The sequence below is a fragment of the Trichosurus vulpecula genome, chromosome 4, assembly GCF_011100635.1.
Source record: "Trichosurus vulpecula isolate mTriVul1 chromosome 4, mTriVul1.pri, whole genome shotgun sequence".
Taxonomy (NCBI): Eukaryota; Metazoa; Chordata; class Mammalia; order Diprotodontia; family Phalangeridae; genus Trichosurus; species Trichosurus vulpecula.
This window is the reverse complement of record NC_050576.1, coordinates 138,368,105-138,440,193: the sequence shown is the minus strand read 5'-3', so window position 1 is coordinate 138,440,193 and position 72,089 is coordinate 138,368,105. Positions and strand designations below refer to the sequence as shown.

Here is a 72,089-nt window from a genome sequence, read left to right as displayed (position 1 = left end):
AATTTTCTTGGCAAAGATACTGGAGTGGTTTGCCTGTTTCTTCCCCAGCTCATTTTATGGCTGAGGAAACTGAGGTAAACAGGGTTAAGTGATTTGCCTAGGGCCGAAGTACCCAATCTTATTTGGCCTCCCACCCCCTTTAAAAAGAGAATACTTAGCACCCCTCTGGAAATCTTTAATGTTTTTTTATTTGCATAATTTCAAAAAAATAAAATATATTTTTAAAATGATGCATTTAAATTTAATAAGTTATTGTAAATTTGTGGTTTTTTTCTTGCATTGAAATTTTGATGATGCGACAAGTCATTACAGGCACCCATTCCTGTCAATTCACGCTGGATTTCCCAACAATGCACGATGCAGTCACCTGCCAACACCTGCTTGTTAAGACCTATTGGTGGACTTGGCCACTGATTGGATATAACTTGCATTTTGTGTGTTTATTTGGAAAATAACATAATTGCTACACCTTTAACTCTGTTACACAATAGATGAAACAGGTAAGAACAGCTTTTCAAAATTCTCTTCTCTCCTTATGCTTCCTCCACCCCCTTATTTTTAATTCAATCCAACCATCCAACTGTGCCTGAGGCTACTACCCCCCCCTTCATTGTTCCAGCACCCTCCAGGGGGTAGTATTGCCCACTTTAGGAACCTCTGGCTAGGGTCACACAGCTAGTAAGTATCTGAGGCTGCATTTGAGCTCAGGAAGATGAATCTTCCTCACTCCATGCCAGGCATTCTATCCACTTCACCTTCAAGCTGCCCAGCTCAGACCTGAAGTAAATCACCCAATTCCTGTGGACTTCAGACCCCTCATCTTTATAAGCAGGAGATTAGAAAAGTATTTTGCAATTGCTGTTGGATAGCAAATGCCAGTTTAAGAAAATTTTTTTGTCTTTAAAGCTTTTACTACCATATGTTTAATTAAAACCTATATAGTATTTAATGCTTCCCTTCTTCCTTTTTCTTATGTTCTGAACCTCTCTCCAGAATTTTATTTTTTTTTCCATTGTTTCTAATCTCTGCTGTAGAGCAAGGACAGGTTGGAGTAGGCCAAGGCAGAGATTAAGATGGATTTCTAGTATAATATATATTTTAGTTTGAGAGAAAATGACTAAGGGATCTCTGAGGGCCATACAGTTTTGACATCCTATGATTCATTGTTCCTTATTTCCTACAATCTGAATGACCATAAGATATCAGCTAGAAAGGGAGGAAAAGGCTTAAGAGGCCAATTCAGGGTCACAAAAACCCTGGTTAATCCCATCCCTCAGTCAGGGCTAGATGATGACTCTGCTAAAGCAGAGTTTTGGGCTGGTCTTACTGAGAATTTTCCATTTGCAAATCAGTCATTTGGTGGCAGTGAATATCATTTATTATGAAGGCAACCTCTAATTACTCGAAATGCACATTAAACTTTATAGCAAGTATTCATCAAATCAAATAAATTACTCTTTCTTCCTGTTCTGCTCTATTTCTTTAAACATTAGTAAGCAGAGCTCATTAACGTTCCTTGAAGCTGTTTATGCTACCCCTTTATCTTTAGTTTGAAACAAATGTTTAGTTCCTTCAGACTATATATACATATCTCTCACTATCATTACCTAATCTATCTATCCAGGCAGCTAGGTTGCACAGTAGGCAGAGTGCTGGACCTGAAGTCAGGAAGACCTGAGTTCAAATGTGATCTCAGACACCTACTAGCTGCATGACCCTGGGCAAGTCACTTAACCCTGTTTGCCTCAGTTTCCTCATCTGTAAAATGAGCTGGAGAAGCAAATGGCAAACCACTCTAGCAACTTTACCAAGGAAATTCCAAATTAGTTTATGAAGAGTCAGACATCATGGAAACAACTGAACAACATCTATCTATCTATCTATCTATCTATCTATCTGTCTATCTATCTATATATCTCTTATATAATCTGAAGGAACTAAACATTTGTGTGTGTGTGAATGTTTACACACAGATATATGTATATATCAAACATGTGTTTTTTTGTATATACATGTGTCTGTCTGTATACAAGGAACATATATATATATATACACACACATGGGTATATGTGTATGTATAGGTAAACATAGGCAATTTACATAGGTGTACCTATATGCCTATATTTCTGTGCATATATTCACACAGTTTGTATACATATACAGCTATGTATATGAAATGGAGCCCTGGAGTAGTGTCTAAAGATCTATTCTAATAGTTGAAAAGATCTGGGTTCAAGTTCTGTCTTTGATGTATCTGGCACAAGTTACTTACTTGACTTTGCAGGGCCTCCAGGCAGCTGAAAACCTAAGTTGTGACATTTATTGCAACTTGAAGAAACAATGTAGTCCAATGGAAAGAACACTGGCTCTAGAGTCAGGGGATACATGTTCAAATCCTAGCTCTTTCACCACCTGCATGACCTTGAGCCAATAAATTAACCCCTCTGCACCCCATGACCTGGTTTTGACTTTCTGCTGTGTCATCTGCCAGCTCAGTGACTTTGAACACGTCACTTCCTTCCCCTGAGCCTCAGTTGCCTCATCTGTGAAATGAATGTGTTGTTCTAGATTGCCTCTGAGGTACCCAGCTCTAGATCAATGATGTTAGGGCTCTACAATTCTATGAGAAGGTTGTGATCTGCATTGAAAGAGGGGGCATTTTCTCACAGGGAGTTCCCTACGTCAATGAAATCACAGGTCTAGACAAAAAACAAAAACAAAACGCTGCAGGGCAAATCTTACATGTAGGGAAAAGAGTCATTAAAGGGGGAAACTTCTTCTGCCCCTCAAATATTACATCAGAAAAATTCCACTTGATTCATTGGATACAGGGAGGAGAAAGGGGGAGGGAGAGAATAAGCATTAACATAGTGCCTACCATAAACTAGACACCATGCCAAGTACTTTTTTCAAATATTTCATTTTTAACCTCGTAACAACTCTGAGAAGTAGGTGCTATTTACAATTGAGGAAAGTGAGGCAACCAAAAATTAAGTGATTTGCCCAGGGTCACACAGCTATTATGTATCTGAGGCTGGATTTTAATTTAAGTGTTCCTCAATCCAGGCCCAGTGTTCTATTTGCTGTACCACCAATATTACACCTGAAATTCTATTAATTATCTTGGATTGATCTCCTTACAGGCCTTTTTAAATGTAAATACTCCTGAGAATATGGAATAAATTTACCAATGGGTAAATTTACCTATCCTTTTTCCATTAAAGTGGGGTCAAAGATGAGCTAAAACTACTGGGTTCTTGGGAGCTAGGATGAGGAAGGGGAGGTGGAAGGCATTAGGAGTAAGATTCCTGAAAGGAAGAAATTCAGTGTGGAAGATAAACTTTACATTTTCACAATTTTTAGGAACAGCTTAGTCTTATATTCAGCATAAGGAGTTAGTTTTAGAACCATTTAGATATCATGTCACTGAGAGGATCGAGAGAACCTTTTTTTTTGGAGGGGGAAGGCAGGGCAATTGGGGTTAAGTGACTTGCCTACAGTCACACAGCTAGTAAGTGTGTCAAGTGTCTGAGGCCGGATTAGAACTCAGGTCCTCCTGACTCCAGGGCCAGTGCTCTACTCACTGTGCCACCTAGATGCCCCGAGAACGTTCTTATAGTATCAGTTTACCTATAATAAAATCCTGAGGTGTAGACCTTTACAACAATATCACAGTACAATGCTGGCAAATATATATTTTTAAAAGGCTTGTTTATTTTTCTCTGTAAGAAGATGTTATACATGATCACTTTTTGTGTCCTCTGAGAATAACAATGACAAATATTCAAATCATAATTCCAGATACAAATCAAGCAAAGAAAAGCAATATGGTCCATAAGATTGAATGTACTCCACAATTTTGTGCATAGATAACTATATATTACCATGTAGTACTCTCTAATTTTTCTCTTATATGAGGATGTAAGCTTTTAAGGGCAAAGACTGTACTTTACATATACTTCATATCTCCCTCAGTGCTAAGCCAATAGATATTCTTTGACTAAATGACCAAAGGACCACAATATCAGAATCAACGTTGTTGTATTTTACTCTCCTAACTCCAAGACTTGGCAAAAACTCATTCTTATTTTTTGGCTACACCTCTTCCTACACTGACTTAGGAAAATCGAATTGATCCTTTTTCTAAAGACTAACAGATTGAGAAGTGGGTGGGAGGATATATGGAAATGACTATGATTTTGAAACAAAATTTATCAAATAAAGAATAAAAGAATTATCAGTATAGCAGCAATGATGGTAGGACACATGCCCTAGCTCTTTGCTAAAAGACATGGGCAGGAACTAAGCCAAAGTGGTAGAGTAGGAACATAGCTGGGCTTTCTCCAACTACTCCAACAATGATCTGGGAAAACAGAAGACTGAAGAGTGATTGGGAAAACAAAGGAGGAACTATAGTGGGTCATTTTTCCAGGCTAGGATCACAAATTCTAGTTACAGGCAAGTTACACCAAGGTAAAATTGTGAAATATGGTTGGGCTGGAATCATAAATTCAGCACCCAAAACTCTAACCTGGATGAACAGCACAGGGATACCTAGAGCTGATCTTGAACTCAGGCCCAAGCCAGTAGCACAAGGTCTCTCAGAGGGAGTAGGATGGTGAACTAAGCACTAGAGATCCTAGCTAGACCAGCAATGTGGATCTCTGGAAGAATTCATAAACAGAAGAGTAAGAAGTATGATGCCAAGGATGCCTGAGACACAGATCGGAAAGAAGGAAAGAAATGAGTATTTATTAAGTGCCTACTATGTAAAAAGAACTGTCCAGATGGCTTTACAAACATCTCATTTGTTCCTCCAACCCTGGGAGGTATTATTATCTCCATTTTACAACTGAGAAAACTGAGGAAGACCAAAGGCAAGAGAGTTTCCTAGGGTCACCCAGCTGGCAAGTGTCTGAGACCAGATTAAACTCAGGTCATTCTAACTCCAGGCCCAGTGCTCTATCCACTGCAGTACCAAGCTGGAGAATAACTGCAAAACATCTGCAGGCAAATCCTCAAAGAAAAACACAACTTGACCAAAAGATCAACCATAATTCTTAGAAGAAATGATGGGAAGCTTAAAAATGATGCTAGTAGAGGGAAGAATTGCAAAGAAATGAGGACTATGGAGGAGAGACTTAGAGAATTAAGAGCTTGGCACAAGAGGTATTGAGGGAAGTGAAGGCTCTAGAACAACAAGTAATAGTGGGAACTGAGACTCAATTCTGGATCTAGCTTAGTTTCCTTTCTATTCAGTTATACATCTAGTCCAATTTCTGTCTTGTGAGAAAACTTTATTCAAATGTGAGACAATGTAAGAAAATGTTATTGCATTGTTTGAACCTAGCCCTGCATGGCTGGGAAACTAAAATACCTCTACCCCCTGCTTACAGACCTTTAACTAAGGACCTAAGTTATGTTGACCAGAAACCTAGTCAGATACAAAGATTGATGCAAGGAGTTTTCTCACAATTATATCTCACAAGCAACCCATATGTCTCATCTAAAAACTGGCCCCATACTAGTCAATTAGTTATTGTTTCCATGTTCCTTTGATTTAATACAGACACTTGGGGGGAGTGGGACAACTCATTTTCTGATTTCATGGAATTTCACCTGTTTGCTCTCCCCTACCCACCCAACTTGGAAAGTTCCTAATCTTTCTTCCAATTAGAAATCAGATTACCTGATTTTGTATCCTGGTTAATGGTTTTCTTTTAATTAATTGGTCTTATTTGATTAATTGTTCTTAATGCATAAAAATCTGTCTCCCCCTATATTCAGAGTTCAGTGCCGAAACCGAGGGGGCCTGGTCCCAATCTGTTACACAATTGGTGCACTGCTTACTCAATTAATATATTTGGACATTTAAACCTTTGTTTACTCAGTTATTTCATCTTTCACCCACCAAGTACAAAACCTTAATCAAATAATATAATCTATGAAAATCAGAATGGACCAAACAGAAGTTAATGACTCCATGAGACAATAAGAAATATTAAAAACAAAGTCAGAAGATTGAAAAAGCTGGAAAAAATGTTGCAATTTAGTCTCTACCCACCCCAAAACTGTTGAGGTTTCATGATGTGTTGTGGTAGAACCATTTCAAAGAATTCAGAGACAGAACACCTCTAATCCAACTATAGGCATTTATTGAGATTGATGCCTCTCATGAAATGGTCTAAGGTCCAAGAGGAACCAGCAACTTCAGAGAAAGCAAGATGGATTTTAATAGGGTAAAGAAGCTAATTGCACAATAAAAATTTACACAGAATATAGGAATATGATTAATATTAAAAAGGCAGAAAGAGTTTCTTAAGGTATTAGGAGGAGGAGTCCCTTCTATGGTCTGGTGGTCAAGCATTCTGGTTGTGCTGCCCTCTAATTGGCTAGCTATTGTGGTCCTGTCTGGTCAAGACAGATAGTTAGATATTGTGGTCTTGTCTTGAGCTAGATGGATGATGTGATTGTGGTTGAGTACAAGAACACACCTGTTCAAATATGTGGAATGGGTCTGGGGGCAGTAGCTAGCTAGAGGCTGTGGTTGGGATCCCATCACATGGACATGCCTGTTGTTTCTGTGAGAGCTATGAGTTCATGGACACACCTGTTCTAGTGAGCAGCGAGGCATATATGAAGGAGTTAGGATATTGAGTGTGTGAGGCAAGGAGTGGCTAGGTAGGTACAGTGGGCCTGCTGTGCAGTGTGGCCTATAAGGAAGTTCAAATATTGGGGATGGGGGCAGCTTTATTAGGATTCTATCAAAAATATATGGTGTCTCATATCAAAAACAACTGACCTGGAAGATAGATCAAGGAGAGATAATTTAAGAATCACTGTATGACCTGAAAAATGTGACCAAAAATGCTCTGGATATTATTATTTTAAAATCATAAAAGAAAATTCTCCATGTATCTTAGACCTCAGAGGGCAAAGTAAAAACAGAGGTCACCAGTCATCTCCTGAAAGAAATGCCCAAATAAAACCTCTCGGGAACATTATAGTCAAAACCCAGAGCTTTCAGGTCAAAGAAGTAGTACTGCAAACAGTCAGAAAGAAAGAGTTCAAGTACCACGGAACCATATTCAGGATAATCCAGTATCTAGCAGCAAACACTACCAAGAAGCAGAGAGCATAGAATAAATAAAATATTTCAAAAGGCAAGATAACAACCTAATGTTACAACAAAGAGTAATCGACCCAGCAGAGCTGAGTAAAATCCTATTGGGACAGGTGTGGGATGGGGAGGAATGAACCTTTAAGGAAATATAAGACTTCCAAGCATTCCTGATAAAAAGACTGAAGCTGAATAGAAACTTTGAACTACAAGCATGAGTAAAGACAAACAACTATATATATGTATGTGTATATATATGTATGTATACATATATATATATACAATATGATATATATATACACATGTGTGTATAAATAAGTATACAATTGTAATAAATTTATATAAGGATGAAGTTCGTGTATTCTAATGGGGAGAGGAGAGTGATAAAAGCACCTCCTAATAATTATAATGTCACCAGGGGTCATAGAGAGAATCAAATAAGATGGAGGACTAGGAAGTGGTTTTTGTTTTGTTTTGAATGATTTAAAAGCAGTAAGGACTGGGAAAGGGGAAGGACATTCTTGGGTGAAAAAAAGAGTTAAATGGGGGGAAACATCTTACATGTTCATATTTTACAGTGAGAGGAAAAATAAATACTTAATTATTAAAAAATAATTAAAAATAAAGGACATTGGCAAAAATATGTAATTCTTCATGCATCAGACATACGAATAGATTGTTATGTGGATGTAAATAGGCAGGTGCTTACTATTTTCTGGCACTCTGGTAAGTATGGGGAATAAAAATAAAAGCAAAAAATAACAGACCCTTCTCTCAGTATATAAACAGAACATGAGAAGTGTTGGGCTAAGGGCAAAACATCCAGAGAGTCTGGTAAGCTGATAAACTCACTACCTCATGAGACATCTTTACTTTTTGGACAGCAGAAAGTGCTTTTCTTGTAACTTAGTGGAACTAATTCTGCCTTCTAGAACTACAAAGAGTAAGTGCAATCTCTCTTCCTCGTGAAAGATTTTTAAACATTTGAAAACAGTTATTGGATTTTCCATAACAATGTCTCATCTCTATCCAATTGCAGGAGCAAGTTTCTTCTCCAGGAAAAACGTGCTCCCAGATCATTCAACTCCTCCTCTTATGGCATGGTTTCCTTGCTGCTGGATTGGTTACCTTCTTTTGGATATATGCCATCTTTCCAATGACCCTATCATAAAGTGATGCCCAGAATTAGACACATTACTTCAGTTCACTAGTGCAGGGTACCATGGGGTCATTACTTTTCTTGTTGAACATTATATACTATTCCTGTCTGGCACTCTAGACTATAGATAAACTGGCCTCCTCCTTGTTCCCTGTACATAATATTCTGTCTCTTGTTTCTGATTTTTTGTGCAGACTGATGCCCATGCTTGGAGTGGTCTCATTCTTCACCTCCAGCTCCTAGAAACCCTAGATCCCTTTCAAGGCTCAGTGCAAGAGCCACCTCCCACTTAGGACCCTTCCTAAGCTCCCTACTCTTTCCCATCAAATATTATTTGTCCTTATATGTGCTCTACAGCTACATATCTGTGTATATATTTTATCTCTCTAGTAAAAGGCAAACCCTGACAGGCAAGAACTTTTTTTTCTTTTTGTCTTAGTGATTCCGGTGCCTATCACAGTATCTTATATATAGAAGGTGAATAATAAGCTCCTATTCAACTAAACACTATTTCTCAACCCCTTTCCTTTCTTTTTGTTAGGTAATTGGCTACTGTTTGCAAAGGGATTTGTTGGAAGAGATCAATCATTTCTAAACTAAAGCACCTGGGCTGCCTAATACTAGTTAAATAACAACCTCACTGACAGGTCTCCTTGATGCCATTTTATGGTAGAATTTATATTGCTTGGTGAAGATCTGCTTTTTCATCTACAGCTTGTTTCTGTGTTTACACCTGCCATGAAGTTACCCCTGACTGTATTCTTTTGTTAGCTCACAGTACTAAAAATGACTTGACTAGTAAATCAGTGAATGATGCATTGGGTAGGAACATCCTTTGTCATCAAATTATAGGACTTACAATAATCCTTTATAACAGAATAACAAAGCTAGAAGACTTAGAGTTTCCATTGTAAAAACCATTTTTAAGATCAAGTCTAATCTACAAAACAGGGCAGCTAAGTGGTTCAGTGGATAGAGCATTGGGCTTGGACTCAGGAAGACATCTTTGTGAGTTCAAGTCCAGTCTCAGACACTTGCTAGCTGCCTGACCCTGGGGAAAGTCACTTTACTTGCCTTAGTTTCCTCATTTGTAAAATGAGCTGAAGAAGGAAAGGGCAAACCCCTCTAGGATCTTTGCCAAGAAAACCCCAAATGGGGTCACAAAGAACTGTATACAATTGAAAAATGACTCGACAACAACAATAATCTACAAAACCCTCTGAAAGGTTTTCCAGGTGGGACAGAGGGATGGTATAAAGTAACTTTAATGTATTTTATTAGTCAAGAGTGCAAAGGTATAGAAAAACCATGAACTAAATAAGAAATGATTAAGAAAGAAAACATTCTTTTATCACTGCCACTAAAGCAGAATTGGAGTCATCTGATAGCCAAAAGAGAGTGGGAAGGGAAATTGGAGGAAGAGGAAGGAAGGGAGGACTCCAGAAGGTTCTACAGATCAAAGGATGCCAGACATTTACACTGCAGAGCATCTCAGAATGAATCTGACCCTGAGGATAAAAAATCATCATAATGTGCCAGGTAATATCATCATAACAGAGAAAGTTGTATGGGTGACAGATTTCTGGAACACCCCCTCAATTCAGATTCTTAAGGCAGAGATTCTTAAGAGGGAGTTATTTATATGGTAGGTGCTTATACATATTTGTTGAACTGAACTGAATTAAATGGCTTTAAAAATGTAAGCAAATGAATAAGACTTTATTCCCCAAATCCTTTCAACACTAAAACATCCGTCTCAAAATCCTGGCCAAGAAATGTAGGGATTGACAAGCTGTTAAATATGCAAAACATTTTAAACAACTTATTTAATATGAAAAATCTTTTTATTATTTTATTAAGATGGCAATTTTTATATAGGACTTTTGTATTGAAGGACTGTGGTTATTGTTGAGCCTATGGTGACCTTTGTAAAAGGCTTTTTATGGTAGAAGGCTAAAATTTAACAATAAACTAAATTCAACAAGCATTTACAACTACCTACCTTGTTAATCTTCCAAAATATTTTAATGGAAATGTTAAAATAAAAAGCAATACAGCCAACTAAACTGCTTGGAAAATGTTTATAATACTTTATAATTATGATAAAATATCATAACATTTTCCATATTTCCTTCTAAGCCCTCATTAGGATTCTTTGTCCATTTGTTCTCATCTACCACTCACTTTTTCAAGCCCTTGCAATCTGGCTCCTGTCATCACTACTCAACTGAAACTGCTTTTTCCAAGGTCACTAATGATCTATTTATGCCTAATTCTATTGTCCTTTTCTTGGTCTTTATCCTTAACCACTCTGTAGCATTTGAAACTACCAGTCACCACTTCCTTCTGGATACTTATTCCTTTCTGAATTTTTGTGACACTGTTTTACTGTGGTTCTCTTCTCACTTGTCTGAGAGATCCTGCTTAGATTCCTTTGTGCTATCACTGTCCATATCCTCTGTTGGGTAGATGTATCCCAAAACTCTGACCTTCATCCTCAAATCTTCTTGCTCTACAGTATATATCAGGGGTGGAAAACCTGTGGCCTTGTGGCCACATTTCCACGTCCTTAAGTATGGCCATTTGACTGAATCCAAACTTCACAGAACAAATCCCCTTAATAAAAGAATTTGTTCTGTAAAACTTGTACTTACTCAAAAGGCTGCACCCAAGGACCTAGAAGGACATGTGGCCTCAAGACCACAGGTTTTCCACCCCTGGACTCTTTTGGTGAATTCATCAATCCCCATCAGATCAACTGTCATCTCCATAAGGATGACTCCCCAAAGTACATATCCAACCTTCATCTTCTCTTCTGACCTTCAGGCTTGCATCACCAATCACCTGCTAGATATCTCTACCTTCTTTTCCCATAGTCATCTCAAACTTACAATATCCAAAACAGAAATCATTATCATTATCACCAATCACCTGCTAGATATCTCTACCTTCTTTTCCCATAGTCATCTCAAACTTACAATATCCAAAACAGAAACCTATTTCTCCTCCTAACTTCCATATTTTTATTAAGGTCACCATTATTCCTTTCCACACTTTAGGATTAACCCTCAATCTTCTCTTTCTTATTCATCCTCTAACTCCAACTAATTCCTGTCTTGTTGAATCTAATTCCACAACACTTCTCATATACATCCCTTTCTCACAACTCACATCACAATCACCTTAGTTCAGGCCCTCTGACCTGTACTATCATAACATAATTGGTCTCTCTATATCCAACCTATATTCAATAATATCTTTTCAGAAAAAGTTGCCAAACATATTTCTAAAACAGAGGTTTGATCTTGTCATTCCCCTTCTTAGGAAACTTTAGTAGTTTCCTATCCCTTGCCTTTTACGTGTGTGTCCAGAGTGCCAAGCACAGTGGCTGGTATATATTAGGCCCCTAATAAGTTGTGCATTTATTAAGCATTAATAATATGCTGGACTCTGGGAGTCTGAGAGCACAAAAAAAAACCACAACCCCACAAGAATAGTCTTTGTCCTCAAGGAGCTTATAATCTAATGGGGAAAAACATAGACAGATTAAAACTGTAAGATAAATTCAATGTAGATGGAAGGTTACCAGAGGGAATGGCACTAACAGCTTTTGATTGGTTTTCTCCCTATGCTGTTAGAGACAAGAGACAGCATCATTACACAGTGGACAGAGAACTGGCCTCTGAGCTGGGAAGACCTGTGTTCATACCCTAACTTTGAAACTTTCTGACTGCATGACTGTGGTCAAGTCATTTTATCTCTTAGTACCCTGGGAAATTCTTTAAGACTTTTAGTTGCAGAGGAGAGGGACCTCAGATGCAGAACTACATTGCTGGGTGCTCTCTATATCAATGAAATCACAAGACCAATCCTTATGACCCTATGGTCATAGTTATTATGTACTTCATTCTTCTTGTTCTGTTTTTCTCTTGCTTTATTTTGCAAAAGTTCCCCCCCACACACACATTTCTTTGTATTCTTCATACTTGCTCTCAATTTCTTTAGAATATTGTTTACACTGATGTACTACAGTTTCACCATTTACCTATCATATTGGCAACACATCCATACCTTGGGAGCTGCATTTGGTGATTTGTAATGTAAAGAGAAAGAGGTCACATAGAAGATGATGGAAAAAACAGTAGAAAGGAAGAGGGTCTAGTATGGGGGTGGGGAACCTGTGGCCTCAAGGCCCTATGTGACCCTCTAGGTCCTCAAGTGTAGCCCTTTGGCTGAATCCAAACCTTAATAAAAGGATTTGTTTTGTAAAACTTGGACTCAGTCAAAAGGCCTCACCCAAGGACCTAGAAGGCCACACATGGCCTCAAAGCTGCAGGTTCCCTACCTCTGGAGTATTACCAAGTCTTAAGCCATAATTATCAAATCACAAAACAGTAATCACCAAAACTATTTTGTACTAGTGAAAAGATAGAAAAGCTAATTAATGTCAAAGACTAGACAAGTCATATAATTTGTCTGTCTCTCTCTTTCCTCTCAACTTTCAACATACTCCATCACAAAAGCTCTTAGATCCTATTCATTCAGTCAATAAATGATCTATATTCCCACAAATACATTGAGGTATAGAATCTCATCATTCTGCTGAACTGTATCAAATGGGCACCAGCCTTAGAGGAACATACTCATATTCTTTTATGTAAAGTACCATATAAATCGGTGTTGTCATTATAGCAGCTCTGAACACAACTTCCAGTTATGGGTAGCTAAGTACACCTTTCATATTCCACATATGCTTTATAATTTACATATCTACAGAGACTATAAGTAAAATTTGCTACAATAGATATCTAAAGTACGGAGTTCTTCATTCTGGTTCCCTGGGGATACAAATATTAGGGAAAAGCTGAGGGGATAATAGTCAAGATGTCTACCACTACCACAATGACATCACACCCTCTGGATAGAGGCAGATACAAGATTGGCCTCCATGGTACTTTCTAAATTCAAACAAGGCTAAAAGCCTTCTTGCTGTCAATGTAACCCAAGGTTGGGTCTGGGGAGAACTGTCAAGAGAACCAAGTTTGTTGTGGCATTGGTTCATACTAATCATCATTTCCTTTCTTTGTCCTTTTTCTTTTATTTCCCTCCCCAATGGCAGTATCTTCATGTTTGCCTCTGGGCTATTACTACCTAATTCTGTGATGGTTCCTTCATTATACTGCAAGTTTTTGAATCTTCCTTCAAAGAATTATAGGCTCCCTGGGTTGAAAGGAACCTATCCAGTCTATACCTGAACAGGAATACCTGGAGTGAGTTCTCATCTCACTTTCACTTGATGATTTCCAATTAGAGAATACTTCAATGTCATCCTTCATCAAAAGCGCTTTTTTGTATTATGTTCCCTTAGGTTAATGGATTGATTACTTAGGTCATTGTTCTTCCCAGATTTTAATTTTAAGTGGTCATTCAATGCTTCCACATAATGAAGTATTGTAATGGCAAGCAAAGTGGGACTTTTTGCTATTTTTTTCTTTTGGAGTACTTCTCAGCACTAAGGCAATCAAATGCCTTTGATTGTCTTGCCTTTGTTTGAATCAAGAGTCTTTGATGACCTGCTTAAGTTACAAGAAAGCCTAAGTCACCTGAATTTCAGTCACATGGTTGTGATGCCCTCTAACCCCAAAGAAGTGTACATATGCTCTGAGATTAGCATTTTGCTTGGAGGCTCACTCATTGGAAGAGTGTTTGTATGATTTGGCTAGATGAGACTTTGGGTAGCTGTTAAGGAGCCTCCTGGCTTTGAAAACCCAGATGTTGGTGCTTCTCACTCTGGTAACTATGTGTGTATTGCTATGGTCAGACATTTAGAAACCTGTCTGTTGATTTGTGTTATTTTCTCTGCTTGTAATTTCTGTTTGTGTTTCCTCTGAAGTTCAGGGTGCAGACTTTTCCTGCTGAACTAAGTGAATGATATATGTATGTTTAATTTAAGTGAAAGTGTAGTCAAAAGAATGCAAGATGTAGAGACAAAAGAGGTTTGGATTTGAATCTCAGATCCAATATTTGTTGTTTTGTGGATGTGGGCAAATCAATTGGCCTCTCTGAAAAGCTCTTTCCTTATTCATAAAATGGGGCAGTAATGCCTGTAGTTATCTTCCACATAATTTTTAAAAGTACTCAGAAGGTGGTCATGAGGCTCAAATGGAATATCTGTAAAACATTTTCGTGCAACTTAAAATATTCTGTAAAAGTTATAATTATTTAATATTTCATCTATCTCTAATATCCTACTGTTATAGCTCTAATATCCAACTTCACTCAGTTCCATGAAGGTAAGGACAATATCAAAGGTAAACTTGAATCTCCAGGACCTAACGAAGTGTACTGCACACAGTCACTACTTTAATGGAAATGTAACTTAGCCTAAGTGTCTGGAGAGCCAGCCTTGAAGCCAGGATGATCTGGAGGTGTTCAAGTCCCACCTCCAATGAACACTGATTGTGTGATCCTGGGCAAATAACTTAACCTTTTAGGGTCTTAGGCAACTGTAAGACTATACATGCAAAGACGGTGTCAGTTTACATTGGTAGAGTGAGTTTCCTCACCTAGAAGTGGTATAAATGAATCACAGTTCTAGTTCCTATCCCTAGCCTTTGATAAAAGTTAAATTTGACTCTATTATTTAGCAATGAGAGATTCAAAGGAGGAGCATCTATGCAGTCTCTCAAATTAGTCCACAGGGGCAGTTTTCTACACTCTAGATATACATATACATCCCACATAACTTTTGATACAGTGAATAGAATGTAGAGCCCAGTTTGGGCTTTGAAAAGGATAAGGCAGTCTTGAAAAGAATGTTTAAGGGGCAAGAATATCGACTATGCCCTGTGAGAAGACGCTGAAAGAATTTTCTAAGCCTAAGAAACATGTAAAAAAAGATCTCAGATTGAATACCATTTCCTCCCTTCACCCAATTCACTCATCCTCTCTCATTCCCATGACTATTTGCTCTGTAAAACAACCCAACTGTTTATTAGATTAAAATTGAGAACTGATTTCTCATTTCCCTTCTGAGACTGTAGAGCCGTGAAGTATTTTGTTTAAAAGCATATTGGGAGGTATAACAAGAGAAGCCAAAGGAAATTCATCTCTGACATGAGTTTTCTTTTGTTTTAGCTATACTCTCAATGTTATTTTAACATATTTGGATTGTGGATAGTGTAAGTTTGAGTGCCAAGATGAAATTATCCGCAACAGGCAAAAATGAATAACTTTATGCAGCATGAATCATGCAGAGAGCAACTAAATTCTCAACAGGCAAATTGGCAAAGAGAAGATATAGTGTTTTTGCTTGATTAGAAATGAAGCAGCCTATTTAAGGTGACTGATTTTAGGGTATGAGGTGGAGCAAAATCAGGAAGGAAATTTACATGGAAGTTACCAAATGTTAAAAGACAAAAAAAAAAATCTGCATTATGCAGGAACTCCATAGTGGGTTGGAAATCAAGCCTGGTCAGGTTCTCCTTTGAAACCCACCATCTTCCCTTACTACATGTTGGCCAAGATATTTTCATTCTCAGATGCATAGGTGTATCTGCTTGTGACAGTATATTTTCTTATTAATTTGATTGTGACATGGTAGAGTGGATAGGGCACAGGACTTGGAGTCAAGAAGATCCCAGTTTGAATCCTGCTTCAGATATTTATTAGATTTGTAACTCTGGGCAAGTCATTTAGTCTTCCTGAATGACAGGTTCCTCCTCTAGAAAATGAGAGGATTGAGAAAGACAGCCATTGATGTTCCCCCTTCAGCTCTAAATCTATGACCTTATGACTGTATCCAGTGTCATCCTGATCTGAAGTTCTAGATAAATTTCAAATGTGATGGTTCCTCTGTCCAGGTAACTCTCATGCTTGCAATGTGTTCTTGTAGTACAGCCAGACCATTTAGAGTTGTAATGACTTTTTTTGCCCAGAGCAAATAGTATGAAATATGCCAATAAATCAACTTTTTATATTTTTTGTAATTTTAAACTTAAATACAAAATAAGAAAAAACAAATACTAAAACTTAAGTGCAAAATAAGAAAAAAAGCATGTCGTGTGTACAGCAGAACATGAGAGAGGATTCAAAATATAAAGCAATAAATTTCCATTTCAAGAAATCCTATATGAGAAATACTACAGATTGTGTTCAGAGCTTTCCATCTTTTCTTTACTTCCTTATAGGTTTTATTTTGTCCTCTACTGTGCGCTTTATACTTTTTTTTATTTTCCCCCCTTCCCCCACTCCTCCAAGAAGGCTACAATTAAGTCTGCGGGTGGGGAGGAATGAATGGAGAGAGAGCTTTGGCTTCCCAAACTCATTATGGTTCTAAGTCCAGTGACATTTAGCTTGGCATAACCTGGTTCTGGTGTAAAGAGCTATGGCAGGAAATCTAGTACTTACCCTGCTATGGCTGTGTGATCTGAGTCAAGTAACCTCTCAATGCTTCTTTATCTTAAATACTGTGTATAGTGATTAGAGTACTGGGTTTGGAGTTGAATCATGCAGCCCTGGGTTCAAATCCCATAATAAGCATTATTAAGTATGTAATTAATCATTGCCAAGTCATTTAACATTTACATATAGCACCTACATCCAAGTGCTATTGTGAGGACCAAATGAGATAAACTTTATAAAGTAATTAGGACAGGGCTTGGTACATAGTAGGTACTTAATAAGTGCATGTTTCCTTCCTTCCCCTTGGAGCCTCAGTTTTTTAATTTGTATAATGGGCATAGAAATAGTCTACCTACCACATAGGGCTCTTGCAAGAAAATTACTCTGTAAACCTTAAAGCACTATATAAATTCAAGTTCTCTATTAGACAGGGCAGAAGAGCAGTAGAATTAAGTATATATATATATATATATATATATGTATATATATATATACATATATATATATATATATATGTATATATATATATATATATATATATGTCCTGTGAGATGAGCTAATGGTCAGCAGAAGTGGAGAGGATTACTGAGAAGAAACAGCCCTAATGATCTATTGCAAACTATTAATCACTAGAAAAATACTCCTCCCAAATAATGGAATATAAAGCAAACAGAAAATGGTCAATTTGGGGATTCATTCAGTCAGCTCTAAGTTAATAGTGTGTCTTCACCCTACCTTTCCTATTTACCTTTTGTAATAAGTAACTTCCCTGGACATTTAGGCACAGAATTGCAGGGGTAAAATTTTAGAAAGGAATTTCAAAGACTTCTGGTCTTACACCTCATGTACCTGATTGCTCTGAAAGGCAAAAAGTGCTTGTCAAATTAGTGAAATTGATGCTCCAAGTTAGGAATTCCTGATACTTTGGAACTTATGTTTGGTGGGCATTTGTGGCCCTTTCTTCTCTCTTCCTCCCTCAAAATATGCAATATGATAGAGTCCATCAAAAATTAAAGTAAACTTTATTTTGATCTGAAAGTTTAGGTAAACACTATAATATTTGGGGGTACCTTGGTGAGACACAAAAATAGGTATGTAATCACTGAGATAAACCAATCGTTTTAGAAGTTTCTCTAGTCTAATATTTCTTTTTTTTAATTAAGATTTTTTTTTTATTTTTAGTCAACAACACTCAGTTCCATGTGATTTTGACTTCCAGATTTTCTTCCCCTTCCTGCCCTCCTCCCTCCCAAGATGGCATGGAATCTGATATATCTTCTACATATAACTTTGCATTAAACTTATTTACACAATAGTCAAGTTGTAAAGAAGAATTATGACCAATGGAATGAATAATGAGAAAGAAGAAACAAAACCAAATAAAACAAAAACAAAAGAGAAAAAAACAAAAGAAAAAAAGGAGAGCAAATAGTTTGCCTCAATCTGCATTCAGACTTCATAGTTCTTTCTCTGGATGTAGATAGCACTCTCTATCATGAGTCCTTTGAAGTTGTCTTTGAACCTTGTTTTGCTGAGAAGAGCCAAGTCTATGAAGGTTAGTCATCACAGAATCCATATATCTGTGGTTGTGTATAATGTTTTCCTATTTCAGCTCTGCTCACTCAGCATTATATCATACAGGTTTTTCCAGGTTATTATGAAGTCCATATCTTCCCCATTTCTTATATCACAATAATATTCCATTACATTCATATGCCACAACTTGTTCAGCCATTCCCCTATTGAAAGGCATCCCCTTGATTTCCAATTCTTTGCTACTACAAAAAAGAGCCGCTATAAATATTTTTGTACATATGGGTCCTTTTCCCACTTGTGTGATCTCTTTGGGTTACAGCTCTAGAAGTGGTATTGCTGGGTCAAAGGGTATGAACATTTTTATAGCCCTTTGGGCATAGTTCCAAATTGCTCTCCAGAATGACTGGATCAGTTCACAACTCTACCAGCAATGTAACAGTGTTCCAATTTTCCCACATCCTCTCCAGCATTTATCGTTTTCCTGTTTTGTCATTTTAGCCAATCTGGCAGGATAGATGTGGTACCCAAGAATTGTTTTGATTTGAATTTCTTTAATCAGTAGTTATTTAGAACATTTTTTCATATGCCTATAGATATCTTTAATTTCTTCCTCTGAAAACTTTCAGTTCATATCCTTTGACCATTTCTCAACTGGGGAATGACTTGCATTCCTATAAATTTGGCTCAGTTCCCTGTATATTTTAGAGATGAGGCCTTTATCAGAGACACCAGCTGTAAAGATTTTCTCCCAATTTTCTTCTTCCCTCCTAATCTTTGTTGCATTGGCTTTTTTTATACAAAACTTTTCAATTTAACATAATCAAAATCATCCATTTTGCAACATTTTGCAATGCTCTCTATCTCTTGTTGTGTCATGAGTTCTTTGCTTTCCCATAAATCAGATAGGTAAACTATTTCTTACTCTCCTAAATTGCTTATAATACCAGCCTTTATTCCTAAATCAAGAACCCATTTTGACTTTATTTATGGTGTAAGATATTAGTCTATGCCCAGTTTCTGCCCTACCATTTTCCAATTTTCCCAGCAGTTTTTGTGAAATAGTGAATTCTTAGCCCAGAAGCTGGATTCTTTGGGTTTATAAAAGAATAGATTGCTATAGTCATTGACTACTGCATCTTGTGCACCTCTTATTCCACTGATTCACAACTCTGTTTCTTGGCCGTTACCAAGTAGTTTTGATGACTGCTGCTTTATAATACAGTTTAATATCTGCTATGGCTAGGTCACCTTCCCTAGCATTTCTTTTCATTAATTCCCTAGATTTCTAGACCTCTTGTTCTTCCAGATGAATTTTGTTATTACTTTATCCAGCTCTGTAAGATAATTTTTTGGTAGTTCAATTGGTGTGGCACTGAATAAGTAAATTAATTTAGGTAAAATAGTCATTTTTATTATATTAGCTTGGCCTAACCATGAGCAACCGATATTTTTCCATTTATTTAGATCTGACTTCATTTATGTGAAAAGTGTTTCATAATTATGTTCATATAGGCCCTGGGTTTATCTTGGCAGATAGATTCCCAAATATTTTATAGTGTCTACAGTAACTTTGAATGGAATTTCTCTTTGTATCTCTTGCTGCTGTGCTTTGTTAGTAATGTATAGGAATGTTGAGGATTTATGTGGGTTTATTTTATATCCTGCAACTTTGCTAAAGTTGTCTATTATTTCAAGTAATTTTTTACTTGATTCTCTAGGATTCCCTAAGTAAATCATCATATTGTCTGCAAAAAGTGATAATTTAGTTTCTTCTTTACGTATTCTAATTCTTTCAATTTCTTTTTCTTCTCTTATTGCTACAGCTAACATTTCTAGTACCAAATTGAATAGTAGGAGTGATAATGGACATCCTTGTTTCACTCCTGATCTTATTGGGAACGCATTTAGCTTATCCCCATTACAAATAATGCTTGTTGATGGTATTAGGTAGATGCTAGTTATACTTTTAAGGAAGGCTCCGTTTATTCCTATGCTTCCTAATGTTTTTAATGGGAATGGGTGTTGTATTTTGTCAAAGGCTTTCTCTGCATCTATTTAAATGATCATAGGGTTTCTGCTAGTTTTGCTGTTGATATGATCAATTATGCTGATAATTTTCTTAATATTGAACTAGCCTTGCATTCCTGGAATAAATCCTACCTGGTCATAGTGTATTATTCTCCTAATGAGTTGCTGCAATCTTTTTGCTAATATTTTATTTAAAATTTTTGCATTAATATTCATTAGAGAAATTGGTCTATAATTTTCTTTCTCTGTTTTGATTCTTCCTGGTTTGGGTATTAGTACCATATTTATGACATAAAAAGAATTTGGTAGAACTCCTTCACCTATTTTCCCAAATAGTTTATAAAGTATAGGATTAATTGTTCTTTAAATGTTTGATAGAACTCACATGTAAAACTATCTGGCCCTGGAGATTTTTTCCTAGGGAGTTCATGGATGACTTGCTCAATTTCTTTTTCTGAGATGGAATTATTTAGGTAATTTACTTCCTCCTCTGTTAACCAGGGCAGTTTCTATTTTTGTAAATATTCATCCATATCCCTAAGGTTGTCAAATTTATGGGCATACAATTGGGCAAAATAATTCCTAATTATTTTTTTAATTTCTTCTTCATTGGAGGTGAATTCACCCCTTTCATTTCTGATACTGGTAATTTGATTTTCTTCTTTCTTTTTTTAATCAAATTGACCAAAAGTTTGTCAATTTTATTGGTTTTTTTCATAAAACCAGCTCTTGGCTTTATTTATTAATGTAATAGTTTTCTTGATTTCAATTTTATTAATCTCTTCTTTGATTTTCAGTATTTCTAATTTGGTATTTAATTGGGGATTTTCAGTTCATTCTTTTTCTAGCTTTTTCAGTTGCATGCCTAATTCATTGTTCTCCTTTTTCTCTATTTTATTCATGTAAGCATTTAGAGATATAACACTTTCCCTAAGAACTGTTTTTGCTGCATCCCGTAAGTTTTGGTATGTTGTCTCATTATTGTCATTCTCTTGAATGAAGTTATTAATTGTTTCTCTGATTTGTTCTTTGGCCCACTCATTCTTTAGAATTAGGTTATTTAGTTTCCAATTAATTTTAGCTTATTTTTCCATGATTCTTTATTACAAATAATTTTTATTGCATCATGATTTGAAAAGGATGCTTTGACTACTTATGTCTTTCTACACTGGATTGTGAGGTTTTTATGCCCTAATACATAGCCACCTTTTGAGTATGTGCCATGTACTGCTGAGAAAAAAGTATATTCATTTTTATCCCCATTCAGTTTTCTCCAGAGGTCTATCATATCTGCCTTTTCTAAAATTCTATTCACCTCCTTAACTTCTTTCTTGTTTATTTTGAGGTTAGATTTATCAAGTTCAGATAAGGGGAAGTTGAAGTTCCCCCATCATTATAGTTTTGCTGTCTATTTCTTCTGGTAACTCCTTTAATCTTTCCTCTAAGAATTTGTATACTATACCACTTGGTGCATATATGTTAAAAATGATATTGCTTCATTGTTTACGGTGCCTTTTAGCAGGATATAGTGTCCTTCCTTATCTCTTTTAATTAGATCTATCTTTGCTTTTGCTTTGTCTGAGATTAGGATTGCTACCCCCACTTTTTTTTACTTTAGCTGAAGCACAATAAATTCTACTCCAGCCTTTTACCTTTACCCTATGTGTATCCCCCTGTTTCATATGTGTTTCTTGTAAACAGCATACTGTAGGATTATGGTTTTTAATCCATTCTTCTATCCATTTCTGTTTTATGGGAGAGTTCATCCCATTCACATTCACAGTTATAATTACTCTTTGTGTCTTTTTTCCATCCTCTTTCCCCCTGTTTATGCTTTTCTTTCTCCCTTCACCCTTCCATTCCTCAACAGAGTTTTGTTTTTGACTGCCACCTTCCTCAATTTACCCTCCCTCTTCATTCCCCTCCCTTACCTTACCTTTTTCCCCTCACTACTTCTTCCATCCCTTCTGACCAACCCCCTCCATTTTCTTTCCCTTTTACCTACTGCTTGTAGGACAAGTTTGATTTCTATACTTATCAGGGTATGCTATTCCCTTCTTGAACCAAATCCAATGAGAGTAAAGCTCAAATACTGCTCTTCTCCCTCCCTTCTTTCCCCCTACTATAATATGTTTTTGTGTCTCTTCATTTGATGTAATTTACCCTTTTCTACTACTACCTTACCTCTTCTCCCAGGACCATCCCTTTATATCTCTTAATTATATTTTTTATCATTATATCAGTCATTTTATACTGACCTCCACAGTCTATCAATATCCTCTTCAATTGTCATAATAAGTATGCTATTCTCAAGATCAACATTATACATATATATATTATATGTAAAGCATATATAAAACAAAATAATGCTATATACGGATGTAACTAATTAGCCTTATTTCTTAACTAGAGTTTTTTTCCCCCTGTTTACCTTTTTGTGTCTCTATTGAGTTTCGTATTTGGAGATCAAATTTTCCATCGAGCTCTGGCCTTTTCATCAGGAAGGTCTGGAATTCCCTTATTTCGTTGAATGTCCATCTCCTTGCCTGGAAAATTATGCTCAAATTTGCTGTGTAATTGATCCTTGGTTGTAGTCCAAGCTCCTTTGCCTTTTGGAATACCATATTCCAGTTTCTCCTGTCATTTAATGTAGAAGCTGAAAGAACCTATGTGATCCTGACTGTAGTTCCATGATATTTGAATTGTTTCTTTCTAGCTGCTTGCAGTATTTTATCCTGGACCTGGTAGTTCTGGAATTTGGCTGTAATATTTCTTGGAGTTTTCAATTTGGGATCTCTTTCAAGAGGTGATCAGTGGATTCTTTCCATGACAATTTTACCATCTGGTTCTAGGACCTCTGGACAATTTTCCTTAAGGATTTCATGGAAGATAGTGTCCATGCTGTTTTTTTTTTCATCATGGCTTTCGGGTAGACCAATAATTCTTAGATTGTCTCTTCTGGATCTATTTTCCGGGTCAGTTGTTTTTCCAATCAGATATTTCATGTTTTCTTCTATTTTTTCATTCTTTAGATTTTGTTTGACAGATTCTTGATGTCTCATAGAGTCATTAGCTTCTACTTGCCCAATTCTAATTTTGAATGTTTTGTTTACTTCCTTTAGCTTCTCTATCTCCTTTTCCATTTGGTTGATTTTGCTTTTCAATGAGACATTTTCTCCATTTATATTCTGATTCTCCTTAACCTTTTCATCAATTTTACTTTTTGAAGATTTGTTTTCCTCAGTGAATTGTTTTCCATTTTTTCTTTTACCTCTCTAATTTGGTTTTCAAAGTTCTCCTTGAGTTCTTCCAGGAATGCTTTTTGGTCTGGAGACCAGTTTACTTTCCCTTTTGAGGGTTCAGATGTGGTTATTGTGTCCATGCTGTCCTCTTCCAAATTGGTATTTTGATCCTCCCTATCTCCATAATACAAATCAACAGTCTTTGCCTTTTTAGCATGCTTTTTGTGTTATTTTTTCCCTCCTGGCTTCTAAAGTATATCGCTGTTTCTGAGGTTCATGGGGCTCCATCCCAAGTTTCTTGTGTTGGGATCTAGCTTTATGTTCTATGGCCTCTGGTTTCACGAGGTGTGGGGGAGGGGTAGTCTGGCTGCTGGGAGTCTCCTCTTCCCCCAGGACTGCTGTACAGCAGGGGTGGTCTCAGTTGTTGTCTGTGTTCGTGTCTGCCACTTCCCCTGGCTGTTCAAAGCCATGTCTGGGGTCCTGGCAATGATGTTTGTTAGCTCCACCCCCCTGGGGCTCAGTTACTCTTGTTATACTGAGGTGAGGGCTTTTGGGATACCTCTCTTCCTGCACTAGTCTCCTTCTGCCACCACAAGAAGGGCCCTCTCCCCAACTTCTCTCACTACTGAAGCCCCGCTTCCGGCTCCTCTGTTTCTCCTGATGTAGTATTCTCTGGGTTTAATCAAGCGAGGGATGAGAGCCATTTTACCTGGCCATCATGGCTCCAGGAAGTTCAAGAAGGTGAGTTTCAAATCTTTAGATTGTGGGTTGGAGGCCTCTGGGCTAGCTGCTCCTGCCACCACATGCTCTGAACTCCAATAGAGTAGCTGTAGCTGGTACTTCCACCCTGGGCCTGTCCCTGCTCCAGTGTTCCACTTGCCCAGCGCTCTCCCAGATTGGTGCACTGGCTGTATTCCTCTGCTGTTCCTGGTTGGTTTGGTCTGGTGCCCTTGCACATGCCCAGAGCTCCTACCCCTCTCAGTCTACTAGTGGCTTGTAACTCTCTCAAATCTGCTCAGATTTACTTTTTTAGATGTATCTGACAGAATTTGTGAAAGAACTCTGGTAGTTCCTTCCTTTCACAGTGCAATCTTCACTCCATCCCACTATTCTAATATTTCTTAGCATGTGCTAGACCATGATATACCAATGCATAACTAAATCTTAACAAGCATTTATTAAATACCAGCTATGTGCCAGGCATTATGCTAAGTGATGAAGATACAAAAAGATAAAATTTCCTTTTCTCTAAGAATTTGAAATCTAATGGGGGAAACAACATGCAAATGTTTCTGTAAGAACAAGATATGTGTGTATGTGTACAAATATACATATATATGCATGTATTTATGTGTATGTGTACATATATATGAATATGATAAAATAGAGATAATCAACAAAGGGAAAACACTAGCATGAAGCAAGATTGGGAAAGACTTCTTATAGAAGATGAGAATATTTGAGACTTGAAGGGATCCAAAGAAGTTAGGAGGTGGAGATAAGGAATGAGAGAGTTCTAGAAATAAGAAGTTAGAAGGTACAGGTAGGGAAGGAGAGAGTTCTAAACAGGTGAAAATGTCCAGAGCTAAGAGATGAAATATCTAGCTCAAGGAACAGCAAAGAAACCAGTGTTACTGGATCAAAGAGTGCAGTAGATGAAGTATAAGAAATACACCTTGATTATCTAACACCCCATTCTCCTAAATCTTGACTCTGTGTGACCTTAAATAAGTCATTTAACTTCTGAATCTCAATTTCCATATCCATAAAAGGAGAGGATTGGACTAGATGATCTCCAAGGACCCTTTTGGTTTTAAATTCTGTGATTCATTGACTGCTATCATGTTTCACCTCTGAATATTCTTCCTTAGGCTAAATGGATGTGAAGTATTTTCAGTTCCCAGTTCATATTTTTTAGACTTGTTGCTTTGTTTTACATTCTTTTTAAGCATGCATCGTTTACTATCTAGCAAACACCTTGCCATTGATTCTTTACCTGTAAAATGAATAGGACATGATGCTATTACTGAGAACATCTTAATCAAGCTGTGGTGACCCAAGTTGAGTTCAGTGTTTGGTTTGTTGTTGGAGAAATCTCTGGGTAAAGTGTTTCCTCTATGTTATACTTAACACTAATTAGGTATTCTTGAGGCCCAAGCATCACAACTTTTACAATACAATCATAGTGCTGGTTCATAACCAGTGCACGGTCCTAAAATCTAATATAATTTACATTTTCTGCTTGTTTTGGCTAGGGAACAAAATGGATAACATTGATCACCTTCCTTTCAAGTGAAATTATGGCAGGTGGTAAGGCCAAAACAGTTCATTTGGAGGAACAGCATGGAAGCTTGCTACCAATAGAAAATTATATTGATTTGGCTCAGCCCCCTGAAATGGATATTCGGTGAAACTGTTTGGCTCACTATTTTTTAACAAAGTGTCTTTTATTTGTAACATACAAATAAAACCAATGCAAAAGGTTTGCTTTTTTCTCTTTGATTTCAGTGAGAAAAGAATTTACTAAGAAATATATATGTCTCAAGAGTAGGGGTCTAAAAAACAGAAAGGGTTAAAAAGAATCACACTCACCCAGGTATGTGCATACTCCCACTCACACATGTATACAGACACACCAACAGAAGTGACCCAGCATGAATCAAGTGTACAAATATACAGCATGTACATACAAATGTACAACAGGGAAGAAAACAAAAACTTTTCCTTACTCTTTTCTTCCATTAAAAATTCAACAAATTGCTGCATTTAATTCATTCAATTAATCCATTCAACAAGTATTTATTAAGCACTGACTCTTCTTCACCTCAATAAACTATGAATTCTAACCAAATTAGACCACCTATTGCTCCCTAATATTGTCTTATCCTCTCTCACCTCTCTGCATACACAGAAGTCACCATCCCCTGAAATATACACCTCTTCTGCATTTTCATTTAGTGAAATCTTCATTGTCTAATTTAGGTATTACATCTTTCATGAAGTCTTCCTTGATTCCTGCCTCCTCCCCCTGTGCCCAATTGGCCTCTTCCTTCTCAAATTTTTCTATATTTTGTCCTGGTTTCCCTGTTTCCCATATCACCTTCTATGTCTATACCTTCTATATCATTCTCATTTATGTATACATCCATGCCCCAGTAGTATGTAAGTATAGTGACTGCTATACTACTGTAATAGGTTAATAAATACTTGTTGATTGCCTGAGGGAATGACTATGTTAGTTATCATTTTTCTTATCTTTAGTGTCTAGGTGAATATACTGCTCATAGCAAATGCTTAATAAATGTTTGTTGAGTTGAGCCAAATTTCAAGGCACTTTGATAAATTAGCTGAGTGCTGGGCAGACTGAGTCAATGTGGTTCAGCAGAAATAATCTATAAAAAACTTCTACCTCCATTCCCTTCAACTTCCTAAAGATAGCTCTTGCCAATTGAGAAAGGAGACTTATCAGTGTATCAGACTGCACAGTGTCATGCAGACTTGTCAACTGGCTACCAAAATTATACATTTGGAGGAAAGCCCAATTTTGTCTAGGGTCATAAACCCACATATAGAAACTATAAAACAGGGCACAAGACTAATTAACTTTATTTATCTGTTGTTTAATGTGGCCCCTAACAGAGCCAACCCTTTGCCCACGTGGTTGGATTTGAAGGATCTAACATCTGTCCTTGTAGCAATGCTGATTTTCTATGGCTGTACTCATTTGGTTTTTTTTCTCCACTTGGTTTCTATTCTAAGCCAAATGCTAAGACAATGGTGAATTAGGGAAATACATACATATTTCAGTCAAGGAGTTCTGGGGTTGAGTAGGATTGTTGTTGTTCAGTTGTTTCAGTCACATCTGACTCTTCATGACCCTATTTGGGGTTTTCTTGGCAAAGACAGTAGTTTGCTATTTCCCTTTCCAGCTCATTTTACAGATAAGGAACTGAAGTTAAAAAGGGTTAAGTGACTTGCCTAGGATCACACAGTAAGTGTCTGAGGCCAGATTTGAAGTCTTTCTGGACTTCTTTCTGATAACAGGCCTGGCACTCTCTTCACCGTACCACCTAGCTGCTTCTAGTTTTGTCAGTAAGAATCTTGAACCCAAACGCACTGATACTGAAAATCCTTCTCCTGAACTCAAAATAATATTCTATACCATGAAGACTATGCTATCAGATCCAAAAGAGAGCTTTAACTGAAAACAGCTTAATTATTTTTGCATATGAGTATACTACATGATAAGATGAAGACAAATGTGTCGTTGTAGAACTTGGATGATCCACACCTCATTTTTTATTTTCCATTTGAATTATGTAAATTGGCATTTAACAGTATGTTCCATATTCTTGGCAAATAACAAAGAGTATATGCCCCATATATTCTACAAAGGGGCTATTTATCCTGTGACTTCAACCCCTTCAATCATTATTAACAGCATCTTTTACTATCTAGCAAACACCTTGCCATTGATTCTTTACCTGTAAAATGAATAGGACATGATGCTATTACTGAGAACATCTTAATCAAAAAATAATTCTTGTCACAATCTTTATATTATTTTGGTAATTATATAATCATCTACTTTTGGGAAAGAGAGTAAAGGTAACTCAGAAACATCTCTTTTAGGACAATATACTGGAAAGTTTTCATAAGCCAGGGACTTTCCCAAAAGAAAAGAGCTATTAATGAATTATTTTGAGAGGGGGGCTCAGTGTGTGTGTGTGTGTGTGTGTGTGTGTGTGTGTGTGTTATCTGTATACACACCTGTGCATGTTGATAGATATTTGACCTTATTATTTTATGAATTTTCCTTCCTTTTGCTCATGAGGTTGCAACCAACCATTCTAAATTTTCTTATTCTAATTAAGTGTTCACATCTCTCAATAAATCTCCCATGCATCAGAGGATTCTCTTTGGTTCATTTAATATTTCATGGATTCAATTGCAGTACTCAAGGATATGCATCTGTAGTAGAGCCAACATGGTGGAGTAGAGGAAGCACCCAGTTGACCTTTCCCAACATTTCCCTCCAAACAACCTTAAAATAACACCTCAAATCAGTATCTAAAGTGGCAGAGCCAACAAATGGCCAGGGTGAGACATTCTTCCAGTCCAAAACAATTTAGGAGGAGTGTAGGAAACATCTGTGACATGGGGGTAGAGATTGGCTTGGAGATGGACACAACACCAGTAGTGGAACCAGATGATGGCAACAAAAGCAATAGAAACTTTAGGAGCCCTCGAGTCATAGATAGTAAGGGGACAAGTCATCTAGTCAGAAGGAGATTACAGGGGACTCTTATGCTACCACTGGATACAAGACTGGAAGCTGTTCAGCAGCTCCACTACTTTTACTCACTTTTAAGTCACAGTTCAAGGACAGAGGAGGAGCAATTTCAGTCATATGGAATTAGGGACCCTAAGGAGTACTATTGCTTCCAGTCACAAGGGAGAAGAGGACCTGAGGAGCAGTATTGATTGCAATCCAAAGAGATCAGAGGCCTTTCCTGGGTAAGGACCAGAAAATAGACCAGGAGAACAATGATAAGGCCTATAATAATGCAGAACAACACATGTGTGGCCTATGTTGAATTGCTTGCCTTCTCAAGGAGGGTAGGTGGGGAGGGAAGAAGGGAGAGAATTTGGAACTCAAAGTTTTAAAAACAAATGCTCAAAAAAGTTGTTTTTACATGCAACTGGGAAATAAAATACACAGGCAATAGGGCATAGAAATCTATCTTGCCCAACAAGGAAGTAAGGGGAAAGGGGATGGGGGGGGTAACAGAAGGGAGGGCAGACTGGGGAAAGGGGCAATTTAGAATATATGCCATCTTGGAGTGGGGTGAGGGTAGAAATGGGGAGAAAATTTGTAACTCATCTTGTGGAAATCAATGTTGAAAACTAAAACTATTAAATAATAAAATATTATTTTAAAAAAAGTTTGGGACAGCAGCTCTGTCTCTTCCCTTTTCACCCTCTCCTTCAAGCCTGGAACATAGCTCAATGTTAACGTAAATTCAAAGTCAAGAAATAGACTGGAAAAATGAACAGCAGCAACAACCAAAAGAACCTGACCTTAAAAAGCTAATATGGTGACAAGAAAGATCAAGACACAAACTCAGAAAAAAAATGAAGTAAAAACAGCTACAAGCAAAAACTCAAAGACAAAAGTGAATTGGACAAGACAAATGAATTCCTGGAAGAGCTAAAAAATGATTTTCTAAATAAGAGCGGTAAAGAAAAAAATAGGTTAAAAATGATAGCAAAGGATAAAAATTATGAAAAGACAGTTAACATCTTGGTAGAAGAGGCACAAAAATAATAAAGAAAATATTACCTTAAAAAACAATCAGTCAAATGGTAAAAGAGGTACAAAACTCCACTGCTAAAAATATCTCCTTAAAAAGTAGAATTGGCCAAATGGATAAAAAAAGCTCACTGAAGAAAATAATTCCTTAAAAATTAGAATTGTGAAAGTAGAAGCTAATGACTCCATGAGACATCAAGACACAACAAAACAAGGTGAAAATAATGAAAAAATAGAAGAAAGATGAAATATCTCAACACAAAAAACAATTGACCAGAAAAATAGACTGAGGAGAGAGAATTTAAGAATTATCAGACTTCCTGATAGCATGATAAAAATGAGCCTAGAAACAATATTTTAAGAAATTATCAAGGAAGGCTGCCTTGATAACCTAGAACAAGAAGGTAAAATAAAAATGGAAAGAATCCACTGATTACCAACTGAAAGTGATTCCAAAATGAAAACTTCTAGGTATATTATAGCTAAGTTCTAGAGCTCTCATGTGAAAGGGAAAATATTTCAAGCAGTCAGAAAGAAACCATTCAAGTATCATACAGCCACAGCCACACGAGATTTACCACATCAAGGAAGTGAAGGGTTTAGGATATGATATTCTGAAGGGAAAAGAACTAAGATTATAACCAATAATAACACACCCAGCAAACCAGAGTATAATCCTTCAAGGAAAAAAACAGATATTTAATGAAATAGAGCACTTTCAAGTATTCCTGAGGAAAAGACTAGAGCTGAATAGAAAATTTACTTTCAGATACAAGACTCGAGGGAAGCATAAAAAAGTAAACCTAAAGGAGAAATTATAAGGGATTCAATAAGGCTAAATTATTCACATTTCCTATTATGGGAAGATAATACATATAACTTACAAGAAGTTTATCATTATTACAGCAGTTAGAAGGATTCTCCACAGACAGAGGGTGCAAGAATCAGTCAATTATGTTGGGATGATGTAAAAAAAATGGATGGATGGGTGAGAAATAGGGATTCTTTGACAGAAGGAAGGGAAAGGAAGAATGGGGGAAATTATTTCACATAAAAGTGATACAAAAGAGCTTTTACAATGGGGGGGGTAAATGTTGTGTGTGTGGGGGGGTGGTTATAGGCAATGTTCGAACCTCACCCTCATCTAAGCTGGTTCAAAGGGGGGAAAGTATATACACATTCACTTGGTTATAGACATCTATCTTACCTAATATGGAAGTAGGAAGGGAATAGGGTAAGAGAAAGAGGGCTGTGATAAAAGGGAGGACAGATAAAGGAAGTCAGTGATCAGAAGCAAAACAGACTTCAGAGGAAGGAACAAATAAGAAAGAGAGAGGGAAGAAGAAATAGAAGAAAATAGCATACAGGGAAATGCACAGTTAGCAATCATAACTGTCAATGTGAATGAAATTAACTCATCCATAAAACAGAAGCAGAAAGCAGAATGGATTAGAAACTAGAACCCAGCCATATGTTGTTTACAAGAAATGCACTTGAAACAGGAGACACACACAGAGTTAAAATGAAGGGCTGGAGCAGAATCTATTATGCTTCAGGTGAGCTAAAGCAAAAAAGGGGGGGGGGCAGGCATAGCAATCATGATCTCAGACAAAGCAAAAGCAAAAATAGACCTAATTAAAAAAGACAATAAGGAAAACTACATCTTGCTAAAAGGTGCCATAGACAATGAATAGAATACTAAACATATGTGCACCAAATGGCATAGCATCCAAATTCTTAAAGGAAAAATTAAATTAATGACAGGAGGAAATAGCAAAACCATATCACTTATGCCCAAATTAGAGATAGAGATGTAAAATGGATAATATAGATATAGGTTTTGCATGACTACACATGTAAAGTCTATATCAAATTGCTTGCCTCCTCAAGATGGGGAGAAGGGAGGCAGGGTGGGAGAGAATTTGGAACTCAAAATTTTTTAAAAATTTAAAATAGTTTTTATATGTCATCGGAAAAAATAAAATATATTTAAATATATTTTAAAAACTGTACCATTGTGGGATCTCAGCTTTCTCCTCTTAGGTCTAGAAAAACCTAACCATAAAATAAATGACAAAGAAGTTACAGAGATGAATAGAATCTTAGAAAGTCAGACAGGATAGAACTCTTAAGAAAACTGAATGAGAATAGAAAGGAATACACATTTTCTCAGCTCTACATGGCACCTTCATAAAAAATGACCATGTATTAGGGCAGAAAAATCTCACAAATAAAAGCCGAAAAGCAGAAATATTAAATACATCATTTTCAGGCCATATTAAATAAAAATTATATTCAATAAAGGGCCATGGAAACATAGATTAAAAATTAACTGGATAAATAATCTAAACCTAAAGAATGAGCAGATCAAAGAACAAATAATAAAACAATATATAAAACACTCTTTACACATGTAAATAAAGATTTAAACAATTGGAGAAATATTAATTGCTCATAGGAAGACTGAGTAGATACAGTAAAAATGAAAATTCTACCTACATTAGTTTGCTTATTCAGTGTCATATCAATTGAACTACCAAATAATTATTTTATGGAGCTAGAAAAAACAATAACAAAATTCAATTCTTAAAAAAACAAAACCTTTTTCTTTGTGTATGTGTATGTGTGTATGTGTGTGTGTTTTCTTTTACAATGTGACTAATATGGAAACATGTTTTGCATGACCACATATATAATCAATATCACATTGCTTATTTTCTCAAGAGTTGGGGGAGGAGAAGGAGGGAGAGGATTTGGTATTCAACATTTTAAAAAATGAATGTTAAAATTTGTTTACATGTAATTGGGAAATATTTAATGAGATAAATTAATATCTCTATATATATTTTTAAAAAGAAGTGTATCTGTTATTCTTCAAACCTGACACATGACTGACCCACTTCCTTTTCTGGTCATACATGTCCTTAGTGAGGGCTTTTATGCCAGTTCTTGAATGTAAGATATCACTGTTAATATATTCCAGCCTATTTACATTCAACATTCCTGAGTTTATTACCCATCTGTAATTTTCATTCTTCTGTGTCCATCGAGGCCCACAAGTCACAGTTATATAGCATCACAAGGAAAATAGTTCTATTTTTCTATATTTCATTGGCTCTTGGATCTCATTTTATGTATACAATTCTTTCTTTTGCTATAGATCACAAATCACAACTTTTCATCATGTGTGATTCTTATCCATGTTTTCCCATAATTCCTTTGTAGGAGACTGATCCATCATTTCAAACACCTTCCTTTTGTTCTTTTTGCATTTCATGAGTACCAATGCAGTATTCAGAATATCTCTATTATCACTTGCTCACATTATATGATCAACTTATTTATTCAATCACACATTTCCTAGATGATCGCTCCCATGCCACATCCTTCATGGAGGTCCCTATTGGAAATGTGCTGCAGCTTACATATGTCCACCATACATTTCTCTGCTCTTTTATAGGTTGTTTGCAACTTTGATTCTTTGGAAAATGTAGTGTTTTAGACTTTGAAACTATATAGATTCACAAGTAGAAGGTGTGTATGCATGTGTGTGTATGTTTATTTATGTCAGAAAGAAGTCTGGGATCATTAAAAGTACTTAGCAATTTCCTATCTTCTTCCTATTCAGTTCTGAGCCCACCTCATTATCCATTTGTGACATCTGTCCCATGTAGAGAAACTGAAAGATTAATTCAATGAACTGGCCTTCCACACATGTATCATAATTTGGATAATAGACATTTTCTAGCATTTTAACTTTTGCTTTGTTGATTTGTAAGTTACTGTCTTTTGAAGAATCATGGATCTCATTAAGGAGGACTGGTAATGCTGTGGGCTTTGATGTAATCAACATAACACCATCCACACTGAGGATTGTGGATTCGCAGTGTGGAGAAGCTTAATATCCTTATATAGATATTTTCTCTTCCATTTGGATTTGCAGAGAACACACTCCATTGACAGTGGAAAACATTTTTGAAGAGCTTGTCTTCCTATTTTGTGCCTCACTTATTAACAAAGTAGAGTTGAACCAAATTCTATCTGGGTTACATTCATATAGGAATCCTGTATGATCTTAAGATATGCATGAGAGAAGCTTTGTTAAAGGTCATATTTACTGAATGGAGTCAAGTTATTTTTATTTTAGCATACAACAAACAGATCAAGATCTAGTGCTCACTGTAATTTTAGTTAAATATGTTGCTCAAAAGATGTCAAACACTTGCCTGTTTCTCTTTTCATATTATTTTCTCAAGGATATCCTCAATATGTGTATAGATCATTCTAATAAGTTTCAATAAAGATAAGAAAGTGTTCATATGGATTACTGATATGCTCCTAACCACTTTTTGGGGTATTAATTTTATCCATGATTTTAAAATATGTTTGATAACTTTCCCTCCTTCAGAGATCTTGTAAGACGAACCCTTAATGCTTTCAGAATTGTGTTGCCTTCCACATGGATTTCCTCTGTGTGTCTGGTCCAGCTAAACTTCTCAGTTTCATCTGCTTAAATGCCATTTTGCCAACCTCATATAACATATTGGGGGACTGAGGTGTCAATGTCCAAATGTACGGGTTCCATTAGGATTGATGATGCACAGAGATTGTCATAGAGATGATGACAATTTGTTCCATTTTCCCTCTATTTTTCTTCTGCTAGATTCATTCATAGATGCTCTTAGATTAGTTGGTTCTATCACCAAAATGTTTGCAGAATTGTTATTTATTTGCAACTTATGGCACAAGACATTCTAAAGACTAGACTCACAGAAAACAGAAGCATTCCTCAGAGTCTGATTTCAAGAGGATTGGTTTCTCTTTTGAGCTAATTGTTCTTACCCTGGAATTTTACTCTGAGGAAATCATAAAAGCTAAACTTAGGTATGGCTTATGCTGAGGCTTTCTCCAAATGTGGCTAACACCATCCCTCAACTTCCACAATAGTACTCTGGAATTCACCACCATACCTTCCCTGTCCCTTTTTAGTTCCCTGTAATGTGTTGCCTTTCCAATAGAATGTAATCTCCCTGAAGGCAGTGGGCAGAGGCTTTTTTTTCTTTCTTTTTGTATTTGAATATCCAATGCTTTTGCACATAGTACTCACTTAATAAATGTTCATTGACTTGACTCAATACCATTACTTGGCATGATTACACACAAAAAAATGTATTATAAGCAAAGGATTCACAGGAGTCCAGGAGAACCATCCAGAAACATTAAGTACTCAAATATCCTTTCACATCGCCCTGGAAGGGAATTAGATAAACTTAAAGCATTTATCATTCTGGTGAGTCTTTTCTTCTCTTAGAATCCTATGCAATCTCTTCAAGATAAATAGTACCACAAGATGGTTTAGACTCCCCTGAACAATCTGCTTTGTGTTAAGCATATACTATCTGAAGAGCTTATTGGCTTTCCTCCTCGAGTATGGCACTGCAGGAACCATATGAACTATCCTATTATTTCTCCAAAAGAGTTCCTTCCCTGCATCATAAATACTCAGGAGTCTGCAAACCTGTTCACACAGAGGTAGAGATAGTGATAATTGAATTTTGATATAATTAGTTTCCTTGGTAATTTTATTTTATTCATTTAAAAAACATTCTTCTAACAAGGAGTCCATTGGCTTCACCAGATTGTCGAAGGGATCCATAACACAAAAACAACAGTAAGAACCTCTGCAAGTCTAAAAGATTTAGTTCCTGAATTACTGGATAAGGAAATGAATGCACAAAAAAAGCAGTTATAAACATTTATTTTTTTATTTTTATTTTTTTGGGGGGGTAATTTAAATTTAATTACAGAAAAAGATGTCACATGAATTTTTATTGGAAAATATGAAATTAAGAGGTTTATTTTTCTCAAAGTGCCAGGAAAAGAGAGTACTTCCAATATGTTGACTGAGAATCTTCTGAATCCATTCCTGGGCCAGGACAGCTGACTGTCCTCTCCCCACAGAACATCTGCAGCCTCCAGGGAGCCAACTCACCCTCCTTCCTTCTCTCCCTGCCCCCACCCAGATAGGCCGGTTCCCTTTTCTCTCAAAGTGTGGGTGATTTAGGACTCTGGGCCATTTCCAGTGGGCAGCCTTGTCCTTTAAGCCAGCAGCCCACGGCCACCGGCACTCGAAGCCTTTCTCCACAACCCTAAGGCAGAGGCCACAGAGCTGGCATTGTTTTTACTGCCTCAGGATTGGGCAGCCAACAGTTGACCCTTAGCACAAGTCAAAGCCCAATGTGGAAAGAGGCTGAGGAGGCCTGAGGAAAGAAGACAAGCCCACAGCAAGAAAGGTAGTTGGAGGGGGTGGGAGGGCAAGGAGAAGAGAAGAGGAAGAGTTCAGGAGCCTTATCATGAAGCTTTCTCTATGGAGGAGAACACTGGAACTTGTCCCACAGCTCCAATACTCATGACCCAGACTCTAGGAAGTTCTTAAAACACACTGAGATCTAAGCAAACAGAAGAGCTCTGCCCTGGTCTGAGGGAAAGAGTGGCTAAAGGAAAGGGAGAAGGCAAGCTCCATCCTTCATCAGAGGAGATGGAAAATATACTATCACTTCACATGGCTGCTAGTCCCACAGAGGACAGCACAGTGAGAACCAAGACAACTATTCCAGACTGGTAGAGCTGAGGAATCTTCAGGCCCTTCCCTAGGTCCCATATCAAGTGTCGGATTCCATTTCAGGTATGGTACATAAGGGGGAAGACAAGAGCAAACTTGGCCATGTAGATCAGAGTTGGTCCTAGGCCCAGGGACTTAATAAGCTCCAAGTGAGACTCAAAATTCCCAGGGAGCAATAAGCCTGCCAGTCCAAAAAGGGATACTCCTGCACTCATGGCAACACCAGTACCTTGGTGGGTAATGGACATCATCATAGCCAGAGGCCAGCGGTAAATGGTGAGGTGAGGTGACAAAGGATGCTTTGAATTGATGTTCTTGTTCCAGAACTGTTCCATCTCTTCCTTAGCTGTTGTTCCCAGGGGGATAGCATTTCTGACGCAGACTCTGGGGCTCAGGTGGGCATGGAGGCAATGGCAACCAGCATGTCACAACAAGATAACAGCCATCTTGTGGAGCTCAACTGGGATGAAGTCAGTTATTAAACATTTAACTAAATTCCAAGCACTATGCTAACTTTTGGTGACAGAAATATTAAAGCACAAATAGCCCATGCCTTCAAGTAGCTTAGGTGGAGAAGAAGCATAGAAGAGAGTGGTATTAAGGAATGAATTTTTTTGGAGAGTGAGTATATGGGGTAGATTGGCATTTACTTTTCAGCAATATTTACAGAGTTGATTTAATTACAGTCGATTCTCATCATTTGTGGTAGTTATGTTCTATGAAATCACCACAAACACTGAATTAGTGGATACTGGGACATTGCTCCTAGATGAAATACAGGGTTAGGTTACTGTGAACTTCTGGTCACTATATTTTCATCAACGAATCAACACAGAACCTTATATGTGTTTCTGTTGAAAGATATGTGTGTGTGTGTGCATGTGTGTGTGTGTGTGTGTTGGAGTGTGTGTGTGCATGTGTGTGTGTGTGTGTGTTGGAGTGTGTGTGTGCATGTGTGTGTGTGTGTGTTGGAGTCATACAAGAGCCGCCACAGAATCAACACTTTTGATATGTGGTGCTGGAGAAGACTTTTGAGAATCCCTTGGGTAGCAAGGAAGTCAAATCAGTCAATACTTAAAGAAATTAATTCAGGCTATTCACTGGAATATCAAATACTGATGCTGAAATTGAAATACTTTGGCCACATAATGATATGGGACTCATTGAAAAAGACCTTGATGTTGGAAAGACTGCAGGCAAAAGGAAGAGGAGATGGCAGAGGATGAGACAGATAAAGTGTCATGGAAATAATGAATATGAATTTGGACAGAGTTCAAGAGACAGTGGAGGATAGAAGGTCATGACATTCTCTGGTCCATGGGGTCACAAGTGTCAGACATGACTTAATAACTGAACAATAACACAATATTTCTTACAAATAATTAAATGTAGTATTTCTTCATGATAAAACAATATTTCAATTTTGGCATTTTAAGTAGTATACTCTACTGTGATTTTATGACTTTGACTCTTTTACATATTAGTACACATACAAACAGTACATGCAAGCTGTTGTAGAACCAATCCCAGAATATTTTGGACATCATTCATGCTTTTTTGTTCTGCCTTCAATGGATTGGCATAGGGTTCAGGTTTTTTGCTTTGGGGTCTGTATCCCATTATGGGTTTGCACTTAAAATTGCCATTGGCATTGGTACTCAGTAGCAATGTTGTCAGGTTTTTGAACGACTTAAAGCAAAGGTTTTGAAAGCCATTTGCAATTATAGGTTCACATACCAATGTCCTTTAAAATAAGCCAGTCTTGTCATCATTAAAAACCTGCTTTTCCATATAATGCTTTCCCTATATAATACTTAGGTATTTTAAAAATTCTACTGCAGCCTCCTGACCTGCAGAACCTGCCTTGGCTGCAAGTTTAGCATTTTTCATGCTGCATCACCTTTTGAAATGAACAAGCCAGTCAGCACTAACCAAGGGTCATTTTCCTGACCCTAGGCAATGTTACCATAAATATTTTTGGCTTTCAGCCTCACAACAATATAGTCAACTACACTTTATTTTATCAGTCATCATGAATCCACAGATGTAGCCACTTTTCCTTCTTTTAGTAGCTTCATCATACTAGTGATGGGCAGATGAATATCATAGGCAGAGTGCAAGCAATATGGTAAGAAGATGGCAGAGAAATTGTGTATTTACACATTATTTATCATATTTAATTATATTATCTATTATAATATTTAATTATAGAATTAAATTAAATTAAATTATGTTAAAATGGTATCCTTCTCAGATGTGTATAGTTTAGCTGATGGAAAGGGGCAGGAATAGGGAAAATTTGGGGAGAAACACAGATAAAGCCACTCCATTGAGAAAAGGTACCTAGGTTAAAAGAGGGATGAAAAGTCCTGTTTCTCAGCATCTATTTTTTTTAATGTCTGACATGAGGACTTCAAAGATTTCTAGAATTATTTGGTTTCTAGAATGGGACAAATGTATATTGCCTAGTTATCATGAAGATGACAGGAATTTGAACTTTGGTTTATCACATGAGGTAAAGTAGAGCCATTTCACTGAAGAAATATTGCTTTGGACCAACAGGCCAAACATCTGAGATGAGAGTTCATAGGAGATCTTAAAGTGGAGATGTCTTATTAGGAGAGAGTACTTGCTGGGTCTAGGAAGCTTATACTGCCACCTACTGCTTTGGAAGAGCTTTCTAGAGGAAGATAGGCTTTGTCTCATTGCTCAGAATTGTTAACTAGAAGAAGGCTTTGCCTTTCACTTTTCCCCGCACAGACACCTACTGTCTAGGAGGTCTGTATAGTTTAGCCAAGGGATCTGACCTGAGAAGCTCTGTAAATTCCAGGCTAAGGGTTTTTGTTTTTTTTTTCTGAAAGGTCATAATTCTATCTCAGCAACCCAAAAGCAGAGTAGATATTGGATATTGTGTGCTTTGGTGGGAGAATGTATCTCTGATTTAAGAACGTATTGGCTTTGCAGTTACAACGTCATGTTATTATCATTTTTGCTTTGTCTTCTTTTTAGTAAATGTTCCTTATTGAAAGTTAATAGAGTTCAACTTGGGTGATTTTTATAGCATATTTCAATTCGCTTTCTGGTTTATGTCAGCCACAAGACATTAGCATGCCCTCAAAAATGTTTTTTAAAATTTTTTAAATTTTTTAAAATCAACAATAAAAATAGTGGGATCCTATATTCTTTATTGTCCTCATTTCTATGTATATGAAGATCTGGTGTATAGTTTAAAATATTTTTTATGAAAGTCTATTCCCTTCAGATGTTTTCATCAAGAATACCTTAAATATATATACAGAAAAAAATCACAAAGAATTTATATAGATGAGAATATGGGCATATAGCATATGGGTCAATAACTGTTGATGCCTTCTTATTTGTCTTTTTTTTCCAGTAAAAATACCATCTGTCTTTTGTATTCTTTGGGAATCTTCCCTCAATGAGTTATTTTGAAAATAGATTTTGAAGTTACTTTAAATTTGTATTGCATCCAATGCAGATTTCTTCCACACATATTTTCTAACATAGAAGTGATCACCAAAAAATTTAAAGAGTCACTCAAAAATCAAATCGTGAAATCAACAAATATAAAGCATCACCTTTGTGCAAAGACCTCTTAAAATTATTCATATTTGTATGATGATTTGAGGATAACAAAACATTTAACTCCCAATTAGCATAATTATACCAACTTTTCAAAGAAGAAAACCAAAGTTTAGGACAATAAAATTACTTACCCATCATCACTTCCAAATGGTGAAAGCAGGATTTGAACCAAGATCCAAGTTCAGCACTCTTTCCACTTCACCATGGTGCTTATGACATGTGCCATACTAGTATTTCATCATCTCAAGTGCCATTTTTGCTTGTGTATGTAGTATATCTTGCATCAAAGTGGTGGAGCCCAGGGCTGTGATCCTACATCAGGAAATATAAAGAGATATACAATTTGTTAATTTGTTAATTTATTATTAGCTGCTCATCTTTAGTGATGGGGTCAGCTCTTTACTTTCCCTTTTACCCTAAATTATGTGGATAGTTGCATCAATTTGCCACTTGCCTTGAAATGAGTGGACACAGCGACTTGATCTATGTCTATCTTGGAGCTCTGAAATTGGCAGACTTTGACATTTTACACCAGAATTTTTAACACAGGCTCTGCCTGGCTGTTGGTATCTGGGGATTAAAATTTGTTTATTGAATGAATGCTAATCATCTGCTTCAACAAAGAGATTCTGCCTTCATTAACGGCCAAAGTGCCCATGAGTAAACAACCCCTAAGATACTTGGCTTTTCTACATAGCTTGCAAGCTACAGCAAGGACCTAGATTTAATTCAGTTATGAATCTGCGGTCATATCTGATACTATGTTGTTCATGGAGCTTTTTTCTCCCTTTGATATAGCTGAAAGGTGTATATATATATATATATATATATATATATATATTAGATAGGTTTTGTAGTACTGCAGAACAAAAGGTCTTCTAGCAGTGTGAAGGCAGTTAAGAACAGGAGAACAGTTCATGGACCTTTAAATATTTTAACACATTTCAAATAGCTTCCAAAAGGGCAACACTCTCCAACACCTTACTTTCTCATGCACAAAGTCCACAGAATTGCTTCATATGCCATGTAAGTAAGGGTGAAAGATTCACAGAAGTGTTAAAGGAAATGTAATCAAAGCTATTTAAAATATAGCTCTCTCCTCCATGTACCAACTGCCACCTATCAGAAATTGGTTCAAAATTTTGAAATTAAGTAGTCAAGCAATATCAATGCTAGAGAGCATTCAAAAGAATCTACATGAAAATTTTGTCATATTGTATCTACCAATATTTTTTTCCCTATAAATCATTCTCCTTGTGCATATTTAAGAACATGGAATATTCCCCGTTTGGTTACAGATTTCTTTGGTAACATGACCTACTATGAACTGTTCACACAGGAGGTATTTTAATTGAATGTTTTTACATTAAGTTAATAAATGGCCTGTATTTAATTTCTAAATTAGAATTGGAAAGGAATTCCTTAAAAATCATAATATTGTAGGCTATGACATGAATCATATTCAAGGAATTATGTATTAAACATTAGTTTTAGGAGTATGTTTTTGTCAGGGTCAAAGGTGGTAGAACCTACAGCAGGCCTGGAAAGGGACATAGAAGAAAACCACTTTTTTTTCCTGTTTTGTCTTTTGTTCATTTGTTTGTTTCCACCTTATTGAAAACTAAGAGGTTTGAGTATGATCTTATTCTTTAATATGTTTATTTGACTATTTCCTTCGATTACTGATTAGGTTTCTAATAATTTTTTTTCTTGAAGAAGATATTTCTCTGTTATTTTAGATCTTTTAGAGTTATAATAGTACTTTACACTATTGTCAGAATCCCATGACTGCTAACTGCCAGGGTTCTGTGATCTTTGATACAGCCTAGCCTGGATATCCCCGAGGGAAGGCCTCAGGGGATGTTCTCAAGGATACAGTTAAAGCTTTGTGGCACAGATAAGTTGGCCCAACCCTTTCATGAACTTTAGATTCGTCTATGGCCTCTAGAAATGTGCAATCCAACCTAATGCACAAAACTTTATCAAAGATAGATATAATATATGTGAACACAAACAGAGATGCCAAAAGAAAGTCACCTATCAATACCATCAACTCCAGAACCTCACTGCTCTGACACAAATAGGTCTTTCCTGGCTCTTTAGCTCTCTCTCTTACAAATATAATATATAGCCATATCACAAGGGTCAAGTTATATAGACATCAAACCAGAGGGTCAGAGGCTCCCTTGAGACCAAAAGAGTGAGAAAACTGAAGAAAAAAAATGGTGGAAAGAAAACAAGGCCAGGGAGAGGGGGAAGGGGAGAGAGGCCTCTCTGATTTCATATCTAAACTATTCTGCCTCCTGGATTATGGCAACCATTATTATATTTGCTTAAAAATAAAGTTTTATATTTACATTTTTTCATTACAAACATTTACAGATTACTGCTCCTTTTTGAGTTTTCTTGTAACAAAGTAGAGCAGTTAAGTAAAGCCAATAATATAGTGACCCCATCTGAAAGTCCATGCAACAGTTTGTATCTGTAGCATACCTTCTACATATTTTTTAAAAAATTTAACAGAAATCAATTTTCTCTCCTTCCTACCCCACTCTATTGGAAGAAAAAAGAAAAATAAATTTCTCATAACAAGTATGCATAATCAAGCAAAATAAATTCCCATAATACTTATATACATTTATGTGTCTCATTACGCATCTTCACTTTAGTTATCTATTTATAATTTTTTTCCTTAACAAATTTATAATCAGTAAACTGGGTCAAATATAGACTTCTCTGTTTGATATTTAAAGCATTTCACCACCTGGCTTCTTCCTATCTTTCTAGCCTTTTTAAATATCAGTCTCCTCCACACACTCTATGGTCTAACCATACAGGCCTCCTTGCTGTTCCTCTCATAAAAACCTGTGCATTGGTTGTCTTCCATGCCAGGAACGTTCTCCCTCCCAACCTAGACCTTTTAGAATCCTTGGCCTCCTTTAAGACTCTGTTCAAGTGCCACCTACTGCAGGAGGCTTTTCCCAGACCACCCAGCTTCTAGCCTTTCCCCTCTGCAGCCACCTTCCATCTACTCTGTAGGTATCTAGTATATACCAATTTATGTTTATGTTGTCTCTGCCATATTAATGTAATATCCTTAAAGAGAGGAACAGTTTTTGTTTTTCCTTTTGTCCTCCATGCTTAGCACAATGCCTGGCATACAGAGTATTTAGTAAACGCTTGTTGCTTTGTTCATTGGTCAGTTATTTCAGTTCAAAATGAAAGTGAGGCCAGATAGCCCTCTAAAAAGATGCTCAGTGCTTTTCTCCATCCTATTCACTGAATAAGATAAGGAACTGACCCAAGGAAATATGACTAACAAATTAATTATGTAGGAGGCAGCTAGATGGCTTAGTGGATAAAGTGCTGGGCCTGGAATAAGGAAGACCTCGGTTCAAATCTGGCTTCAGACCCTTACTAGTTATGCCACCTTGGGCAAGTCACTTAACCTCTGCCTTAATCCACTGGAGAAGGAAATGGTAAAGCACTTCAGTATTTGCCAAGAAAACTCCACGGATAATAGGGACCATGGGGTCACAAAGCATCAGACAGTACTGAATGATTGAACAACAACTATGTAAAATCAAAGAACAGAGAGGAAAGGGGATGAGAAATAAAGCTGTGGTAAATAAGGAGGTCTAAATTCTCAATTTTTTCTTGAGGTTTTGAATTTTTCCTCATTTCAGAGGCCTCATTTTCTATAATTGTAAACCTATTGTTCTGTCATAAGATTTGACAGTAATACTTCCTCAGACAATATGGATGTCTTGAAAGGACAAATTAGCCTATTTATCCCTTTGATAAAGAAATTAGTGACCACAGAGACAGGATGAATAAATCATACTAGAGTACTTTAAAATTCCTACAAGTTCCATTAAAGATATTTGTGCCAGGCAGCTTGGCAAGAAGACATATTCTGCGTTTGGCCTCTTGCATTTTTGACCTAAACCTCCCACAAAAGTAGGATTTAGCATTTCAGGAAATTCCCGTGCAGCTACTCTGGTTCCAAACACATTCTCTGCCTGCTTTTATAAATACTTTCCCAAAGTGTGTAACGATTTTAATTGCTTATGAGGTAGGCACGGCTTGGTCAGTAGAAGGGAATGAATATTTATTATGTGCCTGCTATTTGCCAGGGATTCTAAGCTCAGTTAAAGTTATTTGGACCAATGATACAAGAACCTACATAGATATCGTAGATTCAGGGGATTCCCTTGATGTTGGTACCTAATATTAGAAATCATCATCAAATTATTCCCTTGCCCTTCATTATAGGGATGCTGCCATACCATCTGTATATTTTACTGGATTGTAAGGTCCTTCAAGGCAGGGACCACATCTTCCCTTTTTATCCTCATCCTGCATCTAGCATATCTGGTAGAGACAGCACAATGTTCTGTACAAAGAACAAACTTCATATATGTTTGTTGAATGATAAAAGTAGGCATGAATATGTATCTACCCTAGACTATGGCATAAACATTTACCAGAAATGGATTCCTAGAACTAAGGCTCTTTCATATGAATTCTTAAAAAAAAATTCTTCAGTGTGTTTTTTATAGAAGTGGAAAACATCAATGCCCAGATTAGCAAAACACCAAATATTAAATAGCAGGCACAAAATATTAAATAAGAAGAATGGAAGGAAGCAATACGTTTAAAGGTCAACTTCAGAGGAAAGGTTTAAAATTGGGGGGACCTCAAGAGATGGTCTGGGCAAAGCTCATTGTTTGCTAGATGAATAAAAACAAGTCCCAGAGAGGTTAAGGGATTTACTAAAGATCACATAATAGTAAGTGGCAAAAAAGACTTTCAACCTGAATCCTCTGTGTTTTAATTCAATGCTCTTCCCATTAGGCTAAACTCACACAGGAAGAGAAAAGGAAAGAGGACAGATACAGAGAAAGAACAAGAAGTGAGCAGATGAAGGGAAAGGCTATGATATCCAAGAAAGGTGTATGTAAGCAGGCAAGATGGCCCCAAATTTTATTTAGTTATCTAATTGCTTAAATGACACTGAAGGAATGGAATGAGCAAAACAATAGTCAACTCACATGGATATATTTACGTTGGAGTCAGAATGGTTTGCTGATGACAGCCTGCTCTTTTTTACCGATGGCTGCAGGATCAGACATCAATCAGAGCCTATGTACTTGGTTTAAAAGCTCACAGGGTTGCCTCTACTAGTCTGTGTGCAGAATTTTCCAGCCCAATTTCGAAGTAGTGTGGCTTACTGTTTCCATGTCAGGTCACAGAGATCCATTGTCATATCTCCTTAAGAAAAAGCTAAGCAAATGAAAGTCTATAACTTGGAGTTAGAAAGACCTGAGTTCAAATCTTGCCTTAGATACTTACTAGCTGTAGGACTCTGGACAAGTCACTATTTCCTTATCTGTAAAATGGGTATAATAATATTTCCCAGGATTGTTGTGAGGATTAAATAAAATAACCCATAAAAAGTGCTTTGAAAACCTTAATGTTCAATTATTTTTCTGTAATATCTGACTTTTCCAGACCCCATTTGGGGTTTTCCTGGCAAAGATACTGGAGTGGTCTGCCATCTCTTCCTCCAGCTCATTTTATAGATGAAGAATTGAGGCAAACAAGATTAAGTGACTCACCCAAGGTAAGACAGCTAGTGAGTGCCTGAAGCTACATTTGAACCCAGGAAGAGGAGTCTTCCTGAACCCAGGCCCTGGCACTCTATCTATTGTGCCACCTACCTGCCCTATGGAAATCTTGAAGTGCTATATAAATGTTCACTATCATTATTTACTCATTATTACAGAATCAAATATGAAAATTTACGTGAGCTATTTGTGACTATTATAAGCCATTATACAAATATGTTCATAATTAGAGTGAATAAATATTGCTAGTCAGCCCAGGACCTCATTATCTCACCTGGACTCCTAATTAGTTTCCCTGTACCCAGTTCCTCCCTTCTCCAATCCATCTTCCACATAGATGCCCATCTGATAAACTTTAAGTATGTCATTCATCTTCCTTTCCCTTCCCTTAAATTGGCCTTTATAGCTTTATTTTGTGTTAATTCATGCACTCTCCTTTCTAGCCACATTGACCAGCTTGCTGCTCCTTCTACGTGATATTCCCTCTCCCATTTCTGTTCCTTTGGAGTATCTGGAAAGTAATTCCAACTCACAGAATCCCCAGCTTCCTTTGAGCTCAGTTCAAGTACCACCTCCTACAGGAAGCCTATCCTGATTCTCCCAGCTGTTAATGCCCCCAACCCCTTCCCCTAGAAATTACTTTCTATGTAAGACATAGATGAACTATCGTAATAATCTTATATGCATATATGTGTAGAGTATAAATATATAGTCAACTCTCAATATTCATATGTTTGCCTTCACAACTTCAAACATTTGCATGATTTTTTAGGAACATCATTTTCACCTTCACATTGGCAACCACATATATTCATGGCTATGTGCAGTAGAGAAAAAAATGAGAGGCATGATGTGCAAAGTTTGAGGAAAAGCTGGTATCCTACTAGAGGCTTCACTGATCTTGCTTACCCTTCTGCTGGAAAGAGCTCCCCATGCATCCATTGCATATTTTCATTGTTTGCCTTTAAAACTCAAGTTTTGTGTTGCAATTATGCCCCCAAAGCATACTGCAAGTGCTTTGGGCTCTAAGGTGATGTTGAGACCTGGCTAGTCTTGGTGTCTTCCAACAGCAGGGACTAAAGTCCCTGCAACCTTTCCCAAAGTTTTCAGAGGGTGGCCAAGGTAGAAAAGTTAACAGCAGTGGAGTATACAGAACACCACCCTTATACCACCATCTGATGCAGTAGAAGGTAAAATTGAAGTTAAAAATGTTTTAGTTTTGAGAATTTTATTTGCTGCACAGCATTTATGGTACTGCAGATTTCACATGTAATGAAAAATGAATATTGTCTGAAATCAATTTTTGATTTAAATTTATTTATTTTCAGTTTTAAACATTCACTTCCACAAGATTTTGCATTCCAATTTTTTCCCCATCTCTCCCCTTCCCCTACCCCAAGATAGCATGCATTCTAATTACTCTTTTCTCTAATCTTCCCTCCCTTCTATCACTCCCCGCCCCCTTCTCTTATCCCCTTCCCTTCTATTTTCCTGTACGGCAAGACAGATTTCTATACTCCATTGCCTGTATATCTATTTTCCAGTTGCATGTAAAAACAATTTTTGACGTTCATTTCTAAAAGCTTTGAGTTCCACATTCTCTCCCATCCTCCCTCCCCACCCACCTTCATTGAGAAACTAAGCAATTCAATATAGGTTATACATGTGTAGTCAGGCAAAACATGTCCATAACAGTCATGTTGTGAAAGACTTACTATATTTCTCTTTATCCTGTCCTGCCCTCCATTTATTGTATTCTCTCCTTTGATCTGTCCCTCCACAAAAGTGTTTGTTTCTGATTATCCCTTCCCCCAATCTGCTGACCCTTCTATTATCATCCCTCTCTTCCCCTCCCCCCTGCTTTCCTGTAGGGTAAGATAGATTTCCATACCCAATTGAGTGTGCACGTTATTCCCTCATTAAGCCAAATCTGATAAGAGTAAGGCCCACTTATTCCCCCTCACTGCCCCCTTCTTCCCCTCCATTGTAAAACTCTTTCTTGCCTCTTTTATGATTTACTACCTTCTACATCGCCCTTTCTCTTTCTCCCAGTACATTCCTCTCAACACTTAATTTTATTTTTTAGGTATCATTCCTTCACATTCAGCCCACCCTGTGCCCTCTGTCTATACACAAACGCAGACATGTTACATACACACACATATATGTATACACACATGCCCGCACATATACATACATACACATACACATACACATATACATTCCTTCTAACTACCCTAATACAGAGAAAGGTCTCATGAGTTACAAATATCATCTTTCCATGTAGGAATGTAAAAATTTCAACTTTAATAAGTCCCTCATGGCTTCTCTTTCCTGTTAACTTTTTCATGTTTTTCTTGATTCTTGGATTTGAAAGTCACATTTTCTATTCAGCTCTGATCTTTTCAATAAGAATGCTTGGAAGTCCTCTATTTCATTGAAATTCCATTTTTTCCCTCAAGTATTATACTCAGTTTTGCTGGGTAGGTGATTCTTGGTTTTAATCCTACCTCCTTTCACCTCTGGAATATCATATTCTAAGCCCTCTTGTCCCTTAGTGTAGAAGCTGCTAAATCTTGTGTTATCCAGATTGTGCTTCCACAATACTTGAATTGTTTCTTTGTGACTGCTTGTAATATTGTCTCCTTGACCTGGGAACTTTGGAATTTGGCTACAACATTCCTAGTAATCTTCCTTTTTGGATATCTTTTAGGAGGTGATCAGTGGATTCTTTCCATTTCTATTTTACTCTCTGGTTCTAGAATATCAGGGCAGTTTTCCTGGATAATTTCTTGAAAGATGATATCTAGGCTCCTTTTTTGTTTTTTTTTTTTGGCAGGGCAGTTGGGGTTAAGTGACTTGCCCAAGATCACACAGCTAGTACATGTGTCAAGTGTCTGAGGCCGGATTTGAACTCAGGTCCTCCTGACTCCAGGGCCGGTGCTTTACTCACAGTACCACCTAGCTGCCCCTTAGGCTCTTTTTTGACCACGGTTTTCAGGTAGTCCAATAATTTTTAAGTTATCTCTCTTAGATCTATTTTCCAGGTCAGTTGTTTATCCAATGAGATATTTCACATTGTCTTCTATTTTTTATTCTTTTGCTTTTATGATTTCTTGATTTCTCATAAAGTCATTCGCTTCCATTTGCTCCATTCTAGTTTTTAAGGAATTATTTTCTTCAGTGAGCTTTTGGACCTCCTTTTCCATTTGGCCAATTCTGCTTTTTAAGGCATTTTTCTCCTCATTGGCTTTTTGGATCTCTTTTTCCATTTGAGTTAGTCTATTTTTAAGGTGTAATTTTCTTCAGTATTTTTTTGGATCTCCTTTAGCAAGTTGTTGACTCATTTTTCGTGACTTTCTTGCATCCCTCTCATTTCTTTTCCCAATTTTTCCTCTATTTCTCTTACTTGATTTTCAAAATCTTTTTTTGAGCTCTTCCATGGCCTGAGACCATTTTGTATTTTTCTTGGAGGCTTTGGATGTAGGAGCTTTGGCTTTAGATGTAGAAGCTTTGACTTTGTTGTCTTCCTCTGGTTGTGAGTTTTGATCTTCCTCTTTACCAAGGATGTAAGAAAATAGCTTTTCACTGAGAAAGTAACCTTCTGTAGTCTTATTTTTTCTGATTTGCTCATTTTCCCAGCCAGTTACTTGACTTTTGAGCTCTTTGATAAGTAGAGGGTATATTGCCCCGAGTTTCAGGGATTTTGTGCAGCAGTTTTCAGAGATATTTCTAAAGACCTGTAAATTTTCAGTTCTTCCAAACTGGTATGATCAAAGGAGCAGTGTTTACTCCTCTCCTGGCCTGTGCTCTGGTCTGTGAGCAAACACAAGCACTCTTTTCTGCCTTGGAACTGTGAGGAGGATTCCCTCGCCACAGCTGACACAAGTTCTGCCATACCAGTGCTCCTCATTGCCCCAGGACTGCCACCCCGATCAGCCACTTGATTCCCGCCCCCCCTCCCCCTGTCTGTAGGCCAAGAGCTCCAGAAGCAGCCAGAGCTGAGGCAGTGCCCCCCCAGGTGAAAGACCTTCCCCACTGACCTTCCAAGCTGTCTTTGGGGTTTGGGGGTTGAGAAGTCTGGAAACTGCCACAGCTGCCAGTGATTCAGTGCCCTGGGGAGGCCTGCTCCAGCCCTGTCTGTGCTAGTGCAGCCCATGCTGGGCTGTGCTCCACTCTAAGCCTGGTGCAATAGACCCTTCCTTCCAGATAGTCTTGGGCTGGAAATCTGATTTACTCTGACATTTTGTGGCTTATGCTGCTCTGGAATTTGTTTACAGTAATTTTTACGGGTATTTTGAGGGGTTTGGGGGGAGAGCTCAAGCAGGTCCCTGCTTCTACTCTGCCATCTTGGTTCTGTCCTGAAATCATTTTTTTTTTTTAAAAATTGATATGTTATCACAAAAGGTCACAGAATTCTAGGGAATTACTAAAGAGAATAAATGTTTTACATGTTACCAATTTTAATTTGTGTTCTGCATTTTATAGGTTATTTCATTTATTGTGTTAAGAAAATTATCAGAAGTAATGTTTTAAGAACTGTATACAGAAAAGTATATTTTACAGCAATCTCTAGAGAAAAATATGCTTTTTGGTGGTCACAGGAATCTGATCCCTTATTTTTCAAAGATTCAATATGTCAACATCTTCATGTGAATTGGGGGCATGATTTCCATCATTCTAATTCTATTTAAGTTTGGATTTAACTTGTCTTTCCTCTCCTCTCTTTCAAAATTATATTTGGAATCTTTTTGATTAGATCAGTGAATCCCTTCAATTATTTTCTTCTCAGTCCAAGAGAAGGCATAACATTGGGAAATAGAGTAGCCCCATGTGGTAACCTTGTAAATGTGAACTGGCATAAAGACATAAATGATATCCTCATCAAATTTGCAGATGACACAAAACTAAGAAGGAGAGCTAACATAGTATATGACAGAGGCAGGATCCCAAAGGATCTTGAAAGGCTAGACATTTGATTTGATAAAATGAAATTCAACAAGGATAAATGTAAAGTCTTGCATTAAGATCAAAAAAATAAACTTCATGATTTGATTTTTGAAGAAAAATTACAAAGACAGTTCTAATATCTCTACTCTAATAAGTACATAAAATTTTGTTTCCTGAAAATAAAAATGCTGAGAATTTTTTCAGAGTTTTTCTTCATAAAGGATCTTCAAATTTATCCTTAGCCTAAGAAACCCAATCTTTCTCTGGAGTTGGGGAAAGCGTGGGCCAGAGTCGTATAGGATTGGAAGAGTTAACAAGATTGTAACCTGCTCTATTGTATAGAGGGAAACATGGATCCACCAAAATACCAACGTCATTCACTGGAATGAAGAGATGAAAACATCACCTGTTCTTCAAAGTCATTGGTGTTTCTACTCAAAACTTCCAAATCTCTATTGACACTTTCCAAGTTTCATCTGTCATTCACTCCCACGTGAAGAAGCAGAAGTGGGAAGCTATCAGCAGGATTGATGAGTCTTGGCAGGCAAGCACTCTATACAATCTTAATTAAATTTTAATCATATTTCAATTATTTATTGATGGTTTACAGAGTCTAGTTTGCTGCTATGTTCTACCCTGTAGGGGGCTGCATTTCAGCATGAGAATCGTTTATAGTTGATATGAATCACAGGAGAATCTTTTAATGCAAAGAACCCCCACAGAAGTCTTGGATAAAAACTCTGCCCCCCCCCCCATGCTTGTCAATGTTCTTTGAGGTTGAGGTAAAAATCCCATGACTTGTTACAACTGGACTTATGTCTTTACGTGATTTTCTGTTACATATGACTTTGATTTTGTTAAAAGAGCATGCTATTTTATTTCCTCCTAATACTATGAGTAATGGTGCTTCTCTGGCCCCTGATGTCCATAGGCCAGATGTGTGACATTTCACTCTTTCCATAGGGTACTCTTAAAGGGTATTAAGGGATGAGAGGGGGTGTCTCTCCTCTTTGCTATTGGTTCAAGCCTCCATTTCCCCCAATTTTAGGGATCTAAGCATACTTTTTCTATTTAATTACTTAACGAGATTAGCTTTTACAGAGGGATACTTACTTCAAAGGTAAGTCAGAATAAATGTATAAATGTTTTCCCCCAACACTCGGGTGGCATAATCCCTACCTATAGCAACTTTGTTCTCTGGGAAAGAGAAGAGAATTAGGTTCACATTTTCATTCAGTTCTTATATATCTCTTGTCCCATCACGTTCAAAGTCTAAAGACGGGGGTAGGGTAAGGTTCTCTGGGTCCAGGGTGCTGGGACCCTAGCTTCACAGGGCTTCCTTAATGGGCTGATCGCAACATTTGGCCTAGAATCTTGGGTTCCAAGTTTACCTTGGTCAAGCTCCTGAAGAGTTCTACTCTCCACACCTAGAACCGAAATGGACAAATGAAACAATACCATAATTCCAAACCTCTTTCTCTTGGGGTCACAGGGAGGAGAAGGTGGCCCCCTGTACTTTCTTCTCAGCCTGGTGCCCCTGCCCTAGGTGAATAAACCCTTTACCCCCTGATACCACTAGAAAGAGAAAGATACTGTGGTTCAGTCAGACAAATTTGAAAATGGAACAAGTTCAAAATATACAACTTGGAAAGAGACTGCTCCTACCCACACAGTAGGCAATACAGCCTGTCTTCTCTCAGATACATATCCATGGTATCTCCCACAGGGATACCTACATTTTTAGTTGGTATGGACTTGGGCCAAAACCCAATATAAATTTATATGACTATTTTTATATTTGGTTAAAACACCACCTAATGGATATGGATTTGTTATCCTAACAGGTGGCTATCTCATAGGCATTAATAATTGATACAGAATACAGAATTTTTTCTATTCAAAATTGTTTTTTCTCCTATTACAAACTTTAAATAGTTAAGTAGTATTGTCTCAAGAAAGCAAGCTGGCATAGTGGATAGAGCACTGAATTTTGAGTCTGGGAGTCTTGAGTTCAAAACCTGCCCCAGACACTTGTTGGCTATAAGACAGTGGGCAATTCACTTAAACTGTATCAGCCTCAGTTTCCACTTCTATAAAATGGGAGTAATAATAGTACTTACTTCCCAGAGTTGTTGTGAGAATAAAATGAGATATTTGCAAATTGTTCTACAAACATTAAAGTGCTATGTAAATACTATTATTGTTAGTAGCGGTTTAACTATTTATACAATGTTTTAAAGCAATAATTCAATGGCATCGAATATTTAAGGAAATGAAACACAGAGATTCAATTAGGTACTTATCACATTTCCTTGTCATTTTCCCCAACTACTGAATACAGTATACTTTAGTTTTCTCCAGATTCGAATAGATATGTTATAACCTAAACTTGAATATAAAACCTGCTCAGAATTTGTCTATGATTCAGGCACATTTCAGAGTAGATTTTTACCTAAATTCTTTGCAGAGAATTTCTTCCTAGCCTTTGATTTCTCTCTATTTGGAAAGACCTTTAGTTATCTGCCTAATCAAATGGAAGACATGATTTTACCTCCTTATATCCCCATTTATATCCACTCAAAATACTGGTACCTTTGATGAAGCCATCATCACTTCCTGCCTAGTAGCCTTCTAGCTTTTCCCTGCCTTCTATTTTTCTCTCCACCAATCCATTCTTCAAAAGGGTCCAAAATATTCTTATTAATATATTCATTTCACTGTATCATTCTCCCACACAGAAACTTTCAGTGGTTCCCTATTGCCTAAAGGTTAAAATGCAAATTCCTAAGTCTGTCATTTAAGTCCCTGAATCAATTAGCTCTAATATCCCTTAAAAACCTTATTTTATATCACTTTCTTTCATGTATTTACTGCTCTGGCCAAACTGGACTATTTGCTTTTCCCTGAATTAGACCTGCTGTCCCATTTTTGTGCATTCAAACTGATAGTCACGCACCTGTGCCTGGTACACATTTCCTCCTTATGGCTCAGCTTAAGTTGTCATTTTCTCAATAAAATTTTTCATGATACCCCAAATTGAAAGTGTTTTCTCCTATAATTTTCCTGTTTTATCTGTATCTAATCCTTTTCTCTTTCTCCCATCGTGTTCTATCTTGCATCATGCTTATCTATTCCCCAAATCCCCTTTCCCCTAACACATAAACACTTTCCCCAGTAGATTCTAGGTTCCTTGGGGACAGAGGATATGTTTTTCATCTTTGTAATTTCAGAACCTTGGCCAGGTCCTAGACACTTAACAAATTCTATTGAATTGAACTGAATGAACCCTCAATGCTCCCTTTGATTTCCCAGCACTTTTCTCTGACCTGATGGCAAATCAGAAAGAGAAAGAACATACGTCTAGGCATGAGGTCTGTGGTTTGCATAAAAACCTTGTGACTGAATTTTTGTAGCCAGTATTTTTCTGGCAGATAGTTTCCAAATTGCTTCCAGTTATACCCTCCCTCCCACCAGAGAGCTAGTTGCTAGGTATTTACTAATTATTTCCCTTCAAATACAATGCTACCTTTTCTCATTAAACAATTTCCCAAGGAACTCTGCTGCTTTTTTTGAAGTGGTGTCTGATTTTGCCTTTCTGTTAAAGGCACTCAATGTTACTAAAATCCAAGTTTATACCAGAACAAAAAATTCAAAATAGATGTAAGCATCATTTTTAAATAATAATGCTCTAAAACAAAGGTAGAGAATTATTTACTAGTCTTCCTTTAGAAGATATGGTACTTAGGAAATAAAAATAGATACACAGATACCTTTAGGTTCTGGAATACAATGTAGTAAAATGCCTTAGAAATTGGATCGATTTTTATATTTCATTCATTCAAGAGATATTTATTAAGTGCTTACTGCATACACGGTACTGTGCCATGCTCATTCATTATGCAAAGAGGAATAAGGGAGCTACGGGCCTTGCCCTCAAATATTTGCAGTCTAGTAGGGAAAGATGAAACATGGATACAGAGAGCTCCACTATAAAGCAGAGGCAGTGGAATATGAGAATAATTCTGTTTGGCAAGTTGGAATGAGATGGATAATTGAGCTCAGAACATTAAGCAAATCCATAATTGTCATCCAGGATCAATTGACAAGGCCCTTCTTACTATTAAACCAACAGTGAAAGTGGGAGGAGAATGCAGCAGCAGCCTCAGCTGTGCTGTCTAATTAAGCTGTATTTGCATTTCAAAAATCAACACCTGAGGCCATATTCAAATTATTCAGCTATAGGTTACAATAGTAAGTATGAACTTTGATAGCTAATTTTACAACATAATTTCTCTATGAGACCATTGACAAGCAAAGCTCAGCTCATAATTAATTAATTTTTCTTTTAAAAAATAATGAAAGAACTGTAGGACAACATGCTATAAAGTGTCCCAACCTGGGAACTCAAAAATATTTGAGTTTGTGATCAAACATAATGACAGGAGGAAGAATCTGGAATAGAATTTATGTGGCTGTCTTTAAAAATTGCTGCTAAATAATTCCTCTCCTAGTTTGAAATAAATATTGCCTGTATGTTTCAGCACACTTCAATAGATCTGAGCTCTCATTCTTTGGGGATGTGCCCTTCAAGAATACAGACTGCAATCCACCCACACCTGTCCATCTTGTGCTACTCTTATCCATACCTTCCTATAAGTTTACTTATGGGATCCAGACACTATGTCAAGCACTTTCCCTTGAGTTTTCCTGATATTGCACGATTACCAATGGAATGTGCACATACTTGGTTATTCCTCTCTTATTGGCAATTGACCCCTATTTCTCCCAGTGGCACATTTTTCTAATTAGCTAATGACATCCTTCACATAATTCTTCTTAATTCTTTATTTTTAATGTGTTGTAGCCTGCTCATACCCACTATGTGCCTCTCCAGTGTTCTTCGGGTGATCTGAGTTTCAGTTCTCTGAATGCCAGAAAATTTCTTTAACTCTTAGCTATTCAATGTTCCTGGAAAATTATTGGTGCCCCCCAAAAATGTGAGCCTTCATTTTATGGAAAAGACCATAATTTTTAAAAGCAGTGCAATTTCACAAAAGCAATCCTGCTAACTCCCTTCTTCCTGTTCAATTCTGGGATGAGCTCATTGTTCATTTGAAATTTCTGTCCTAGATATACGTATTCATGTAGGAACTATCAGTTACACCTCAAATCATACATCAGGAACTGGACAATAAGCATTCTTCATCCACTTGAATTTATTGTGTGGATAGTAGCACAAATTTTTAAAGTGATTGTCAATCTCATTTAGTGGTCTCTGCCATGCTCCTAGGTTTGATGTGCATTCATCACATCATCCAAAAACAGTATACTGCCATGTTCTATATGGAACATCTCTCCTATTGTGTAGACTGAGTCTTCTATGATGGTGCTGAAATACCTTTGGCAAGCAGATTTCTCTTTTTTATGCCTTGTTTATTAATTTTAATATTAATGATCAAAATGTTGTTGAATAATGCTGTATCTGTCGCTGTATCTTTCAAAGAATATGAAAACACTGAGATGCCTAGCCTCAGAGGCTGGTTGAAAGGATTAGGAGCTAAAGAGTATGCAGGACTATATATAATATACATAAAAGACATGTGTATAATATGTATACAGGACATATGTATTTAATATACATATACATATATACACATATAATACTTATATACCTACCATGTATCAAATACAAATAGAAAAAGAAGAAAAAGTCACTGTTCTCTCACATTATAGTTAGAAGAGACAATACATAAAAGAAAGGGCAGCTACAGGGTGGATTGTTTGCACTATGAAAATAGAATAGTCCATAGCAAAGCATTATAATAACAGATTAGAACCAGGAGAAGCATCCAGAAAAGTATGATGAACTCATTCAGATAATTTAAAAGTTTCGGGAAGAATAGCAAGAACATCATGGTTCTTGACCGTGTTGAAGAACTGGCACCAGCACACACCATTTTAAAGAGTGCTATTCAAACTAAATGCAATGTTGCAATATTTTATCAAGATAAATTTAAGATTATTCTTTGTGGCATTGCATAGATAGTAACTAAAGGAGTCATATTTACACATATGAACCTTATAATTATTGTGTAAATATTGTTAATAAATTGAATAATTTTACTTTGAAGAAAGGTCTAAGGGTGTATCAAAATGGATGGCAAACCCCAGGGGTCCTTAAGTTCAGTCAGTAGATTAGACAACAATGCAAGTACTCTGTGCATCACAGAAGCAGGGTAGGTGATAAGGGTTGGTGATTCTATGGCTCACTGGAAAGCATAGAATTAGTGACTCCTATCTCACCTAAGCCAACAGATTAGTCATGTGGTCTGGATAGGTTCTAGGTGGCCCTTGTCAGCAGAAGCAAAGAATGAAGAATGCAAGGTGGTAGGGCTCCCCTAGTGGTGATTGGTCTTCCCACCACCTGGTGCTTCCAGAAGGCTTCTTGGAGGGTCTAAGGCTGGGGAAGAAAGAATAATAGACCCAAGGGGGAAGGGTGCCCCTTTTAAAGTAGGCTTCCTGTCACTTAGCCATCCTAGATGGGTTCTTTTAGGCATTAAGATACTATTTAGTAGTGGCAACCTAGAAGACAGTAGAGTAGTTGCTTTTTGCATACATACATAAACTCCAATACCTCCAAAAAATTAAAAAGAATTATGCACCAGATATAGAATACCTAAAGTTGAATACACAAGTTAAGAAAACAACAACATTGTTCAAGTTAAAACACCTATAAAATAAAATTGGAGAACTTAAATATCTGAGACCTGGATCAGGCCTTCACAGGCTCCAACATGAGAAGGCTAAAGTTGCCTAACCTCTTAGATTGGGGATCTGAACAGCAGCAGAAAAGGTTAGGAGCTAAAATAGTATGCAGAAAATCTAGAGACTTCAGGGAGCCAAGATGGTGGAGTAAGCAGTAAGCTGCTCTCACCATCCCTTAATGACCTTGAAAAACACAGAAAATACTGCCCCAGGAAATATCCTGGAACAGTGGAGCCAGGAGAAAGACACGATACAGCAGTCTTTTAGCTCATAAGGGTAGGGAGATCTTGTTGAGGCTGAAGATGACTAGTAGGAAACTGGAGGCATCCCAGCAAGCAAGCAGCAAATCCCACTTCAGTGGACCAGTGGGAGATCCTGAGCCCCAGAGTGGTAGGGTGGGCAAGTGCCAAGACCAAGACCCCCTGCATGCCTTGGCACCACCAGGGGTACTGGCAGACAATGGCATGGAGACCCACCACTTGTGCTGATAAACAGGTGCCCACCAGCAGCTGAGCCTAACCATGCTCTAGTGCAGCCTCAGGTGACAAGGTGACCTCCAGTGGCCAGACCACCCCACTCCCACACCCCACTCTGCAAGCTTCAGTGCAACCCCAGGGAAGTGCAGAAAAACCCCACTTAGCCTCAGCACACACCAGCCATCACCACCAGCTCCAGCTCAGCACCAGGTAAGTTAAAGCCTCTACAGCCTCCAGCAGCCAGCACCTGAGGCCCTAGAACACAAAGCCAGTAACCAGGCCCCTAGCTCCCAGCATAAGAAGTCTGTGACAGTGCCCCCTGGGCCCTAGAAGCAGAGATCAACTTTAAAAGCCAGGAAAAAGGCAAAAATCATGAGCAAAAAGCAGCACAGAAAAATAAAGACCATAGATTCTTGCTATGGACACAGGGAAGATCAAAACACAAATTCAGAAGAGGACAGCACTATCAATGTACCCACATCTGAAACCTCAAAAGGGAATATGACCTGGTCTCAAGCCCAAAAAAGCCTTCTCAGAAGAGCTTAAGAAGGATTTTAAAAGTCAAATTAGAGAGGTAGGAGAAAAATTGAACAATTCCTTTAAAAATACAATTGATAAAATGGAAAAAAAAAACTCTGAAGAAAACAACTGCTTAAAAAATAGAATGGGCCAAATAGAAAAGGAGGAAAAAGCTAACTGAAGAAAACAATTCATTAAAAATTAGAATTGAGCAAGTGGAAGCTAACGACTTTAGGAGACATCAAGAATGAGTCAAACAAAATCAAAAGAATTAAAAAAATAGAAGAAAACATAAAATATCTCATTGGAAAAACAACTGACAGGGAAAACAGATCCAGGAAGATAATTTAAGAATTATTGGTCTATCTGAAAGCCATGAGGGAAAAAAGAGCCTGGACAGCATTTTCCAAGAAATCACCAAGGAACCTAAGTTTCTAGAACCAGAGGGTAATCCACTGATTGCCTCCTGAAAAAGATCCCAAATTGAAAACACGAAGGAATATTGTATCCAAATTCCAGAATTATAAGGTCAAGGAGAAAATACTATAAGCAGCCAGAAAGAAACAATTCAAATATTGTGGAACCACAGTCACGATTACTCAGGAGCTTGCAGCTTCTACATTGAAAGATCAGAGGGCTTGGAATATGATATTCCATAAGGCAAAGGAACTTGGATTACAACCAAGGATCAAATACCCATCAAACCTGAGCATAACCTTTCAGGTGAGGAGATGGATATTCAATGAAATAGGGGACTTTCAGACCTTCCTGATGAAAAGACCAGAGCTTAACAGAAAATTTTATCTTCAAATACAAGACTCAAGAGAGGCATTAAAAGGTAAACAGGAAAGAAAAAAAACACATTATTCAGTAAGGGCAAACTATTTACATCCCTACATGGAAAGGTGATACTTGTATCTCTTGGGAACTGTATCATTTAGAAGGGATATAGATAGACAGAGGGTATGGGTATAAATTGACTCCGATGTGGTGATTAAAAAAACCTAATTAAGCGGTGAAAAGGGATTATAATGGAAGAAGAGGAAAAGAAAAGTCAGAAAAGGGTATATTATATCACAAGAAAAGGCACAAAAACCTATTATAATAGATGGAAAGAAGGGAAGGAGATGAGCATTGTTTGAACCTCACCCTCGTTGGATTTGACTCAAGGAGGGAATAACATACTCAGTTAAATACGGAAATCTAACTTGCCCTATAGGCAGTAGGAGGGGAAAGGGGAAAGAAAAGAGAAGGGGTGGTTGGAAGGGAGGGAAAAGATAGTAAAGGAAGAGGGAAAGAAAAAAGAGGGGCCTGATATAAGGAAGGGAAGATTGAGGGAGTCAGTGGTCAAAAGCAAAACACTAGCGAGGAGAAAAAGGGAGAGAGGAGAAATAAAAGCATAAATGGGGGGAAATAGGATGGAGAGAAAGACATAGACAGTAATCATAACTGTGAATGTGAATGGGATGAACTCTCCCATAAAATGGAAGCAGATAGCAGAATAGATTAAAAACCATAATCCTACAATATGTTATTTACAAGAAACACATTTGAAATAGAGGGATATACACAGAGTAAAGGCAAAAGGCTAGAGTAGAGTATATTGTGCTTCAGCTGAATTAAAAAAGGCAGGGTAGCAATCCTGATTTCAAACAAAGCAAAAATAGACCTAATTAAAAGAGATAAGGAAGGAAACTATATCCTGCTAAAAGGCACCATAGACAATGAAGTAATATCATTACTAAACGTGTGCACCAAGTGGTATAGCATCCAAATTCTTGGAGGAGAAGTTAAGGGAGTTACAGAAAGAAATGGACAGGAAAACTATACTAGTGGGAGACCTCAACATCCCCCTCTTTGAACTAGATAAATCCAACCTCAAAATAAACAAGAAATAAGTTAAGGAGGTAAATAGAATTTTAGAAAAGTTAGATATAGTAAACCTCTGGAGAAAATTGAATAGGGATAAAAAGGAACATACCTTTTTCTCAGTGGTATATGGCACCTACACAAAAATTGACCATGTACTAGGGCATAAAAACCTCACATTCCAATGCAGAAAGGCAGAAATATTAAATGCATCCTTTTCAGAGCATAATGCAACAAAATTACATGTAATAAAGGGCCATGGAAATATAAACTAAAAATTAATCAGAAACTAAATAATCTAATCCTAAAGAATGAGTGGGTCAAACAACAAACCATAGAAACAATCAATAACTTCATCTAAGAGAAAGACAATAATGAAACAATATACCAAAACTTATGGGATGTAGCTAAAGTGGTTCTTAGGGGAAATTTTATATCTCTAAATGCTTACATGAATAAAATAGAGAAAGAGGAGATCAATGAATTGGGCATGTAACTAAAAAAGGTAGAAAAAAAACAAATTAAAAATTCCCAATTAAATTCAAAATTAGAAATTCTGAAAACCACAGGAGAGATTAATAAAATTGAAATCAAGAAACTATTGAACTAATAAATAAAACTAAGAGCTGGTTTTATGGAAAAAAAACCAATACAATAGATAAACCTTTGGTTAATTTGATTAAGAAAAAAGAAAACAAAATTACCAGTACCAAAAATGAAAGGGATGAATTCACCACCAATGAAGAGGAAATTAAAACAATAATTAGGAGCTATTTTGCCTAACTGTATGCCAATAAATTTGACAATCTTACTGAAATGGATGAATATTTACAAAAATATAAATTTCCCATATTAACAGAAGAGGAAATAAAATACTTAATTAACTCCATTTCAGAAAAAGAAATTGAACAAGCTATCAATGAACTCCCCAGGAAAAATTCTCCAGAGTCAGATGGATTTTCAAATAAATTCTACCAAATAGTTAAAAAGCAGTTAATTCTAATACTATATAGACTATTTGGGAAAATAGGTGAAGAAGGAGTCCTACCAAATTCTTTTTATTATACAAATATGGTAATGATATCTAAACCTTCTAACTTCTGTTTGGAAGAGCCAAAACAAAGAAAGAAAATTATAGATCAATTTCCCTAATGTAAATAGATGCAAAAATTTTAAATAAAATATTAGCCAAAAGATTATAGCAACTTATCATGAGAATAGTATACTATGACCAGGTAGGATTTATATCAGGAAAACAGGGCTGGTCCAATATTAGGAAAACTCTCAGCATAATTGACCATATCGATAAGAAAATTAACAAAAACCATATGATTATCTCAATAGATGCAGAAAAGGCTTTTGACAAAATACAACACCCATTCTTATTAAAAAAAAACCACTAGAAAACATAGGAATCAATGGAGTATTCCTTAAAATAAGTAGCACCTACCTTAAACCATCGGCAAGTATTATATGTAATGAGCATAAGCTAGAAGCATTTCCAACAAGATTGGGGGGGGGGTGAAACAAAGATGTCCATTATCACTACTATTATTCAATATGATACTACCAATAAGAGAAGAAAAAGAAATTGAAGAAATTAGACTAGGCAAAGAAGAAACAAAGCTGTCACTCTGTGCAGATGATATAATGACATACTTAGAGAATCAAGTAAAAAACTACTTGAAATAAACAACTTTAGCAAAGTTGGAGAATAGAATATAAACCCACAAAAGTCATTGGCATTTCTATATATTGCTAACAAAGCCCAAGAGCAAGAGATAGAAAGAGAAATTCCATTTAAAGTTACTGTAGACACTGTAAAATATTTGGGAGTCTACCTGCCGAAACAAACCCAGGAACTATAAGAACACAATTATAAAACACCCTTCACACAAATAAAGTCAGATCTAAATAGTTGGAAAAACATCAGTTGCTCATGGGTAGGCTGAACTAATAATAAAAATGGCAATTCTACCTAAATTAGCTTATTCAATGCCATACCAATCAAACTACCAAAAAATTATTTTATGGAGCCAGAAAAAAATAGTATTTTATCATGAAGGAAAATGAGCCAAAATGTCCCAATAAAAAAATAACGTCCTACAGACAGACTCCCTAGAGATTGTGGAATAAAATGCAATATATTCCAGAATGTCTCAAAAAACAGAAATATAATTTTTAAAAGAAAATATTAAAAATTCTATTAGGTAAGAAATAAGAAATATCCCTGTGGCTTAAATACAATAAATAGCATAGTAGAAAAAGTAAAACACAACAAATCATTCTAAAGAAGTACAATCTCTTAGAGAAAGAATAATAGATATAGAACACAAAAATATGGAAATGGAAGGAAATATGGCCCAAAATAGTAAAAGATAAAAGTTTGAAAAAAACACACACCATGAATTCTATCCAAACCAATATGACCAATCTCAAAGACAAGATACACAGAAATAACAAGGATTGTGGGTCTTCCAGAAGAAAATGATATATAAAAGGGAAAAAAGCAAATACCACATATTTGGAAATGATATAAGCAAACTGCTCCACACTTCTGAATAAATACAACATAGTACTGATCAACTGAATCCATGGATCACTACCAGAGAAAAAATTTATACTGAAAACTTCAGAAGCATGTGATGGTTAATTTTTTTTCTCTATTTGTTATAATTTTTAAATAAATATAGATACCTTTTATTTTTACATCATCTTTGTTCCCAAAGATATCCTTCTCTACTCTCCTACTTACGAAGTTATCCCAGGATGGCTGGATGGGAAAAACCAATGAGGGGAAATACTCTTCCCTCTTGATTTCTCTTTCCCTCTTTCTGGCCAGGAAAAAAGAGAGATATTGCTCTTCATGCCACTTAGATGAGATAGGAGTTATCAACTACAAGTCAAGTCAAAAGGCATTTGTTAAGCATGCCTTATGTGTCAAGCACCAGGGATATGAAGAAAGGTACAAATAGTCCCTGTATTCAAGGCATTTACAATCTAATGAAGGTGACAACATATGAACAACTATGGAAAATAAAATATACACAGGACAAATTGGAGGTAACCTCATTAGCATTACTGCGGACTAGAAAAAGCTTTTTGCAGAAAGTAAGTTATTAGCTGAGATTTAAAGAAAGCCAGGAAGCAGAGGTGAGGAGAGAGAACATTCTAAGTATGGGGGACAACCAATAAAAATGCATGGAGTTTGGAGATATAGTGTTATATGAGAAAATACGTGGGGTAGAGGAGGAGGGTCAAGGAGGTGAAGTGTAAGAATACTGGAAATATATAGGACCAAGTTATGAAGAATTTTAAAAATTAGAATATTTTATTTTTGATCCTAGAGGAAAAAGGGAGCCACTGGAGTTGACTGAGTAGGGCACAGTAAAAGTTTTCGGAATATCAATTTGATAGCTGAATGGAGAATAGATTGGAGTGGGATGAGATTTATGGCAGGTAGACCAATAAGCAGCTTATTGATTCCGGTAATCAGGCATGGGAGATGATGAGGGCCTCCAGCACAGAGGCGGCAGTGCCAGAGGAGAGAATGTAGTATATAGGAGAGATATTACAAAGGGAAAATTGGCAGGTCTTGACAACAGATTGGAAATGGAAGAGGGAGTGGGAGAGTTATGGTCTGTGAAACTTGATGATTGGGATGATGGTGGTACCCCCAGCACTAACAGGTAAATTAGGAAGATATGGGATAGAGGATCACTGGCCTTGTCATTTGCCCTTCCAGTGAATCCTAAAATCTTCTAGAGCTTGCCTATCCTTTTGCCTGCCAAATTGCTTGGCACTGTTATCTGACCTACTGCTGCACCCTGCGAATCTCTGAGCCTTGTCATCCACCTTGTCCCTGAACTTTTATCTCTCCCAATTAGAGTGTGAAGTCTTTGAAAGCAAGAACTGCCACTTTTTCTCATTGCATCCCAATTGTTGAGTGCAGTGATTGGCATACACTTAATAAATGCTGGTTCATTCATCTTCTTCTGTTTAATAAAGAATATAAAAGGGGGAAACAGTACAGCAAAAGTGACAAAACAACCAAGTCTGAGAGTATATGCAGTATACCATACCTATGATCCCTCACTTCTATAAAAAGGGAGGGATTTGTTCATCTCTTACTTGGAATCAAGCTTTGTTCTTATAATTGCAGGGTATTTGAGGCATTCCTGAGAAAAACAATTTAGTAAATTCTGAAAGCATGGGAGATACAACAGGCAGAGGTGAATACTTTAGATAAATCCCAGTGCTAAAGCTACTTGAGAACCAGCAATTGAAACTCACATGAAGGAGAAGTAATCAGGGCAATCAAAACAAGCCCAGAAGCCAGGCTGAAATGAGGTTGCAAGAGATGTCACAGAGTGTGGACAAAGAAAAACACTGACCATCAGTGTGGAATGGAAGTAATGCTGTTTTATAACTGGGTGCATGGCATCCTTCAGCTAACTGCCATCCTGCTCCAACGTTGTAGCTGCTGGGGGGTTGATCTGAAAAGAGCCAATATGTCTTCATTGTGACAAAGCACCAAAATTTATCAATCCCCCCCCAAAAAAAAACCAGTTTTACCAAAACATGGATGAAGAGAAGAAAAACAATTTACTTTTTTGATGTAGTTTAATTTCAAGTTACTTTTGGAGCTTAAGATAAGAAAGAGAGGTTATTTAATAGCTTGAATAGCTAATTATGTGGTGCTGGGTAACATGCAAAACTAAACTGCTTCACCTTGTAAAGGTATTATCACATTACTGAACTCAAACCAACTACTGATTTGCAGGTGCTCGCAGTAAAAAGAAATTGGGGCAGGGGGAATGTACATAAGAGACATTCTGTACCAATATTAAGAGAAGAAGGCTGGGTTGTTTGTCCTGTTAGAAACATTCATTTTTCCTTGTGTCATTAGTGATTTACCATCAAAATATGAGCATATGTTCCAGAATATGGGCAACTTTGGACATGTATGTTGGCATATAGAGTATTTTGTGGTTACAAAATAAGCACAGCATGATAAAGTGCAAGAAATGGGTTTTTAAATCTTTTTTTTTCTTTTTTGTTCCATACTTTATTATTTAATTTTTTTAGTTTTCAGCATTGATTTCCACAAGATTTTGAGTTACAAATTTTCTCTCCATTTCTACCCTCCCCCCTCACTCCAAGATGGCATATGTTCTGATTGCCCCATTCCCCAGTCAGCCTTCCCACTCCCCCCCACCCATCCCTTTTCTCTTTACTTTCTTGTAGGGCAAGGTAGATATCTATGCCCCATTGCTTGTATATCTTATTTCCCAGCTGCAGGGAAAAACAACTTTTTTTTGAGCATCTTCTTTTAAAACTTTGAATTCCAAATTCCCTCCCCTCTTCCCTCCCCACTCATTCTCTCTAAGAATGCAAGCAATTCAACATAGGCCACACATTTCTCGTTATGCTAAACACTCCCATAAATAGTAATGTTATGAAAGACTAAATATATTTCCCTCCCTCCTAACCTGTTCCCACTTTATTCAGTTTTCTCCCTTTACCCTGTCCCTTTTCAAAAGTGCTTGCTTTTGATTACTTCTTCCCCCATCTGCCCTCCCTTCTATCATCCCCCCTTTTTTATCCCCTTCCCCCTACTTTCATGTGGGGTAAGATACCCAATTAAGTGTGTATGTTATTCCCTCCTCAAGTCAAATCCGATGAGAGCAAGATTCACTCATTCCCCCTCACCTGCCCCCTCTTCCCTTCCAATTAACCGCTTTTTCTTGCCACTTTTATGTGAGATAATTTACCCCATTTTATCTCTCCCTTTCTCCCTCTCTCAATATATTCCTCTCTCATCCCTTCATTTTATTTTTTTAGATATCATCCTTTCATAGTCAACTCACCCTGTGCCCTCTGTCTATATATGTGTATATATATATATATATATATATATATATATATATATATACACTCATATATATACATATATATATGTATATATATATTTTCCCTTCAACTACCCTAATACTGAGAAAGGTCTCATGAATTACACACATCATCTTTCCATGTAGGAATGTAAGCAAAACAGTTCCACTTTAGTAAGTCCCTTATGATTTCTCTTTCTTGTTTGCCTTTTCATGCTTCTCTTGATTCTTGTGTTTGGAAGTCAAATTTTGTATTCAGCTCTGGTCTTTTCACTGAGAAAGCTTGAAAGTCTTCTATTTTATTGAAAATCCATATTTTGCCTTGGAGCATTATACTTTGCTGAGTAGGTGATTCTTGGTTTTAATCCTAACTCCTTTGACCTCTGAAATATCATATTCCAAGCCCTTTGATCCCTTAATGTAAAAGCTGCTAGATCTTGTATTATCCTGATTGTGTTTCCACAATACTCAAATTGTTTCTTTCTGGCTGCTTGCAGTTTTTTCTCCATGATCTGGGAGCTCTAGAATTTGGCAACAATATCCCTAGGAGTTTTCTTTTTGGGATCTTTTTCAGGAGGCGATCGGTAGATTCTTTCAATTTTTATTTTACCTTCTGGCTCTAGAATATCAGGGCAATTCTCCTTGATAATTTCTTGAAAGATGATATCTAGGCTCTTTTTTTGATCATGGCTTTCATGTAATCCAATAATTTTTAAATTATGTCTCCTGGATTTGTTTTCCAGGTCAGTGGTTTTTCCAATGAGGTATTTCACATTGTCTTCCATTTTTTCATTCCTTTGGTTCTGTTTTATAATATCTTGATTTCCCATAAAGTAACTAGCTTCCCTTGCTCCAATCTAATTTTAAGGTAGTATTTTCTTCAGTGGTCTTTTGGACCTCCTTTTCCATTTGGCTAATTCTGCCTTTTAAGACATTCTTCTCCTCATTGACTTTTGGAGCTCTTTTGCCATTTTAATTGGTCTATTTTTAAGGCATTATTTTCTTCAGTGTTTTTTGGGGTCTCCTTTAGCAAGTCATTGACTTGTTTTTTGTGATTTTCTTGCATCGCTCTCATTTCTCTTCCAAATTTTTCCTCTGCTTCTCTTCCTTGCTTTTCCAAATCCTTTTTGAGCTCTTCCATGGCCTGAGACCAGTTCATGTTTTTCATGGAGGCTTTTGATGTAGGCTCTTTGACTTTGTTGACTTCTTCTGGCTGTATGTTTTGATCTTCTTTGTCACCAAAAAAAGATTCCAAAGTCTGAGTCTGAATCTGAGTCTGCTTTCGCTGCCTGGCTGTGTTCCCAGCCAACTATTTGACCTTTGAGCTTTTTGTCAGGGCATGATGCTTGTAGAGCAGAAAGTGCTTTGTCCGAAGCTTTAGGGAGCTGTGCTGCTGTTTTCAGAGCTACTTCTATATAGCAAATTCTGCCATACCAGCACTCCTCCTCCCCCAAGAACAGCCAACCTGGACTGTGACCCAGACCCAAACTGTACTCCCAATCTGATCCACCATTTAATTCCTCCCACAGGGTGGGCCTGGGGCCAGAAGCAACCGCAACTGGAGCTCTGGAAGCAGCCCTAGGGCTGCACCACTTCCATGATCCCAAGGCTAGGGCCAACTGTGCATTCCATTCACTCTATTCAAGCACTTTTTCCACTAACCTTCTTGGATGTTTTTGGCATTTGTGGGTTGAGAAGTCTGGTAACTGCCACAGCTCAATGATTCAGGGCCCTACCACCTGTTCCACCCAGCTCCCATTCTGGCTGGTCATGGCATGGCCTATACTGAGCTGTGCTCTGCTCTGCTCCCAACTCCATGCAATAGACCCTTCCCAGCAACCATCCAGGCTTTCCTGGGCTGGAGTCCTGCTTCCCTCTGCTATTTTGTGGGTTTTGCAGCACTAGAATTTGTTCGGAGCCATTTTTACATGTGTTTGGAGGGACCTGGGGGAGAGCTTAAGCAAGACATCGAAACAGAAAACTCAAGAGAAGTATAAAAAGGTAAACATGAAAGAGTAATCATAAGGGATGCCATAAAGTTAAACTGTTCATTCCTATATGGGAATATGATGCATGTAACTCGTAAGAACTTTATCATTTTTAGGGCAGTTAGAAGGAGTTTACATAAAAAGAGGGTCTGGGTCTGGGAATACACTGGAAGAAGGAGGAAAGGGGAGGTAGAATGGGGGAAATTTCCTCACATAAATGAGGTGCACTAGGACAAGTTTTTATATTGGAAGGGGAAAATGGGGGTGGTAATGCTTGAACTTCACTCTCATCAGAATTGCTTCAAAAAGGGAAGACTATATATACACACTCAGCTGTATATAGACGTGTAGCTTACCCAATAGGAGGGGAAGGAGATAAGAAATGTTTGTGGGGCGAGGGGTGATAAAAGGAAGGGAAGATTAAGGGAGGCAGTGGATAGAAGCAAAAGACTTTTGAGGAAGGAAGAGAGAACGAGAGAGCTACAGCGAGAGTATGAGAGAGCATGTGCACGTGCACACATGAGAGACAGAGAGAGAGAGAGAGGGAGGGAGGGAGAGAGAGAGATTTTTTTAAATCTTTGTCTTTTTTTGGTCAGGCAATCAGGGTTAAGTGACTTGCCCAAGGTCAAACAGCTAGTAAGTGTCAAGTGTTTGGATTTGACTCGGGTCCTCCAGAATCCAGAACTGGTGCTCTATCCACTGTACCACCTAGCTACCCCATAAAAGCTTAATTTCTCAAATATAGCAGAACTGAGTCAAATTCATAAAAATAAAAGCCATCCCCCAATTGATAAATGGTTTTAAGAAGCAATTAAATCTATCTATAGTCATATAAAAATGCTCTAAATCACTATTGATTAGAGAAATGCAAATTATAACAGCTCTGAGGTATCACCTCATACCTAACAGAAATGACAAATGTTGGAGGGGATGAGGGATAATAAGTGCATTAATGAGTTGTTGGTGGATTAGTGAACTGGTCCAGCCATTCTGAAGAACAATTTGGAACTATGCCCAAAGGACTATAAAAACTATGCATATCCTTTGATCCAGCAATGCCACTACTAAGTCCATATGAAAATATATACAGCCCCTCTTTTTTGTAGTGGCAAAGAATTAGAAATTGAGGGGATGCTCATCAATTGAGGAATGGCTGAACAAGTGATATATGATTATGATGGACTACAAGTGTTATACAAGAAATGATGAGGGGGTGGTTTCAGAAAAATATGGCAAGACCTACATGAACTGATGCAAAGTGAAGTGAGAACTAGGAAATCATTGTGCACACTAACAGGAATGTTGTAATGATGAGCAATTGTGAAAGACTTGGCTACTCTGATGAATACAATGATCCAAGACAATTTCATAGGACTCATGATGAAAAAATGCTATTTACCTCCAGAGAGAGAACTGACGAACTATTAGTGCAAATTTAAGTATAATTTTTCTCACTTTTTTGGCCTTTTTGCAATATGGCTAATATGGAAATGTTTTCAAGATTTCACATGTATGATTGATATTATGTTGTTTGCCTTCTCATTGGGTGGGGTAGGGGAGGAGGTAAGGTGAGAGTCTGAAACTCGAAATTTAAAATAAAAATATGCTATAAATAAATAAATAAATAATGATTTTTAAAAAATGCTTAATTCCTCATGGTCAAGTCATGGCTCATGGATTCCCTCATGCCTTCCCTTCAGACAACAAAGGAAGGTAAAAAAAACCTAATGATTTATACAGGTAAATTAATGTCATTTGCAAAAGCCACATGAAGTAGTATGGTTTCTCCTTCCCTGTCCTTCTTCTTCCCCACCCTCTAAAAAAGAAGAAATCAAATCTAAAATCCCAGTTCCAGTAAATAACAGTCTTTTAGAAATTTGAGGATGTCTAGTGTCTGATTGACCTACCTACTAGTTTATTCCAAACAGACTCCTGAAACCTTAACAAAATTATAGAATCTCAGAGTTGACAAGCAACTTAAAGATGATTTAATCCAACCAGTGTATAAATAATAAAAGAAGGCTTGTGGCTTAACTTAAGACACCCCGGGGTTGGGGAAAAGAATGAAAAGGAAATATAGGTGCACTAGATAATAGTTACCAAGAGACAAATATACAAAAAGATCTCTTGAGAGGCAGGATAAATGTCCAACTTGGTATAGAGGAGAAGGTATATGGGCCTTAGGCAAGATGATTTTCTTTCCAACATAACAAGAGGATTGGAATCAATGACCCAAGTTGTACAAGGCTCATGTCACTCCTCCTGTATGGACCTGCCAGAATCATGCCATACAACACAGTTACTTCTATATGACACAGAAAAGAGCTGGGGATTTTATATGGTGGAGACAGAATATAGGATGTTTATCAGGAATGTATGATTGCTTCTTTACTTCTGGTGTTATAGATATTACCACTTCCAATTAGTGAGAGTTTCAGGAATAAAAGATTCCTGAGACAGAAGTGAGTATCCCCAAAAAAGGAGGCAGGCGGAGATCATGGCTAGGTCAGAAAGTCTAGGCCTAGATAACCAGAGAGTTTGGGGATTATTATGACAAAAAAAAAAACAAACAAAAGGAAAGAAGGAAGGAAAGGAGGGGAGTAAAGGAAGGGAATAGAATCTTTAACCTATAAGCCTATGGGTTTGATTTCATTTTCTGATGAAGTTTTCTGGATAATTAGAGCAGGAAAGAAGAAGTCAAAGAGATGGTTAGTGAACATTTAGAAAAGGAAACAGTGTTAACAAAGAAGCAACATGGGTTTCTCAAGAAGAGATATGTTAAACTAATTTTATTTTAGTTCATTTTTACAGGCTTACTAAACTGATAGATCAAAGGCATGCTATAGATAAAGTTTACAGAAAATTATACTAAGAAATAATGCTGGATTTAGAGTAAGAAGTGAGATTTACAGGCTATAGAGTCAGAAGATGGAAGTTCAAATCTCACATCTGCCACTAGATACAGATGTTACTAAATGGCTTCTAAAGTCCCTTGTAGTCCTAAATGTATTATCCTAACTATTCTGTAGCAAAGCATTTGATAAAATATCTTGTGTTGTTCTTCTGGAAAAGGTGTTGAGATGTGGACTAAAATTCAGGCATGTTAAACTCAAATAGAAACTGATGCCTATGGGTCACATGTTGATTTGGAAAAAATTATCATTCCCCATGTTGTTAGCTTGATTTTGATGCCTCTGGGCTAAATAATAGTACACTTAGGTGGATTTAGAACTGGTTAAATGGCCCAACTCAAAGAGTAATCATTATCAATGGGAAGTCAACTGGAAAGAAGCTCTCCAGTGAAAAACCCCAGGGATCTTTGCTTGGCCTTGCGCTGTTTAATGTGCATATTTTATTGATGATTTGGATAAAAGCATAGATGACATGCTTATCACATTGGCACATGATGCAAAGATGGAGTAACAGCTAATTGGATGTCAGTCAGGATGAAAAAAAGATCTTGACAAGCTAGAGCAAAAGTGTCAAACATGCAGCCCATAGCCATAAATGCTCCAGAATACTTTTGAGCAGGCGTGGGGAACCTGCTGCCTTGAGGCAAAGAATTAACTTCACAAATACAAGATGAGGGAGTCATGGCTAGATAAGTTTGTCAGAAAAAGATATGGAGGTTTCATTGAGGAATCAACAGTATGATATGGCAGCCAAAAAAAGATGTGATTTGGGACTACATTTAGAAGCATAGAAATCAGGAATAAGGAGTTGATTATCCTTTTCTATTCTGTCCTAGTCCAACTACATCTGGGGTACTATGTTTGAGACTAGGAACCACGGCTTAAGAAGGACATTGATTAGCCAAATAAGGGCAACAACAGAGGTAAAGGTCTTCTATCCATGCTATATGAAAATCAGTTGAGGCAACTCTGGACATGTAGACTGAAGAGAAGCTGGAGAGTGGCATACATGCTATCATGTGGAAGGGGAATTCTACTTCTTCTGTTTGGCCCCAGGGTG

The 72,089-nt window shown here is 37.1% G+C and overlaps 1 pseudogene; it reads right to left on the bottom strand.

The window, feature by feature from the left end:
• Window positions 1-36,359: 36,359 nt before the first annotated feature.
• LOC118848715 lies at window positions 36,360-36,869 on the bottom strand (annotated as a pseudogene).
• Window positions 36,870-72,089: the final 35,220 nt, after the last annotated feature.